This window comes from Canis lupus, chromosome 24 (genome assembly GCF_003254725.2).
Source record: "Canis lupus dingo isolate Sandy chromosome 24, ASM325472v2, whole genome shotgun sequence".
Classification (NCBI taxonomy): domain Eukaryota; kingdom Metazoa; phylum Chordata; class Mammalia; order Carnivora; family Canidae; genus Canis; species Canis lupus.
The window spans coordinates 20996955-21065248 of record NC_064266.1 but is presented as its reverse complement, the minus strand read 5'-3'; the positions used below and the strand labels follow the sequence as shown (position 1 = coordinate 21065248).

Genomic DNA, 68294 nt, shown 5'->3' with positions numbered 1-68294 from the left:
CAGAGCCTGAGGTGAGGATTCTTGTTTAAGTGATTCCAAGGAGGAATGTTCTTAGGAGGAGGAAGGGTATGAGGGAATGCAGGAGATAAAAGGCTAAGTGAAAAGGAGGTCTTGGCCAGAGACTCCTTTCACTGTGACCTGAAGAGAGCTCTGGGGCACAGACTTCACCACAGTATTGTTCTTGCTTTGAGCCCAGGCCTCTTGTACCGTGTACCTGTTAGTCATTGGCCACAGCTAGGAGTCAGGGGAGAGATACCCTGGCTAGTTGGCTCCTGTTTGACCAAGGGCAATTCTCCAGAGAAGGTGGTCATGGTGAATGGCTCTCAGTCAACACCCCCAACAGCTAGGGGTTCGGCCACTATGTCTCCTGAAGGGGATCTGGGTAGGGTACCAAATGCCTTCCTTATAATCTCCCTAATCTTTAACAACATGTATAGATCTTTAAAATGTGGAGCTGAGGAGCACCTGGATGGCTCAGGGGTTAAGTTACTTTGGCTCAGGTCATGATCTCAGGGTCTGGGATCGAGCCCCACTTCCATTTCCTGCCCAAGGGGGAGTCTGCTTCTCCCTCTGCCCCTCCCACTACTTGTGCTCTCTCCCTCTCCCTCTCTCTCAAATAAGTAAATAAAATCTTTTTTAAAAATGTGGAGATGAGCATTAAGAAATGTATGATATGATTTGCATAAATTAAAAGTACATATCACATAAGAACATTGAAAATCTAACAAGAATATTTTAGAATATTATTATTAAAGAGTATACATCAAGCACATTTGAATGGTTCCCAATAGAGGGATTCCAATGAGAGTGGGAATTGGGGATTAAAACAATAACAACAAGGGACTCCTGGGTGGTTCAGCGGTTAAGCGATAAGCCTTCGGCCCAGAGAGTGATCCTGGAATCCTGGGATCAAGTCCCACATTGGGCTCCCTGCATGGAGCCTGCTCCCCCCTCTGCCTATGTCTCTGCCTCTCTGTCTCTCTCATGAATAAATAAATAAAAATTTAAAACATAAAAATAAAACAATAACAACAGGGGCACCTGGCTGGCTCAGTTGGAAGAGAATGCGACCCTTGATCTCAGGGGGGCATGAGCTGGAGCCCCACATGGGGTGCAGAGATTACTAAAAATTCATAAACTTTAAACTACAACAACAACAACAACAACAACAAAATTTACATAAATAAAACAAAACAGGAGCTTTGCCAGAAAATGGTGAAGATAGTCTGCCATGAAGGAATGAATATGATGAACTCATCCCTCTGCTTCTGAGATTCAGAAAATATGGGATGCCTGAGTGGCTCAGCAGTTTAGCGCTGCCTTCGGCCCAGGGCGTGATCCTGGAGTCCCAGGATCGAGTCCTACATTGGACTCCCTGCATGGAGCCTGCTTGTGTCTCTGCCTCTCTCTCTCTCTCTCTCTCTCTGTCTCTCATGAATAAATAAATAAAATCTTAAAAAAAAAAAAAGAAAATACATTGGGCACCTGGCTGCCTCAGTCACTGGAGTCTATGACTCTTGGTCTCTGGATCATGAGTTCAAGCCCCACGTTAGGCATGGAGCCTACTTACAAAAGAAAAAAAAATACAAGATCTTTGAAGACTTGAAGAAAAAACGGTCCTTTCAGAGTTCCGTTTGTTCTTTGTGGGGCTGCGGATGGAGGCTGGATCTGCAAAAGGAGTGACAAGTGCCCTTCTGACAGTGAGTCAGATTCGGATTCTTTGGTTTGCGAGGACTGAAACTCAGCCGGAAGCACTTTTAGGGAAAGGTGGGAATGTTTGGCTCTTGAATTCCAAGGAAGGTGTAAATAACTGAACCACTGGACAACTGGACAGGATAGGCAGGGACAGAGCTGGGCCTCAGTTACCCCCAGCAACTGGGTCATCTATGCTGCCAGATTCTCTCTCTGCTTATCTCTGCATGCTGTATTTATTCTCTTTCACAGCAAACCTCTGTGCTACAAATGGTACCCCATGAACTGACTTAACATGTAATGATTTGCCTCTGAAACCCGGAGGCTCCTGGGTTCAAAAACCCTCTTGGTTCAGTGTGGTCATGATGTCCAAAAGGCCTCTGGGGTGGGTGAGAGTTCCATTACACGGTCTGAGTCAGGGGTCAGTGAGGATTTCTGTAATCACAGACCAAGCCAGAGGGTGTTGGAATGATGAAATGTTAAGAGCCACAGGATGCACAATGCACTCATGGTGGAAGTGTCATTGTCTTGGCATGGGTGTTTTTCCTAGGGAGAGAAAGGTGTATATGTTTAATATGGGAAGATAATTTGACAATCTGCATGAGCTGAATGTGAGACCTTAAGAGCTCTGGCTGGCAAGTGCTGAAGAAACAGAAATGGCAAATCTGCTTTGCGTTAGAAATGAACAGGAGGGAGAGAAAGAGATAAGCAAAAATGAAGGGGAGGATGGAGGAAGGAGAGGAACCAGCAGAATGGCAAGAGTCTGAGACACCATGTGGAAAGAGGGGACTGTTCCCAGAGGTGGCGCATTATGTCTTTCAGGGATTACCCTGTTTGGCTCAACACTGCATGGAGTGAGGGACTACAAATTGAGGAGAAGTAAATTTAGAATCGAGGATATCATGAGAGCTCTGGCTGCTGAGTGGGAAAGGGATTGGCCAGAACAAATTAAAAGTAGTGATGGTAAAAGAAGAGATGCTAGTGGCTTTGGCTAGGCTGGGCTGGTGGAGATAGAAACAAGTGGGTATGATTAAGACATACTCAGGAAGGGCTCCTAGGTGGCTCAGTGGGTTAAGCATCTGCTTTTGGCTCAGGTCATGATCTCAGGGTCCTAGGATCAAGCCCTGGGTCTCAGCGGAGAGTCTGCTTCTCCCTCTGCCTCTTCTCTCTCTCGCTCACTCACTCTCTCTCTCTCAAATAAATAAAATCTTAAAATAAAAGATATACTCAGGAAATTTCTGAATTGGGATTTTATTTAGAAAATAGAATCAGGGATCCCTCGGTGGCTCTGCGGTTGAGTGGCTGCCTTCGGCCCAGGGCATGGTCCCGGAGTCCCAGGATCGAGTCCCACATCGGGCTCCCTGCATGGAGCCTGCTTCTCCCTCTGCCTGTGTCTCTGCCTCTCTCTGTGTCTCTCATGAATAAATAAAATATTAAAAAAAAATAGAATCAACAACACTCCGTGATGGGGTGTAAAGAAGGAGGAGAAACTGAGTCCTGCACCTCTGAACTGAGCTACTGGATGACAAAGATGACATTAACCAAGACAGAGAAGATTTTGGGGGGACAGATGTCCTCTATCTTTCTCTTTCAATCTGGTGGTGTTTGGGAGGCAGCTACTCCCTTGTGCTAATGTCCCCTTCTGTCAGCAGAGGGCAGCCTAGGCCAATTAACAGACAAAGCTTGGGTGGCACCAGTATATCCAAGATGGTCCTCAGGACACTGGCTATGGAAAAGCTGTTACCTGGCTTCTAGAAAAGCAGTAGGTCTGCTCTGAGGCTTAAATACAGCCTTTGACTTTGAGGCCAAACCAGACACAGAAATCTGGGGGCTGTCCATATCCAAGGCTGCTGGACAATCCAGGCCACATCATCTCTTCCAGGATATTTCAATACCTTTTTTCTTCTTTTTTAAATTAAAAAAAATATTTATTTATTTGACAGAGAGAGCACAAACAGGCAGAGCTGCAGGCAGAGGGAGAGGGAGAAGCAGGCTCCCTGACGAGCAGGGAGCCCAATGCGGGGCTCAATCTCGGGACTCTGGAATCATGACCTCAGCCCAAGGCAGAGGCTCAACTGACTGAGCCACCCAGGCACACGTCTCGCCTGGATTTTTTAGCTCTTTTGCATGAGTCTTAGCTTTAATATTACCTTAAATTTTTTATCTCAGCGTCTTAAAAGAAAAAATAATCCTCATAGCACATAACTCTCAGTGGGCAATGTGCTATGTACTAGGATAATTTGAGAAATCAATTTGTGGTTTTTGTCTCTATTTTCTCCTCTCCTTTTTGTATTTCTTGCCTAGGGAAGGTTTGGTCATAGAGTTCAAAGCTGAAGCTGTCTCCAAGACTCTTTCCTTTTTGGCTTCCATTTTCTCTACTTTTTTTTTTTTTTTTTAAAAGGTTTTATTTATTTATTCATGAGAGACACAGAGAGAAAGTCAGAGACATAGGCAGAGGGAGAAGCAGGCTCCCTGTGGGGAGCCTGATGTAGGACTTGATCCCAGGACCCCGAGATCACCACTTGAGCCAAAGGCACTCAGCCACCGAGCCACCCAGGCGTCCCCCATTTTCTATACATTTAAACTTGGCAGAACAGATGTGGAAGGTGCCAGCTTCCTAGGTCCAGTCCTGCTCACAGATGTGTTTTGTATACCCTTTACGTTCACACATTCAACAACTGTTTTCACTCTGTTGCCAAAGCTAAAAAGCAGAGTGATTTCAAAACAAAACTTTGGATATTTGGACTCTCTTGAACCGTTAGAGGCTCCAGCAATCTCAGGTTTGTGTTTTCATGTCATGGGCACTAATATTTATTGACTACCTACTGATGTCAGGCATGGTTCCAAGTGCTTCCTCCCGTGAGGCTGTTGTACAGGTAGGTACAAGTGGTATTTCTTTCTGTGGCTAAAGGAGCTGGCATAGAGTGGCTAAGTAGCTTGCCTAGGAGCTCACAGATAGTGAGCAGCAGCACCAGTATTGAACCTAGGCAGCAAAGCTCTAGAATGTGGGCTCCTAACCATTAGATCACACTGCCTGATGGCAGTTTGTGGGCTAAGCTATGTTGCCCCCTCTAGGTAGGGCATGAGTTCTCTGGTTAGCAAGCTTCACACTTATTTTGTTGTTGAGTTTGCAAATTCTTGTTGTAGAGAGAGCTCAGTTCTTCTGAGGGAAAGAGCAATGGGAGATGCAAAGGAACCCTAGGAACACTAGGAGGGAAGGAAGGCCAATGGAGTCTGGGATCAGGGGATCCTCTTGTCCCCTTCTTGACACTGCCCCCAAAAGAGGCAGTCAGACTCTATGGGGGATGGATCCAGGCCTGGTGATCCCAGCCTCCAGCAAGACTTCGAGGCCCCAGGCTTAGAAGCAGGGGCTGCTGGACTTTGGGGCTTGTACAGGGCTTGGGCACAGCAGCCAGAGTGGTCCAGTGCCAGGGAGAGGCCCCGGGCTTCCCTTCTTTTCTCTTGGTGGGGAATAGTTTTCAGTAAGGGCAGAGACTGAATTTCTCTCTAGTATAGAAGGACAAGGGCAATAAAGATAGGAATTAATTTGTTTTTTTGTTTATTTATTTATTTATTTATTTATTTATTTTTTAAGGTTTTAATTATTTATTCATGAGAGACACACACAGAGAGAGGCAGAGACATAGGCAGAGGGAGAAGCAGGCTTCCTGTAGGGAGCCTGATGCAGAACTCGATCCCAGGATCCCGGGATCACCACCTGAGCTCAAGGGAGATGCTCAACCACTGAGTCATCCATCTGCCCCTTTTTCCTTTTTTTTTTAAAGGTAATCTCTACCCGAGATGTGGGGCTCAAACTCAAGACCTCAAGATCAAGAGTCACATACTCTTCGACTGAGCCAGCCAGACTTCCTGAAATTAATTTGCTTTCTGAGAAAATAAAAAAAATGAGTACTTCTTGCATGCCTAAATTTGGGGGTTAAGATTGAGATCTGATGCAACATCTGTAATTTAAAAAAAATTATTTTTGCTTTTATGCAGTTTTCTTTTTTGGTTTATCCCTTGTGTTAGACTGTGAGCCCCTGGATGGCAGAATTGTCTACAGTGTTCACAACTTTTTACCCTGCACATCTACTGTCTAGAGAGGACCAGGCATGTGGTAGATGCTCAATCATTGTCTTGGTAATTATAATCTGCATTCATGGGGTACTTACTTCCCATGCAGTGTGCTTGACCTTTATATTTAGTAACTAACCCATTTGATCCTCATGCCACCCTATGGGTCAGCATCTTCATTGTCCTCATTTACATGTGAGGAATCTGAGGTACAGAAAGGCTAAATGATTTGCCCAGGGTCACACAGCCTGGTGCACCTAATAAGTACTCATGAATTAATAGATGAGGGACTGATTCCTGGTGTGTTCTCATTGGCCTCCAGGCTGTCCCTCATCCAACACAGCTATGTCCCACAATAGCAGAAGTGCATGGGTTGGACCCAGGCTGGAGACTGTCTTAAGAAGTCCTTGAGGCAATGTCCTCATCCTAGAACTGGTCATTGGTGGTGTTTAACCACATTTGGCTTTTCTTCTAGCCTATTCTCTCTTCGCCCCCAGCATTATACCTACACTTCAACATACTAGTGACTCTTAGGTCCCTAGATTCTCTCAGCCTTCATGCTTTGGCTCAAACTCTTCCCTGTACTGAAACCATCTTTCCAATCCTAAGATTACATTCTTCAGAAAGGGAGAAATGAGGAAGGAAGGCCAGGTTTTTAAGCCACATCATTCTCTGGTAATACTAAAACACTGGATTGCACCTGGTCTCCAGCTGCGTTATGATGGTGGTGTGCTGAAGGAGGCCAGAAGAATAGTATCCTTGTGCCCATCTCTCTGGGGGGGAATATAGAGTCCCAGAGAGAGGAAGGGACTTGGTAAAAGCACAGCGGGGAATCAGATTCAGAGCTGTGCTAGAATCCCAGCTGGGCCTCCCAGGCCAGAGCCCTTTCCACAGTGGGGCAGCAACTCTGGCGTTATACAGGGAACAGGGCCTGAATGCCCAAAAAGAGCCCCTCAATTTTAATAGTGCCTGAAATTCTGTCATTGGAGATCACTTCTTTTGAGGGGGTGGGCAAAGGGTGTTGAAGGCGTTTTGGTCTCTAGGGAGCCCCAACTAATGATGAAAACCCCTGCGATGAGTCCTACACTAAGCTCACGTCAGCCTGTTCCCAGGAGGATGATCTGGCTGACAGGCAGCCAAGGGTGAGATGCCGTGGGAAGGAGATCCTGAGTCCTCGAGGGCTGCAGGAATGTGGGAAGCACCGAGGCAGGCAGAAAAATGGGTCAGGGGTGGGGGTGTCAGTCAAAGGGCGGGGCATCTGTGAGAGCCTTGGCCTGGGGACTCAGGATGCTTGGCTTCCTCATCGACTTGCTGTGTGATGTTGGCTAAGTCTCTTTCCTACTCAGAGCTCTGATCTGGGTCAGTGCTGTGGAACAGACTTACTTCTGGTTTATCTTAAGGCTCTTGGTGTCAGGAAGTTGGGGCCCCAGGTGGTGGTTGCTGTGACAACTATCGCTGTGGAGATAGTGACCAAGGACACTGTTGCCATGACTATGATTACAAGGTCCAAGAGCCAATTGACTGGCTATCAGTTATGCCTCGAGACAGGTTCCTCCCGGTCTGTCACCTGGACATCACCTGGAAGACCGTCTCCTCTAAAATTCAGTGTTTGTGGGGCTAGAGAGGTTGACACCCAAGGGTTTTGTCAGGAGCAGGGACCTGCACTGTAGTGCTTTCTTATACTGACAGGCTGTGTAACCTTGGGTAAGTCTTTGCTTCTCTCTGGGCTTTTTTCCACATCTGGAAATTGAAGAAGATCCCCAAGGTCTTTCTCACTCTACATTCCTATCAATCTGCCTTTATTTTATTTTATTTATTTATTATTTTATTATTTTATTTTTTATTTAATTTATTTCAGGTCGAAACCCTAGTTTATTTCAGCATCAGCAACATCTTAGCCATCACAAAAATAAACTCTACCAAGGGCAACAGAAGTCTCTACAGCGAGGCTAAGGGCTCAGCTGCCATGTGGCGAACATCAGAGGGGTGCATGGCGGGCACTGCCCGGGCAATAAGTTAGGAAGCAGCGGGGTTGGTGGTGGTGGCAGATGCAGGCTGGGGCCTCACTTCTGGGCAGGCACAAGGTTATCAAAGGCCTGGCCCTGCTCCAGCCACTGCTCCATCTCAATGAGCAGCTTCATACCATCCACCACCATCTGTACCAGCTCCACCTCTGAGAAGCCCAGGTGGTCTGCCTTGGAGAAATCAAAGATGCCACCCACAGCAGCTGTGTCCACACCACCAGTGCCTTGTTTCTGGAGCCGCAGCTGCTTGAGCACCTCTGGGAACTTCTCATGCTTGCCCAGGTGGGGCAGCTTGATGTGCACACCTGCCCGCAGGCCTGTGCCCAGGTTGGATGGACAGGTGAGGAAGTAGCCCAGGTGAGGGTTCCACATGAATTCGTAATTATTTGACTTGAAGAGTGTTTCAATCTGGGTGAGGCTGGTGCAGAACCGAGTGAACACCGCCTTCATGTTGCCCCCTTTCTGCACGGAGATGACCCGCAGGTGGTCTTCCTCGTTGATCCACACCAGGAAGGTCTTATTGTCATTGTGCCAGATGCCGCGGGCTTCCGGCCAGGAGCAGGGGCGACACGGGCTTATCGAAGAGGAAGTGGTCGTGGATGAGCTGCTGCTGCTCCGCCTGGGTCATGCTCTTGAGTGCGTACCACCGGCCGGCCAGGTCGCCGTCCAGGCTCGACGGAGCTTCCACGGCGAGCTGCTCGATGGTCACGGCTGCAGTGCGGGGGGAGGCAGAAGGCGTGGATGCTGCGACCCGTGCGCACCCGCGAGCTCAGCACATAGTGGGGGTCCAGGTTGTCGCCGCCCTGCAGGTTGTCGGGGTTGAGGTCGGGCTTGTGCCCATCGCTGGGCTTGTAGCCGCCCGTGCAGGTCCTCGAGGATGGGGTCAAAGAGCTCCTTGAATACGTCATGTGACTCCTCGTCGCCGGCCGCTCGGCCCAGGGTCATGATGTAGGAGTGGCCCGGGTTGTCCACGCGGGTCCGGGTGACGCCGTGCAGCGTGAAGCTGCTCGGTGCTCTGGGCGCGCAGCTCCGCGTGCAGCTCGGGGGTCAGCACCTTGGCCGTGTGGTTGTCGTGGCCGCCGAGGTCGGGGAACTCGTCCCCGGCAGAGCTTCAACGTGTTGTCGTGGCTGCTGGAGAAGGGCGTGGCGGCGGCGGGCGGCAGGCGGGCGGCCGGGCGGGAAGGGCACTCGGTCCGCGGCAGCTCCGGGCCCGGCGCAGGCGAACCGCAATCTGCCTTTTTTTTTTTTTTTGTATTTCTAGAAATATATCTTTTATTTTTATTTTATTTTTTTATTGGAGTTCGATTTGCCAACATATAGCATAACACCCAGTGCTCATCCCGCCAAGTGCCCCCCTCAGTGCCCGTCACCCAGTCACCCCCACCCCCCGCCCTCCTCCCCTTCCACCACCCCTTGTTTGTTTCCCAGAGTTAGGAGTCTCTCATGTTTTGTCACCGTCACTGATGTTTTCACTCATTTTCTATCTGCCTTTAAATAAGAGACGTTTTAAGCCGAAGTGTTGTTTCCAGGAATGATATGAAAAGTATTAACAACCGTTATGACCATCACTCACCGACCTATCCACACAGGCCTGGACTGCCCTGCCATGGCAGCTAGAAGCCGGGAGGGCTAAGTAGCCTCAGAGGAGGGTCCAGAGTGGCCAGTTTGCTTAAGGGGTACGTGGAGGCACCCAGGACAAGGGTTATTATTATTATTTTTTAAAGATTTTATATATTTGACAGAGAGAGAGCACACAGGTAAGTAGAGAGGTAGGCAGAGGCCGAGAGAGAAGCAGACTCCATGCCGAGCAGAGAGTCAGACGCAGGGCTCGATACCAGCACCCTGGGATCATGACCTGAGCCAAAGGCAGATGCTTAACCGACTGAGCCACCCAGGTGCCCCAGGACAGGGGTTATTAACAATAAGTAGTCAAATCTCTAAATATTTTGACAACTGGTGTGGCCATATCTTGACACACTGTCTGAACATGAGCCTCTGCTGTATCTATAATGGTGGAGTTACAAGCACTGTGAGTAGTGAAGGGAGATTTCCTGAGCAGAGAAAGCACACTGATGTCATAGAGATCAGGCCGCTGAGGAAGCTCTTTAGCCCTGGCCCTCGTCTGAGAGTAAGATGGATCCTTCTTCCTGGTCACCGCACCTTCTGACTAGGTTGTGCACAATCCCTGGAGAGTCAGATGTGCCAATGTCTCAACTCCAGGATGGCTGATGCCCAGATGAGTGGGGAGGGCACAGCAGGAGCTGGCACAGCAGGCGAGGCCAAGGAGGAAGCAGAGAGCTGGGGGACGCCTGCTCCTCCTCTCCCAGGAGACCAGGCCCTGGGCAGATGCCAGAGACTTGGCCTCCCGGATCTGTTCCTCTCCACGCACCCCCAGCCCACTCGTCTCTCTCAGCAGGACTTTGCAAACAGCTTCTCCGGATGGACGGAGGGACGTGGCTGCTGCCTCCTCCCTGCACACTTTCTATTCCCAGCCCTGAGCCTCAGCCAGGGTTCCTCAGGAAAATTGGCTGAAAGAGACATTTTCCATGCTCTTGACTCCTCTGCTGGGGAGCTGTCCCTGCCTCCATTCTCTCCACCCTCTCCTCCAGCTGGTCACCAGGACCCAGAAGGAGGGGAAATACTTGGTCAACTGGTTGCTGCTCCTTGACCACTTAGTTGTTTTCTTTTTCTTTTCTTTTCTTTTTTTTTTTTTTTAAGATTTTATTTGTTTATTCATGAGAGACAGAGAGAGAGGCAAAGACATAGGCACAGGGAGAAGCAGGCTCCTCAGAGGGAGCCTGATGTGAGACTTGATCCCAGGACTCTGGGATCACAACCTGAGGCAGATGCCCAACTGCTGAGCCACCCAGGCATCCCCCTGACCACTTAATGTTGTATACCATTTTATCTTCCTGGGCCTCAGTTTCTTTTTCTTTCTTTTTTTTTTTTTTAAGATTTTATTTATTCATGAGAGACACAGAAAGAGAGAGGCAGAGACACAGGCAGAGGGAGAAGCAGGCTCTATGCAGGGAGCCTGATGCTGGACTTGATCCCGGGACCCCAGGACACGCCCTGGGCCAAATGCAGGCACTAAACTGCTGAGCCACCCAAGGGTCCCCATGGGCCTCAGTTTCTTAATCTATAAAATGAGTTTGCTACCCTGGGAAGCAGGCCTGGGAGTCAGACTTTTTTTTTTTTCTTAAGATTTTATTTTTAAGTAATCTCTACACCCACCATGGGGCTCAAACTCACAACCCTGGGAGCAAGAGTTGCATGCTTTACCAATTGAGTTAGGCAAGTGCTCCAGGAGTCAGACATTCTTGATTTAATCCTTAGCTCAGCTGGTTAATAACTGGGTAACTTCAGAAAAGATACTCATCTTAAAACCTCAAGTTTTCCCGATCTGTAAAAGATATTGTGTCTTACTGTTGTGAAATAAGCTGAGAAAAGGGTTTAGCTCAGCTCTCTGCAAATGGCAAGTGCTCAATGGATACCTATTTTTTATTAATTATTATTAGAGCCTAGTTGGTGCCAGATGCTGTGTTAGGTGCTTTACATACCCGGTTTCTAATCTATACAACACCTGTGCAAAGTGCTTGCCATCCCCTTTGTAACACTGAGGGTCCAAAGGTTCAGAGAAGCTAAGTAACATGTCTAGGGTCACAGATGTCAAATGGCTGAGCCAGTGGGATTCAAACTCAGATCTGGCTTATTACAGATCTCCTATTCTTAAAAAAATTTTTTTAAAAGATTTTATTTATGAGAGACACACAAAGAGAGGCAGAAACATAGGCAGAGGGAGAAGCAGTCCGATGTGAGACTCAATCCCAGAACACTGGGATCACGACCTTAGCTCAAGGCAGAGACCCCTCAACCACTGAGTCACCCAGGTGTCCCTAGGTCTCCTATTCTAACCAAGGCTCTGGTAACTGAAAGAAAGAAAACCCCTATGTTTCAGGCAGATAATGAAGAGCAGAATAGCTTTGGCTAGCTTTGGCTGAGATTTTAATCCAACCCTTACAAGCTGTAATTTCAAAGCTTCACTGGGGTTCTGGGAAGCTAAGGGGTATGGTCATTGAGAGCAATATTACTTAACTTTGTTACAATCAGGGAAATGCCAAGTAAGCAAAGAGGCATCTTCATTTCCAACATTCCCTCATCCTGTGCCCAAGAAAATGTCAAATAAGAAAGAAACTAGTAATATCTAATGTGGGTCATGGTGTAGGGAATTGGACACTATTGGTCTGAATATAAACAAAAGTAGTCCTTTTGGAGGGCCATTTGGCAGTGTCCGACAAAATGTAAAATGTGCATGTTCTTTGACCTAATAATCTTGCATTTCTCCTTTTGGTCCAAAAATATTCACTGCCTCACTACTTATAAGGGCAAAACATTTACAGTAATAAAATGTCCTTCAAAGAATAGAATATGTGCATCCATATTGTGGAATATTTTATACCCATGAAAAAGAACAAGGTAAAAACAAAACAGACAGATCACCAAAAGCAGAATAGTTACAACACGATTATAATCAGAGATTTCAACGTGACTTTCTCAGCAATTGGTGAAACATTAGGGATAAAATCACTAAGCACGTGGAACACTAGAACAGCATTGGTAATCACCTGAACCCAGTTGACATTTTAGAATACTATACCCAGTAATGGCAGAATGAATATTTTCTTTTTTTTTAAGATTTTATTTATTCATGAGAAACACAGAGAGACAGGCAGACACACAGGCAGAGGGAGAAGCAGGCTCCCCACAAGGGGCCCAATGTGGCACTCGATCCCAGATACCGGGATCATGCTCTGAGCCAAAGGCAGACGCTCAACCACCAAGCCACCCAGGAGTCCCAGAATGAATATTATTTTCAAGTGCACAATGGAACATGGATCATGATAGATCAGATGCTGAACTATAAACCAAGTCTCAGATTTGCAATCAAATTAAATTAGAAATTAATGATCTAGGAGATATGTATAGCCCCCCCCCCTAAATATTTGGAAATTAAACAACATTCTTTTGAATAGCCTATGGGAGAAGAAATCACAGGGAAAATTAGAAAATATTTGGAACTGAATGATCGTGGAAACACAACACACAAAATCTCTGGGCTGCATCTAGAGCAGTGCACAGAGGGAAATTTATAGCTTTGTATAAGTTATATAGTTTTTTCCTAAAATAGCTTTTTAAAAAGATTTATTTATTCATGAGAGACACACAGAGAGAGGCAGAGACATACTCAGAGGGAGAAGCAGGCTCCCTGTGGGGAGCCCGATGCGGGACACAGGATCCCAGGAGCCGGGGATCACAACCTGAGCCAAAGGCAGACACTCAACCACTGAGCCTCCCAGGTGCCCCCTAAAATAGCTTTAAATGCTCATATTAGAAAAGAAGAAAGTTAACAAGTAAATAATATAATTTCCTATCATAAGAAGCTCGAAAAAGGGGGTGTCTGGATGGCTCAATCGGTTAAGCATCTGCCTTTGGCTCAGGTGGTGATCCCAGGGTCCTGGGAGCTCTTCATTGGGCTCCCTGCTCAGCGGAGAGTCTGCTTCTCCCTCTCCCTCTGCTGCTCCCCTGCTTGTGCTCTTCCTCCATCAAATAAATAAATAAAATCTTAAAAAAAGAAGCTAGAAAAAGTAGAATAAAATAAACCTCAAAATTGCAAGGTAAATTTATATGTACTGACATTGATAGAAAGCCAGGGCACATTGAATGGAAAAATCAAATTATATCCAATATGTACATATGGCAGAGATTGCTAGTTGCCTCTCAATGTCCATTCTCCCCTTCTTTAAACAGAGAATCCCTGATCTTGAGCTGACACATGACTAGTCAGGGTAAAGTACATTTCTTGGACTCCTTTGCAATCAAATGTGGCAATGTGACTAAGCACTGGCCAATGGGAGATAATCAGAAGTCATGTGGCCACCCTCATTTTTTGGCTCCCTCCTACTTCCTGCTGGCTGGATTGTGGATGTGACTGTTAGAGCTTGAGAAGCATACTGTACTGAGGATGGTGGAACCATAAGATAGAAGGAGTCAATGTCCCTGCCCTGTGGAATGCCAGGCCAGCCTTAGGCTGGCTGCTTCTGGATTCTTTTTTTGCTTCTGGACTTCTTTACATGAAGGAGAAATATATTTCTTTTTTTTTTTTTTGAGATATATATTTCTTATTTCCATCACTGCTATTTTAGGTTTCATTCCTTGCAAATGAACTCAGTGCTAACCCATATGATTCCATTTATGTGAAAAAGAGCAAACAAACCTATATATGTATATCAAATGGATGATTTTGACTTTCAGACAGAAATCTCCAAAATAATTTGCTTTAGCACTGAAGATATATTATCTTACATATCAATAAGTCCAGAGATGGAGCAGCTTAATGCAGTGATGGGTAATTCAGTGACTTGACTTCATCATCAAAGATTTGGGTACTTCCCATTTTTGTAGCTTGCCATCCTCCAATTAGATCCTGTTGCAACTGCGAAATGTGGCTACATTTCCAGGTATCACATTCATATACCTCAATGACTAATAGAAGGAAAAGGATGGTCTCTTCCTGCTGCAGCTCTGTTTGTTTATTTTCCAGCTCTTTTTTTAAGCAAATAAACTTTTTTTCTAGAACCTTCCAATGAAACTTCCTTCACGTCTTCTTGGTTATAGCTGGGTTGTTGGTTCATCTTTAAACCAATCCCTGGTTTAGAGCAATTGGGATTTATTTTTGATCCCATTGAAAAGAGAACAGCCAGGCAAAATCATAGCTCTGATAGTGTGGAAGAAAAGAAAAATAGCCAAATGCCTCCTGTAACATGTATTATATATATGTTATAGCCTATAGTTTTATATATATACATATATAAATATACATATATTAATATATATTTTATACATATATTTTATATATAAATATACACACATATATTTATATATATAAATATTATGATATATATTATATATATTTTATATATTATATATATATGCTGAAAAATCTGCAAGGATCCACTCTAAACTGCTCATGGTAGGAAACCCCCGGGAGAGAGGAGTGGTACTAGGAGAGAAAGGAGTTCTGTGGCAAATCCTAAAGTTGCCCTTCAACAACCTTCCCCATTTCTCCTTTGCTCACAAAAGCCATCTTGTTAGGGCAGCAAAGGGATGAATCATGACTGGCCCAAGCCAGCTTTGGCAACCTCTTTCTTCTGCCACATAATTGCTTTCTCAGCTCCACCTATAGCAATGGTGGCCCTCAGTTTGGCTACTGAAATATGAGATATGAAGGGAGATTGCTGGGAGAATGATTTACTCTTCAATAAAAAGAAACTTTTTTTTTTTAATATTTCGTTTATTTGAGAGAGAGAGAGAGACAGGGACAGAGAGCACAAGAAGGGGGAGGAGCAGAGGGAGAGTGAGAAGCAGACTCCTCACTGAGCAGGGAGACGGACATGGGGCTGGATCCCAGGATCCTGGGATCATGACCAGAGCTAAAGGCAGATGCTTAACCCACTGAGCCACCCAGGCACTCCAAGAAACCCTCTTTCTGACCTTTTCCTTTCCATTCTTGCTTGGGATACTGGTGTGAAGATGTGATGCTTGGAGTTCTTGCAGCCATATTGCAACCACGAAGGAAATGCCAAGAGAATTATGGAGATGCAGACCCAGTGTGCTGGCATTTTTAAGGTCTCTGAACATCTTGTTAGAAAATATCCTTATAAGGATTTCTATCATGTGTGGCTGAGGGCAGCTTAGTAGATAAATGCCTCTTTACTTTTTACCATATATTTTCTATTGTTTTGATTTGCTCTTATAATTAAAATATATTATTTTTGTAATTCAAAGTTCAACTTAAAAATATATACTACTTGGCATTGGGCACCTTTGGTATCCTAATAGGCTTGAAGAGGCACTCTTGAAAAGGAGGCCAGGGGGAGGAGTTGAAAAAAAGGAACAAGTTGTTCTTTATAATTAAGTACTAGCTTCATGGTTTGAGGGTTGACCTTGCAGATGGGGGAATGGCTGAGAACACATTTCTCTATCACTATTTGGGTTTAGACCAGAGGTTACAAACTGTCAGCCTCTGGTCAGAATTTGGTTGGTGGACATATTTGGCTTCTCCTGTCCAGTGTTTTTAAAAATTAAGATTAGCAATTAGTATTTAAGAATTGGTATACTTCACATCAATATCTGGCTTGTTGGATTTCTTGGAAGAACCGAAATATTGGGCAATGCAGGGTTCATTTCCAAACAGTAGTAATTGGCAGCTTTGATCTCTCTCTCTCCCTTTACCTAAGGCTGGTGCTTCCAGTTGGCCGCACACCTTGGTGTGCCCTAATGTCTGCTTCACCAGTCAACTTCACTGATTTACCCATCTGACTCTGTGAGCATTTGTGTTAGTCACCCCTGGGTTTGGGGTTTAGAGTTAATGCACGCGTGCATATGTATGTACAAAAGATTCAACAGCTGCCTTCTAGGCAATCAGTCATGTGCAAGACATCTATCCTCATTCACATAGGTGGACAGATTTTGCAGAAGGCTGGGTTTGTAGTGGGTTGTTCTCTAGGTTCTTCTATAAGACTAGAAGAGCTAAGAGCACCCTTGACCCCCCTGCTGTGTCACATGGGGTCTTAGGAAGATACATTGCTGGGATAGAGCCGTAATTCTGAGGCAAGACCTCCATCTGTGGCTAAGGAATAAGGTCCTCTGAAAGGTGGATGGAGATTTGCCCAGTAGAGGTCTGAAGAAGCTGGTCCTCCTGGAGAGAAGTGTGAACCCGAGGAAGGGAGGCAAGGCTAGATGCTAGGAAGAGTGTTCTACTGCCCCTAACACCCCACCAGGAGGGAAGCCCTTCGATTTAGGATTTTCTCTATTTCTTCATTACAACAAGACTGAGTGTGTGTGTGTGTGTGTGTGTGTGTGTGTGTGTGTGTGTGTGTTGGGGGAGAGTGGAGATCCAGCCACCACCTTGCCATATCTTCCATTCTATCCTTCTGTGATGAACAGAAAACCAGTTCCCCCAAATGTCCATGTCCTAATCCCTGGAAACTGTGAATATGTGATGTTACAGGGTAAAAGGGAATTAAAGTCACAGATGGAATTGTTTGCTAATATGCTGACTTTAAAATAGGAAAGTTATCCTGGTAAGGTCGCAGATGGAATTGTTTGCTAATCTGCTGACTTTAAACCGGGAAAGTTATCCTGGATTATCTGGGTGGGCTGAATGTAATCACAAGGGTGGGGAGGGAGGCAGAGGAGGGAGAAAGAACCAGAGAGATGGAAGCAAGAGATGGACTTGGCCTGACGTTGTTGCCATTGATGATGGAGGGAGGGATCATGAGCCAAGGAAAGTGTAGGCCTCTAGAAGCTGGGAAAGGCAAAGAAACAGAGTCTCCTCTGGAGCCTCTAGAAAAGAATGCAGCCCTGATGACACCTTGATTTTATTTTATTTTTTATTTTATACTTTTTAAAAAATTTTATTTATTTATAAGAGATACACAGAGAGCGGCAGAGACATAGGCAGAGGGAGAAACAGGCTCTCTGTGAAGGAGCCCGATGTGGGACTAGATCCCAGGCCCCCAGGATCACGACCTGAGCCAAAGGCAGATGCCCAACCACTGAACCACCCAGGTGTCCCCCGACCCCTTAATTTTAGCCCAGTGAGACCAATGTTGGACCTCTACTGTACAGAACTGTAAGATAATAGATTTGTGCAGTGTTAATCTGCTACATTTGTGTTGATTTGTTACAGTAACAACAGGAAGTAAAGAGGCCAGGCCCCTCAGAGGGGGCATGTGGAGGTGAGATCCCAGCTCACTGCCAGCATCAACCTCCAGACTTGTGAGGTGATTCCAGTCACTCCAGTTTTCAAGTTTTCCAGCTGAGACCCCAGAGAGGAACTGTACCCACTCTGCCTTGCCGAAATTCCTGACTCACAAAATGTAGAAGCATAATACAATGATTGTTTTTATGCCACTAAGCTTTGGGGTGGTTTGTTAGGCAGCATGGTAACCAAAACAACGACCTATCCTTGCCTTGAACTTGAACCAGATGGAGCTGGGAAAAATTGCACACGTTGCTGAACCCAGAGCTCCCATCCCATCATTAGTATTATTTTTAACTGAACCCCGATCAGAGCAGAAGGGAACACTGCTGAAATTGAAACGGAACTTGTATATTTTTTTCAAGCTGTTGAACTAGAATAGTCAAATAATTCTTGAGACAGAGACAGTCAAGTAGAGAATTCTACCCTAAGGCCTTCACTGTGTATACTTTGACTCACCTAAAGCCACATGGTCGTGGCAGCACTGAAGGATCCTTAGCTTAGTCTTTATAAAGCAGCCAGCTGGGACGTTCTTTACCCTCCTTAACCTTCTTCAGAGCACACCATGTCCAAGTTGGCTGAATAGAGGGAGGTTTGGGGTGCCCCTAGGAGATGGGAATTTGCCACCATCCAAGGATAAGCAGTGTCAGCCTGAACCTGATTACTTGGCGGGGGGTCCCTGAGTGGAAGCTTCGTGCCCTTGGCTGAGAAACTGGAACTTTCCATCCAAGGCCAGTGATCCTCAGTATTCAAGCAGCCTGGCTGGGGTGTGTCGGGTTCCAGGTGGCCTTCATCTCATCTGGATCAGGCCGACACAGTTTGTGGCCCTCTCCCACTGCGAGGAGAAGGAGGGACTCTGAAGAGACTTGGGGCCCCTTGGGAGACATTCGTCTTTCCAGAGCTTTATCATTTTTTCCAAAACAGTACTCTCCCTTCAAGGTGGAAAGTCCCAGCTGGCAGCTGAGGATACTCTCAGTGTGCTTTTGTTTCTGCCCTGCCCCCAGTCCAGGCAGCAGGGTGCTGGTCAAAGACACCTCCTCTTCTATACCAGCCCGCTCCGGACTTGCTGCACTGACAGATGGTGTAATGTCGGCAAGCCCTTAACAAACCACAGGACTAGATGTCCCTGGTTTGAATCTTGACCCCGCTATTTGTTAGCTGTACAAACTTGACAGGGTACTGGGCTTTTCTGTGTTACAGCTCTCCAACTGAAAACTGGCATGGTGATAATATGACCAGTTTTGAGGACTGAATATATTGAAAGCACTTAGAACAGCACCTGATACATGGAGTGATGTAATTGCTTGCTATTACCACACGCCTTTGGCCAATTCATCTTCTTTCTCTGGGCCTCAGTTTCCCCAACTGTACAATGAAGAAAGCAGTTCCTGCCTGGGCTGAGTGCAAACCCTGCTATCCTTTCTTGGACAAATTTCTTGAGTTTTCTTAGCCTCAATCTATTAATTTGCTCATCTGTTAAATGGCACTTATTAAGTAGATGGGCGTGGTGATAGTTAAATGAGAACATATGTACCAAGCCTGTACTATGGGGTCTAGCACATAGAAAAAGCTAAAACAGATTTTTTTTAATGGATGAGAAAGGAACTTTCTATTTATTTTTATTTTATTTTATTTTTTATTTTATTTATTTTATTTATTTTTCATATATATTTTTGTTGGAGTTCAATTTGCCAACATATAGTATAACAGTGCTCATCCCGTCAAGTGCCCCCCTCAGTGCCCATCACCCAGTCACCCCAACCCCCCGCCCACCTCCCCTTCCACTACCCCTTGTTTGTTTCCCAGAATTAGGTCTCCCATGTTCTGTCTGATATTTCCCACTCATTTCCTCTCCTTTCCCCTTTAATCCGAGAAAGGAACTTTCTAAACTATAATGGGCCATGTCCCTGGGAGGAGTATTGTGGTTTTGTCACATGTTTTCTCAGCTATGCCTTATTCACAGACTCCTAGAATCAGGGAGGTCAAGATGAGAAGGGCCATTTTACAGATCAGTTCATCAATCCATTCAACAGGTATTTACCGATCACCTGTTTATTATGAGCCAAGCACTGTTGTAGGTGCTGGGGAGAGAGCAGCATGGAGGGCCCTAACCCTCATAGAGCTTTAATTCCTGTGGGGGAGATAGACAGTAAATGGGTGAGTCCATGAATATATGACACAAGTTCAAATTATTTTACAGACGGGAAACCGAGGCCCAAGAGGGGAAGAGACTCTCCTAAAGTCCTCCAGTGTCATAGCAGGGCAAAGACTTCCAAGCAAGTCTTTACAGTCCCAGAATAGTCTACTCTTTTTTTTTTTTTTTTTTTAAGATTTTTATTTATTTGTTCATGAGAGTCACACAGAGAGAGGCAGAGACAGGCAGAGGGAGCAGGCTCCATGCAGGAAGCCCGACATTGGACTTGATCCTGGGTCTTCAGGATCAAGTGGGCTGAAGGCAGCACTAAACCACTGAGCCACCAGGGCTGCCCGAATAGTCTACTCTTAACAAACCCTGGTTCCCCCAAGGTCTTAAGATATGCAAGTAGAAACCAACATGTAGTTAATCTTCTTAGATGCAGGAAATGTTTTAATACTTTACACATCTTAAGTCATTTATTTATTTTTTTAAAGATTTTATTTGAGAGACAGTGAGAGCACAAGTGGGCGGGGAGGGGCAGAGGGAGAGGGAGAAGCAGACTCCCCACTAAGCAGGGAGGGAGCCTGATTCGGGGCTCAATCTCAGGACCCTGGGATTATGGCCTGAGCTGAAGGCATTTGCCTAACCGACTGAGTCACCCAGGTACCCAACATCTTAAGTCATTTAATGCTCACATCAACCCTGAAGGAGGGAATTGCCACAAATTCTATCTTATAGATGGGGGAGCTAAGAAACAGATGGAGGACTGAACACAGAACTCATGACCTACCTCAACCACTGAGTTATCCTGCCATGCTGGCTGCATACTCTTCCTTCCCCCTGAATCTTGTCTGCACTCTTTCCTTCTTTCTTTCCTCCTCTCCCATCCCCAGTCCTGGTCTCAAGGACTTGTTCCACACTCTGAGAGGCCTGGGGTAAGCCCCCCCTCGCCCTCTCTCCCCCTCGTTCTCAGTCTTCCCATCTGTGGATTGAGAGGAATGTATTGGGTTATCCTCAGGGCCTTCCATGACCACCCTGATCTTCAGCCCCATATCTCTCCAGAGCCTGGCACTGTGCTCTGCACTTAGTAGGCCCTCAGTAAATATTTGTGGCTGAAGAAAGGAAGAAATGACAGCGATTACCTGCAGTTTTCTCAAAACTAGCTCCTGTGCTCTCTCCCTGGCCCCCCTTCCTTTCTCAGCCTGTGGGGCCCCCTCCCTCCCTCTCACCTCCCAGGGCCGACTCAGGCCCTCCATCCGGCCTGCATTTTTCCGGGTTTGATATCATTTTTTCCACTCTCCGGCTGCTGCCGGCTGCCTCTGCCAACTTTCCACAACTATAGCCCCTCCCCCACAACCGCAGGCCAGAGACAGCTTGGGGTGGGGGAAGACCCTCCTTCTCCTCCTCCCTTCCCCAAGCTGGAGTTAGGATGGGGAAATAAATCCCATCAGTGCCCTCCTGGCAAGATTGGGGGCTGGAAAACAGAGGATATGGCTCATCTGTTCAAGCTCTGGTCTTCTTTGGCACTGTGTTCCTGGTGGCTGAGGCATCGGGGCAGGCAGCTGGTTGGGGGCGGGGGTGTCAGGCATTAGGGACATGATTTCCAAACCATTCTTGTTCTCCTCTCAAAGTAGTGACACCCCTTTCCCCTTCAGCTGGAAACTCCTGACCTGACCCCTAAGGCCCAGCCCTAGCCCCACAGCCCCAGCCAGGCTGGATTCCTCACTACCTCCTCCTTCCTGCACAGAGGAGGCTGGGCCCTGGGGTCTGGTCCTCACTCTTACTAGCTGGGTGACTCTGGGATGCTCACTTCCCCTCTGTGGGCTTCAGGTTCCACATTCAGAAAAATGAATGAGTTGGACTGAATAGGTGTCCATCTTGGGGATTAATGGATTGAATTTCACGGAGGCAAGCATCCCCTCCACTTTAAATCGTAAGCAAACTTGTGCTTGAAAGTCCATTTCCCTGGGACTCTATAGCTTTTTGTCACATTCTCCAAGAGTATTGTGGATAGGGCACAGACTCTAGCCTGACAAGCCTGGGTTGGAATCCTGAAAACTTCACTTATAGCAGCTATGTGATCTTGAGTATGAACCTTTGTCCTGTGCCTCTGTTTTTCTTTTTTTTTAAAAATTTTTTTTTAAATTTTTATTTATTTATGATAGTCACAGAGAGAGAGAGAGAGAGGCAGAGACACAGGCAGAGGGAGAAGCAGGCTCCATGCACCGGGAGCCCGACGTGGGATTCGATCCCGGGTCTCCAGGATCGCGCCCTGGGCCAAAGGCAGGCGCCAAACCGCTGCGCCACCCAGGGATCCCGCCTCTGTTTTTCTAATTAGTAAACAGGGTTTGTGAAGATTAATTACTAGTTGGGACAGTTTAAAACACAGCTCTTAACAAACAAGAGCTATAATATTGTGAGGATGAATGCTGAGATTCCTTCCAGATAGGATTTTATTAATCTATAATCTAAACAACGGGTTTATGAGAAAATAGGAGGTCATCACACTGAATGTGGTTGTCTGTGCACCACTGGGTCTCCCTCAAAGACCGGCGTCAGGGGCCATGCCCAGTGGTTGAGAGAAGGGTCCCGTGATTTTACTGACTTAACTTGAACCAGGTGACAGGCTAACCCAGACTGTGGCCAGTGTAGACGGGAGAGTGGGAGGTGGAGATGCTGGAAGAGCCCAAAAGACGAGATCTGGGCATTCAGACTGGATACCCCTCTGGTCTGGTTTATTGTGGGGAGTTGGCCAGAGCCCAGGGACAGGGAAGATTTTTACAAAAAGGCTCGCACCGCATAAAAATCCCTACTCTGCGTCCAGCTTGAGGCTTCGGCCCCATGGTCTGTCCACTGCTTCCCGAGGCGGTGAGGTCCTTGAAGCTGCGGCCCCAAAGATGCTCCCGGCCCCGGGGCAGCCGGCAGGCACAGCCCACTGCGCAGACTCCGGGCGACGCCGGCGTGGCCCCTCGGTGGCATCGGGAGCTCGGAATGCAGCCCAGTGTTCCGTCACCCCTAGGGCGGCGGCGGCCTCAGAGCACGGCCAGGTTGTGGCAGGACTTGGAGCGGGCCTTGAGCGCCCGGCGGCGGGCGCTGCGGGCCGTCAGGCGGGCCAGGAAGCGGCGGGCCCGCTGGCCGAGGCTCGCCCGCCGCCGGGGCACCGAGGGCTCCGGGGCCGCGCTGTCCCGGCGGCGCAGGCGCAGTTGGCGCACCACGCCCTCGAAGAGCTCCGCCACGTTGTGCTGCAGCGCGGCCGACGTCTCGATGAACTTACAGTCGAACACCACTGCGCAGGCGCGGCCCTCTGCGGGGCGGGGCGGGGCGGGGCGGGGCCGGGTGCGCCAGGTAGAGGGGAACATAAAGGTGGGAAGAAGGGTGTTGAGTCCCAGGCCAAGCACTTTTTCTTTTGGTCCTACCTTGCCCTGGGCGCCAGGCATGAGACCTGGCTCTGAGGAGTTAGTCCCCAGGGCAGTGACTGGTAACTGGTAGCAGAAGGAGGCTGGAAAGACAGAGAGGCTAGGAAGGGTCTTGCACGCCAGGTAAGGGGTCTGCGCTGTGTATCAGGATTATCCGGGGCGGGGCTTGTTAAAATGCTGATTCCCGAGCCCACCAGGAAAGACTGATTCACTAGGGTGGGATGAGGTCTGGGAACCAGCGTTTTAACAAAATCTCCCCCGGGGATTATGTTGGGGAATTTGGAGATGTCTGCTCAGAAAGCAAATGGTCTTCTATCTTCAGGAAGCCACTGGGCTGGGAGACGGGGGCCTCGGTTCTAGTCCCTAGTGGCTGGTGGAACTGGCTTACCCTCTCTGGCTCTCAGTTTTCATATTTTTTTTTAGATTTTTGCCCTGCGAGAAGGGTCATTTTGAGGTCTTTATGGATCCCACATATTATCAAACGTATCCAGATATTCCCCATTCCACTTTAAATACAAATCACATATAACCAAACGTTTTGATTTGCAGTTCTCAGCTGCCACCATATTGTGTTTTGTAGATGACTAAAGGTTTGTGAAATTTTAATGTGCAATTTTCTCACTGTGTTTTGGAACTAATAATTGTTTCAGATCCCAGGTGTAAACCCTTGGAAAGCTTGTAGGCACAGGGCCTGTCATGCCTGGTGGATAAAGTGTCTCTGACTGAGGGCATGGGAGAGCCATGGGGAATTTCTAAGCAAAGTAATGACAAGGTCAGATCTGGTTTTGGAAAACTCTGGTAGCTGGCGAGGAGAACTGATTGAATGGGGAGAGAGAAGTACGGGGGCCCATGCTAAGGTGGAGATACCTGGATAGGGCAGAAGTGGTGGGCATAGGGGGAAGGGAACATGGGGTTATGGGAGGTGGACCTGACAGGATCTGGGGACTGGTTTGGGGGAGTGGGAGAGGAAGCAAGAATAGTTTCTAGCTTTCAGGCTTAGGCAAATAGATGCAGGATGGGGACAGGGATCGGGGGTGGGGTGACAGCCCCTGAGATGGAGAGCACTGGAGAAGGAGCAGTGTCAGCAGGCTGAGAGGAAGTGGAAGAGGGGGGAGTAGAGGGCTCACCTTCCACGGAAACTTCCCGGCAGCGTGCCAGGTCGGCCTTGTTGCCCACCAGGATGATGGGCACGTGGTCTGCCTGATGTGTGCGCCGCAGCTGAATGCGGAGCTCAGAGGCACTCTCGAAGCTGCCTCTGTCCGCGATGGAGTACACAATGACATAGGCGCTGCCCACCTGCAGGCACGAATCCTGGCTCCAGCTTTCATCCTGCAACAGAGTGACCACAGGCCCATTCTCCAAGGGTACCTACCTCTTGGCCAGAGGGCCCTGTCTGAGAAAGGAGGGGTTGGGATGGTCTGATGGGTGTGGTGGGGCTGAGGCTTCTACTTGGACAGGTTTGGGAGACAAATTCTGCCATTATTCTCTGTGTCGCCTTGGGAAAACCACCAATCCTCTCTGCGCCTCGGTTTCTCTTTGTGAAAAGTTGGGCTCATAACACCTTACTACATTTTCTCATTCATTGATTCCTTCTGTAGGCAGGGCACTGGAGACAAAATATTTCTTTGGTTCCCCCTCCCTAAGGAGGGTTCATTCAGCTCTTCTGTCTGGCTCCTGAGGACAGCTTAGTCTTGCTAGGCAATTCTTTTGGCCTTCTGCAGTCTAGTTAGGAGACAAAAGTGGGGCCTGAATGGCTCAGTCGGTTAAGTGTCTGTTATTTTAGGCTCAGGACATGGTCTCGGGGTTATGTGATCAAGCCACATATTGGACTCCGCACTCAGTGTGGAGTCTGCTTGAGATTCTCTCTCCCTTTCCTTCTGCCCCTCCCTCCATTTATACTCTCTAAAGAAATAAACAAAATCTTTAAAAAAGACCAAAGAAGGGCAGCCCCGGTGGCCCAGTGGTTTAGCGCCACCTTCAGCCTGGGGTGTGATCCTGGAGACCCGGGATGGAGTCCCACATTGGGCTCCCTGCATGGAGCCTGCTTCTCCGTCTGTCTGTGTCTCTGCCTCTCCCTCTCTCTCTCTCTCTGTGTCTCTCATGAATAAATAAATAAAATCTTAAAAAAAAAGACAAAAGAAGTGAGAAGGGAGGCTGAGTTCAAGGGGAAACATTTTTGGGGCCAGTGTTGGAGAAGTGAAGGAGCAAATGTGGAGTGTAAGGGAAGAGGTGGGAGAGGCAGGGACACTTTAAGAAGCAGAGTCGTTGCAAGTTGTTTGACAAGGAAGGGAAAAACTGGAGCAATTTTGATATGCCATCTTGGGTGGTGATCTTTTGTCAGGGTCAGCACTGGGCCATCTGGGTAACAACTTTCTAAGTGTTTTTAGTAAGACACAGTTCCTATCTCCAAAAGCTCATGGTCTGGAAGAGATGCTATGGAAATAGAGAGTTAGAATTCCCTGTGATAAGTTCCATTAAGAGGTAAGAGCAAGTGGCTGGAGGGGAGGTGGTCAGAAGAACTCAACCTGGCAGAGTGTGGAGAGGGCTTAAGAGTGGACCGGTGAGTGGAGTAAGAGAGGATAAGCAGGAGAAGAGAGTAGGCCAGGGGTAGGAAATACTTAGTGTGGTGGGGGCATTGTTCTTGAGGGGGGAAGAAACCAGAAGAATTTTCTGATAACCTAATAATATAGATGAATAGGAAAGCATCGGATTGATAGTCAACACACTGTCAAAGGGATTAAGTTCTCAACAGCCATACTGATCTTTTCCCAGGCCAAATAACCATGGGCTGAATCAGATGGATGTGAGTTCTAACCTTACTCTGGACAGGTTCCTTCCTCCCTCTGGGTCTCAGTTTCCCCATCTGTAGAATGAAAGTATGGGTCTTGAGCATTCATTCATTGCACAAATGTTTATGAAGGATTTGCTACACGTTAGGATCACAGAAGCCAGCTGGAACATGGATTGGTGGGTAAGACTCCTTGGGGGTATGATTAAAAATATAGGTGGCAGGACCCCATTTTTGTAGGTTCTTATTCATTAGGTCTGGGATGAGATCTGAGAATTTAGGTTTTTAAAAACGATTATTTATTTATTTATTTATTTATTTATTTATTTATTTATTTATATTTATTTATTTATTTATGAGAGAGAGAGAGAGATATCGAGTGCCCGAATAGGGGTGGAGGGACTGTGGGAGAGGGAGAGAAAGATTCTCAAGCAGACTCCCCAGTGAGTGTGCACTCCCATGCGGGGCTTCACCTCATGACCCATGAGATCATGACCTGAGCTGAAATCAAGAGTCCGGGGCTTAACTGACTGAGCCACTTGGGTGCCCCAGAGAATTTCATTTTTTATGTTCTCTAGGTGAGTGTGACAATCACCCTAGTGATTATTAGTGTGGGAGCTAGGGCACTACCGCATGAGCCAAAGACCTACCTGGTTCTGGCAGATTTTACCTCTCTGATGTCAAAGGGTACCATCTATTGAAAGGATGGATGCTTATTCCAGCTACTGTGTGGACCCTCTTTGGAAACTGCTTCCACCATCATCAGCCAGGGAAGCTGGTTCAGTTTCCCCATTTTACTTGTAGGAAAACCAAAGGCCAGAGGAGAAGAGAAAACTTTCTCTTCTTTTCTCTTTTCTCTTTCTCTTTCTTTTCTCAAGGCTATACAGCCAGCTGGGCACAGAATTTCAGTTCCAGTACTCTTCTTCCCCTGTCTCCCAAGAAGGATTCCCAGGCTGATCACTTTTCTCAGTTTGCTGGACTCCGCCCCATAGAGTTTTCAATTGCATTCAGAAAATGGCCCCACCCTCACCAGCCTGTAAACTCTGTGAGGCCGGGGGACATGTCTATCCTACTCACTGCTGGGTCTTCAGTGTCCTGGCCTGTGATCCGTACCCAGCTAGTGTTTCTTAGTGAATGAATGAGTGAAGGGGTAAAACTCCATCTGAAGGCTCAGAAGGTGCTATTCCTTGTAGGGATGGAGAGGGACAGTCCTAGTGCATAAGACTACAGGCTCAGGGGCTTATAGATCTGGATTTGAATTCCACTTGCTCTCTGAAAACTTTGGACACATCACTGAAGTTCTCTGAGCTTTGATTTCCTTATCAGTAGAACGGGAATCAGAATACTCACCTATAGTATTTGTTTTGAGTGAACATCATAATATATATCCAGTGCTTAGCACAGGGGCTGACATTTGGCAAGAGGGTACTCCATAAATGCCAGCTGCTGCTAGGAGGACCATCATCATCATCATCATGCTCATTTGGACCTAGCTGTCCTTTTATCCTTGTGGAAAGTAATTGGCCACTTTAGCTTCTTCATCCCTAGCCTTTCCGCCTATCACTGGGGTTGTCAGTGTTCTTGCCAATCACCTGACAGTGTCCTCCTACCCTACCCTCTGGGTGGGGTCTCCCTGCATGTTAGGGGCGGGGCCTACCCCTGACTGAGATAGGCTCCCAGGTGAGTTTTTTACATCCTTCTCTCTGGTGGTATTTCTTCAAAATTCTACAATAAGCATGTATTATCTGTATAGCAAGAAAAAAAACCCCTCAAGGTAAGAAAAGCACAACAGGGGCATATCCCTGTCTGATGCTTTTTTCCTGCTCTGGAATGAGGTAGGGAAGGACATCCTTTGGTCTCCTCCTTTACTAGCTACCAAGTTATGAGTAATAAACGTGATCATTATTTACATTTCTTCATCTATGTTCAGCATTGTTTCATGCTCCAAACTGTGCTCACTGCTGTGAAATTGCATAAGAACTTAAAAAAAAAAAAACAGCTGGTAAAGAAGGCAGGAATGATTGACCCATTTATCAGGTGAGAACACTGAATTCAGCGCAGAATGGATAGAGTCAGTAGCACAAAGCCACGAAACTGGTAAGAAATAGAAGGGGGGTGGTTATGCTCAGGGAATTTGGTGCTAAGTGCAATGCTCCTTCCTCTGCACAGTGTGTGGGGCAGGTAGGTGGGATGAGGGTGCTGAGGACGAGATGGAGGTTTGCAGGGGGAGAAGCACATCCTGGGATGGCTGCAGAGGGGATCAGCAGAGTGAGAAAAGGACTTGGGGTCATGAGGTTCTTCTGTCTTTGGTTGCAAAGGCTGCTTGGGAGCTATGGGCTTTGGGTGCTGCTGAGGCTGGACTCTGCCATTTCCATGCTGTGTCATGTCCTAGGAGGGGACAGGGGTCTGGTCCTAGGGTCAGCACCCCTCCCCCCAAGTCCTGCTTGCTGTGCCATACCCGTTTCTCAGGCTCCCAGGTGTCCATGACCACCAGTGTGGTATCCTCTCCATCCACCGTGAGGGTCCTCTCGTACACATCTTCTGCAAGCGAGGGAAGAGCCAGATCTCAGGGAGGAGGGGCAGGTGTGCGGAGGGCATGGCCCCCCAGTTCCCTTTCTGGTCACAGACCCCTCCAGTGTGCTGGAGCGCTCAGCACACTTGTTTGATATTTGTCTCTCCTGACAGGTCAAGAAGCTCCATGGGAAGCCCATGTCTCCCCAGCTGCCAGTATAATACCTGGCACATAGTAGGTTCTGAGAAACCTTTTGCTAGTTTGGTTGATTGATGAGTGTGGGGTGGTAGGGTTAAAGCTGGGCTGTCCCTGGCATAGCGTATGCTTCAGGCAGGTCATATTACCCTCTTTAGGCCTCAGTCTCCTCATCTGTCACAGCTACAGGTGCATATATGCCCACCTCTCATATAGAGTTCTCACACTCAGAGGGGTCAAGGTTAGAGAAGGGGCCTGGCCAGAGTGTCCTCATTTTCTCTTTGCTTTTAACCAACCTCCCTCTCCACTCATCCTGTGTCTTCTCCGCTGGTCCTATAGGGACCCATCTTCATTTCCTCTGTTCTGTCCCTGTCTCCCCTCAACCTGCCTCCCTACCCCCAACCCTCTTGGCAGTTGACTGCATCTCTTGGGAATAAGGGAATCTAGGGAGTCTCTATTTTGGGCAAGATCTTAGTTTTGCTGCAGGTTGTGGGTGGCCATGGATGGTTGTCTGTGGAGCTAGGAGGATCTGAGAGTCAGGGGAAGTTGGGGCTGGAGTGGGGTGGAAGCCTACTGTTTCTTTCCATTTGAGACTCATGGAACTCAGAATTGCTTCTTTGATGACATGGAAATTAATCATACACCTCTCATCCATGAGAAATTGGCAAAATTCTCACTATTCAAGGAATTTCCCTCCTGTAGACCATTGTGTGGGCTGTGTCCTGCACCATTCTGGGTGGGGAGTGTCATTCACTTCATAGTCTATGTGAATGACGCCCTTTAGAATTGAGCAGTGTGTGAGCTGCACAACTCTTCTTGGCAGCCTTGTGCCCCTGATGACAGGGCTTTCATTCCTTTGGCCACATTCCAGCCCAGCCCACAGGGTCCCTACCTCCCAGCTGTTCATGGAGGTCCCGCTCTTGCTTCCCTGCAAAGAGGCTGGCCAGGCTGGTCTTCCCTACGCCGGGATCTCCAAGCAGTACCACGCGGTAGAGGGCCTCCCAGGAGCCTTCAGAGTCACTGGATTCAGAGGACCAACCATTGGGGGCAGGTGAAGGTTGCCGAGTGGGAGGATTGAGGGAGGCTGACTGGCCCAGCCGGGGATGCTGGGATTTTGTGATAGGTGCTGTACACAGGAGGCCAGGCTGGTAGCCCCGGGGGGACAGGGGCAGTGGAGTGCTGGCTCGCCTACGCAGGGGAGTCTTTGCTTCTTGCTGGGTGTTTAGTGTCATCCTTGGGTGGGTGGGGCTTTGCTCCTTCCTTCCTTCTGTAAGCAAGAAGCCAGAATGGGCAGTGAGCCAGGCCCTATAAGCCCCTTCTGCAGGGTTCAGTGAGCTTCTGAGAGGACTTCCTCCCACACCTTCTCTTGTTCAAATGACAGGAGGAGGCGGCTCAGCATCTTGGGGTGGGGGCTCCCTGGCTTCAGGGCCAGAGTAAACCCAGGTCAGGCTGGGAGGGGTGAGTACACAAGCTGTGAGCACACCCAGAGGTCAGTTCCTATACCTCGAGGATAATAACCCAATACGCCAGGACACACAGACAGGGACAGGCAGAGGGGCAGCAGCGGGTGGGATGTCCATACAAGCACGCGCACACCCCTGTACACAGACGTGCCCCTCCCATTTGAATCATGGGACCCACGTTCTGAAAGCCTCCTGAATTGCCCCGGTGCTCCCCTTCCCCACACTTCTCTTCCCAGAGCTTCAGATCGGGGTTGGAGGGTTGAGGGCCCCTGGGGGGTTCGCTTCCGCTGCCCCAGCTCCCGAAGGCTGGGTAAGAGGCAGGACTGCGTGGGCTGGTATGCCGGAGGGCGAGGGGAGTCTGGGGGTTCCCTGGGCTGTAACCCGAGCGCCCCGGTGCCATGGGAACGGCGTGTCCGGCCCGCCCCCTACGTGAAAAATTCAGGAGAGGCTGGCGCGACGGCCTCCGGCGGCTGTTGGGGGGCGGGGGTTTCGAGGCAGTGGGGCCCCAGTTTTGGTGACAGGACAGAGTCCTGGCGGGGGGCGGGGAAGGGACCTATAGGGCCTGGGGGCGCATGTGCCATTCCCGGAGTCGGCCGAGCTTCCCCCGCCTCGGGTCCTGAGTGTGCGTCCCCGATCCCGGGAGGGTTCTTTGTCCGAGGCTATCCAACCCACCAGGCCCCAGGTCGGAGGACCCTCACCCCGGGGCGCGGGTTCGAGGCCTCCCTCGCTCCGGCCTGCGCCGCAGAGCCCCCCATGCAGGCGCCTGGCGAACTCCGCTCCAACTTAACGAAGTTGGCGGCGGGCTGCACGGGCCTTTACCTCGCGTGGGGAGGGGTCCAGGGTCCCCGGCCGCCGCAGCTGCCGGGTGCTCCAGGCTGCACCACCGCCTCGGCGCGCAGCCCCTCGGGCCAGTCCCGCCCCGCCCCGCCGCCCGGGCCGGGGGAGGAGCCGCGACCCCGCCCCGTCCCGTCCCGCCCCGCCCCGCCCCGTCAGGGCAGCCCCGGGGTCCCCGCCCCGACGCCTCCGCCGCCCACAGACTTTCCGCACAGCTCGGTTGACCCACTGTCGCGAGGCCTTCATCTGGGGTGGTGGTGGCGGTGGCGGGGTGCGGGACCCGCGAGAGGAAAGATGGGACCTCTGAGTTCCTGCGTCTGGATCCCCTCTGCGTCCTCGCCGGCACAGGGCGCACCAACTTTAGCCCTAGCAGAAACCACCTAGGGAGCTGCTGGAACGTTGATTCCCAGGTCCCACCTCCAAGGGAAGCGGATTCAGGCGATCTGGGAGAGGGCTTCAGAATCTGCATTTTAAACAAGTGCCTAAGTAATCGTGCAGAGTTCATGGACCCCATTTGGAGACACTCTGCTCTGGATGGGGAAGGGGGGAAATTAATTTGGGAGGTAGCTACAGGGGACGAGGGACCCTAGGAAGTCTGCACTAAAGACTTCTGACTATCCGACTTTGGCATCCCATTCATTCAGTCACCAAATTCTAGGTTAAGCACTCTTTATGTGGGAGGAGGGGCAGTGGTTCCTGTGCCTGGAAGAATGGCTGTTCCCTCTCTGATAAATATTCACTGGGTATTTGGGCTGTGGCTGGTATGATTTGAGCACGTTTCCTGGATTATTAGCTCAATTAATCCAGACACAACACTAAAAGGATGATTACACTGGGGCTTAGCTGGGCCTGGGACTCAGGATTCTGCTTCTCAGCCAACTGTCCCTTTCCATCACTGCCCAAGGCTTAAAACAAAAACAGAAACAAAAACAAACTTCCTAGGCACTTGGAGGGGGAGTTGACTGTAGAGAACTGTGATTTTGGCCATCCAAAGGGCAGGGATCCAGGGTCTTTGAGCAGGGTGCTTCCTTTGAGATCATGAGAGACTGGGGCAGGTATGTATGTGGGTTCATGCAGACCAAGCTGTACCTGTGAGTGGGGCTCATTGTCATGGCTGAGGGGGTCCAGGTGTCCAGCCCAGAGCAACTCAACTCCCACAGTGGCCTGTAGCTGAGCTCAGCCCCCGCAGGGCTCTGGACCGACACTGAATCCCCTCACACCTGGCTTCCTTCTGTGGTTTGACCCTCTGGGCAACCCTTTCCTACTCACAAGGCGGGCTGTGGCTGATGTCATGATGTATATCATCTAGGAGTGAGGCAACTTAGCTTCACTTCCAGCTTTGGATCTGCAGCTCAATTGCTGTATGGCTGAGCAGTTCCCCACATTGCTGGCTGAGATCCAGCTACATCCTTGGGATCACAGAGCCTCAGCCTCCCACTCAGGTCTCCGGTTGGCCACACTCCTGCCTCCATCTGCAGCTTGATAAAGGCTGTGCCACAGGCAGCTCAGTATATCTGGCTTCTTCGGTGTTCTCCCCAGAAGCCCTGTGGCCATGACACAGCTGCTTCTGCTCATTGTGGCTCTCCTGGCCCTGGGTCATATGCAGCCAGGTAACCACTTGTGTGTACGTATGCATGTGTATGTGTAGAAATGAGGAATAGCCTCTCAGCTTCTGGGGGACAGAGGAGGCCTAGACCAGTTTTTGTGTTCTGGTCCCACCACTGACTTGCTGAGCACCAGAGGTACTGCTCCTAAATCAGTCTGCACCTTGGTTTCTTAATCTTTAAAATTGGGATTCACTCAACGAATATTTATTTCAAAAATATTTACTGTGTGCCAGCCCTATTACAACTGTTGGGGTTCCAGCTGGGAAAGAAAACAAGGTCCTTGCTTTCACGGTGCTGATATTTCAGACAGAATAAAACCAGATAAACACATAATATGTCAGGGTAAGTGCTCAGAAGAAGAGAAGCAGGAGAAGGTGTTAGTGTGGTGTGTGTATGTGGGGGAGGGTGGATGGGAGCTGATGGGGATGGTTGGGGGAGGCCCTGTATAAGTTGTTTTTTAACTTTTTATTTTGAAAAACTTGAAATTTACATGAAAGTAGAGAGGATAAAGAACAAGGTGAGTTTTTAAAGTTTATTGTAGAAAAATGTAAATTCTGCAGAGAATAATGTAATGATGTAAGTTTTTAAAAGAGATCTTTTATTTTAGAAAATACCAAACATAAATTAAAAAATAATATTAAAAGCCCTCATGTACCCGTCACCTAACCTCAACAATTGTCAACTTGAATCAGTCCTTTTTTTTTTTTTTTTAAGATTTTCTTTATTTATTTGACACAGAGAGAGAGAGAGCAAGCAAGCACAAGCAGAGGGAGAGGCAAGGGGAAAAAAAGAGGGGCAGTCTTCCCACTGGGGGGACACGGAGTTGGACCCCAGGACACTGGGATCACAACCTGAGCTGAAGGCAGACACTTAACTAACTGAGCCACCCAGACTCCCCAAACCAGTCTGGTTATGAAGTCAATCTCAGATATCTTAACCATTTTGTATAAGGTCGATTTGAGCAGAGATCTAACTCCAGTGAGAATATTAAGACGATCTTTACAGGCAGCAGGAAGCAGACAGATGACAGATGTGTCTGAGGAGCAGTGAGGAGGCCAGTATGGCTGGAATAGGGGTATACCAGGAGAGAAGTGGAGCAACATGAAGTCAAAGACATAAGAGTGGTGGGGGATGCATTCATATAGGAGAAAATAGCAACTCTGGTCTCAGGCTCATTGGAAGGTCAAAATGTGATGATGCATTAAGAGTAGTTACTGGAACTGCCCTCACCTGGGAGTCAGGGTCTTGAGTTCTAGTTCCAGAACCCACCACTTACTGGCTAGGAAAAGTTGGATAAGTCGCTTCCTTAAATGATCTATAAAATGAGAGGTTTGGCTCTGCTTGTTCCACCCTCTATGCTGTCATTCCAATAATCTCACTTTCTGTTTATTGAGCATTTAGTTTGTGCCAGGCACTGTGCTAAAATGATTCAAGCCAGTATAACTGTCCTCTGAAAGGGAGTTATACAGATGAGGAATCTGAGGCCAAGATCCCTCAGCTGGGAAATGGCACAGCTGGGATTTGGATGAATCTGCAGAGCTGGGATTTAGATGAATCTGCATGCTGGTCTGAGCTGGGTTCAAACCATGCCGTCAACCTCTATACACACACCTTCTTCAGGCTGTGGATCCTTTGCCTTGTAGAGGTTTTGAGGCCAGGTCTATCTCCTAAGATTCTCTCCCTTGGCAGGATGGAAGGCTGGCTGGGTGACAAGGTGGAATAACACCTATGGGTCGGCCCCTTGTGAGAGTTCCATGGGATCTCTCTCCCTCTCTCTCTCATTTTTTTTTTTTTAAGATTTATTTATTTATTCATGAGAGACACAGACTGAGAGAGAGGCAGAGACACAGGCAGAGGGAGAAGCAGGCTCCTCGCAGGGACCCCATGTGGGACTCTATCCTGGGCCTTTAGGATCAGGTCCTGGGCTGAAGGCGGTGCTAAACCGCTGAGCCACCCAGGCATCCCTCTCCCTCTCTCTTTAAAGAATTTTTTATGTGGGACGCCTGGATGGCTCAGTGGTTGAGCGTCTGCCTTCGGTTCAGGGTGTGATCCTGGAATTCCAGGATCGAGTCCGCACCAGGCTCCCTGCATGGAGCCTGCTTCTCCCTCTGCCTGTGTCTCTGCCTCTCTCTCTGTGTCTCTCATGAATAAATAAAATATTAAAAAAAAACAAGGCATTTATTTATTTTTATTTATTTTAGAGAGAGAGAGCAAGAGAACGCAGGGTGGGGAAGGCAGAGGGAGGGAGAGAACCCTAAGGGGACTTCCCACTAAGGCCAGAGCCCAACTCAGGGATCAGGATTGAGCCAATCAAGAGTCAGACGCCCAGTTGATGGGGCCACCTATGCACCGCCATGGTATCTCTTTTAATCCAGGGAGAGGAAGGGAAGCCTTTCCCCTCCACTTCCCACTCAGCCACAGTTCTTCAGAGCTACTCTCTGCCCATCTGGTCATATCTAGAAATATTGCTGTAACAGACAGGCCTGCCTGAGTGAGTGAGCCTCTCTTTGCGTATTTGCAGACTTGCCCTAATTGGCTATCACCACATCCTGATGGTTTCCTTCCGGGGCGTTACCACAACTCTACTGTTGTATTTATTTGCTAGAGTTTCAACTGCCTTTCTTTCTGGAAGCTCCTTGAGGGCATGGACCATGGCCCATCTTGTTCACCAATGTCTCATGTTTGCTGAATGAATAAACGAAGGAGAATCTGCATGCTGTGACCGAAGACCTATAGAAGGGGTACAGGATCTGTTCCTCCAGAGCCCTACCTTTCCTATGGCCTATGGCTAGAAATTCCTCCACTAACATTAAACAGATCCCTGAGTTGGGGAGGCAGTTTATGACATGGTTATGAGTGTGGACTCTAGAACCCAATTACCTGGGTTTGAATCTTGGCTCTGCTCCTTAATGACTCTGTAATCTTGGGCAAGTTTGCTAACCTTTCTGTGCCTCAGTTTCCTTACCTTGTATCATGGGGATCATAATAAGATCGACTATAATTGTATAGTGTTGTGATGAAAAGTGCTTAGAGTGTACCTGGGCGGGGGGTTGGGTTAATCTGGACAAGATATTATTTCTAGGAGCAGCTGGGTGTCTCAGTTGGTTAAGGGTCCAACTGTTGATTTTGGCTCAGGTCATGATCTCAGGGTCGTGAGATTGATCCCCATGTCGGCTCTGTGGTCAGCATGGAGTCTGCTTTAGATTCTCTCTCCATCTACCTCTGGCCTTCCTCCCACTTGCTTACTCTCTAAATAAATAAATAAAATCTAAAAAAAAAAAAAAAAAAAAGGAGAAAGAAAGAAAGAAAGAAGAAAGAAAGAAAGAAAGAAAGAAAGAAAGGAAGGAAGGAAATTAGTTTTTAACTTGTAATCAGTGGTATAACCTGGAATCTGTGGGCTAACCTGGACTGAAATCTGTGGGCTCATTTGTAACTAGTTGTCTCATCTGTGACTGGGGGTATAGTCTGTTACATCTGGTCTAACCCTTGGCTTGTAATCAGAGTTCATGTCCTGTGGCCTAAGTTATGCGCTGTAGGCTGTTGTATGACCAGTCACCCAGTGTAATGATCAGAGAGCTAACAAAAGACCAGAGAGCTAACCGGTGACTTGTGATCTAATGTGGGTACTGTGGCCTACATTAGGTACTGTGGTCAGTGGTCTCATCTGTGACCTATGGCCTAGCCCTTGATCTACAAGGGAAAAAACCTGGGAACAGTGGTCTAACTTGCAACAACCCATGGGCTGCTCTGTGACCTATGGTCTTCCTCTGCATAGGGAGAAGTGAATTTAAGCGGTGCTGGAAGGGCCAAGGGGCCTGCCGGACTTACTGTACGAGGCAAGAAACCTACCTACACATGTGCCCAGATGCCTCTCTGTGCTGTCTCCCCTATGGAAGCAGGCCTCTGTCCTCCAAGCCTGAATATGTGTAGCTGGCTCTGGGGCTGGCACACTTACTCTCCAAGAAACACCTGCTGCTGGCTGTCTCCTCTTGCTGCCTGCTCACCACCCTGCCACCCTCATGCTGGGGAAGTGGGGGTGGACAAGGTCCTGGTATGGGAGGGATGCAGGGATGGTTGGTGGAGGGAGGTGAGGTGCCCAGGGAGAGAGTGGGTATTAAAGACCTTTGTAAATGCTTCCAGGCCTGCCAGTTCCTATTTCTTTTGGTCAGTCCAACTCTGAAAAAAATTACCTCCATAAACATTCTGGGTCTTCTCATCCATAAATGGGGATACATTATAACATCAGGAGATTTGGACTCCACAGAAGGAATGCAAAAAGAGAGTTACAGTTAATAGTAACCGTGTGAGTTAATAATAATAATGAGTTCAATATAGTAAGGATTAATAATGGTAGAGTTAATGTACTTTGTCATCTTGAAAGGCAGGCCCTTCAGAGCGAAAGGATTTCTCTTATGTTCCTTTACCTCCCGTTTTAGCGTTTCAAGGCCCACCAGGTAGAAAAGACCACAGGATTTTATGAAAGCAGTTTTCATACACATAGGGAAAGCAGAGAGAGGAGAAGTCGGCCTCGGCCAGGCCCAGGGAACTGTGGGCATGAGAAAACATGAGCAGAGTCAGGGAGGGAGGCGGACATGCTCATACCAATTACCCTGCATCAGGAGTAGTTTGGCAGAGCAGTAGGTAGCTCACCTTGCAGGGGTTTATCTGGAGTTAGGCAGCAACCACCTCAGGGCAAGCATTTTGGGATCCTGTTGGGGTCACATATGGCTATGAAAACTTCAGGCACTTTGTCAATGTTTAAAGCAGGAAGCAGGGGGAGGGTTGGATTGAGCTGGTTTCTCACTTTTACAGAAAGCAAACACTGCCCTGGAACACGCCCCGCTCCCCAGCCGACTTCTGCTCCTTCTCGTTGGCTAGAGCTGTGTCACATGGTGTCCAGGAGGCTGGGAAGAATGCATTTGCCTGTATGGTAGACATGGCCTGGGGGTGGGGAAAGGGAGATGGGTAAGACCTCCAGTGTTAACCCACCTTCTCCTGGGCCCCAGAAAGGGGCAGGCATGTTCAATAAATTGAAGGGAATACCAAGGACAGAGGGGTTCTTATCCACTGTCCTTTGAGACTTTTCAGAGAATTCAAGGTAGTCTTGGAGCAAGAGAGAGGACCCTGCTTGGCCTGGCTAAGAAGATGATATTCAAAATACTTCACATCTGGAGGGATGCTGAGTGAGCCTCAGGGCTGGAGCAGAGTCTTGGAGACTACCTGCTGTGTTAACCTTTTCGTTTCTGGTATGAGAGGGACCTGGGAATGTGCCAGAGGCAGCTGGAGTGGAGGAGGGGATGCTGAAGGGTCTTGGGCAATGACTTTTTACCAACCAGGAGGGAAGCCCTGAATTTTTTAATTTAAAAATTTTTTTTAAAAAGAGATTTTATTTATTCATGAGAGACACACAGAGAGAAGCAGAGACATAGGCAGAAGGAGAAGCAGGCTCCCTGCTTCTCCACTGGGGAGCCTGATGCAGAACTTGATCCTAGGACGCAACTCCATCTCAGGATTCCAGGATCATGACCTGAGCCAAAGGCAGACGCTCAATCACTAAGCCGCCTAGGTGTCCCAGCTCTGAATTGTTTTATTTATTTTTTATTTTTTAAAAAAGATTTTATTTATTTATTTATGAGAGACACAGAGAGAGAGAGAGAGAGAGAGAAAGGCAGAGAGATAGGCAGAGGGAGAAGCGGGCTCCATGCAGGGAGCCCCATGTGGGACTCAATCCCAGGACTCTGGGATCACTCCCTGAGCCAAAGGCAGACATCAGCCGCTGAGCCACCCAGGCGTCCCTCTGAATTGTTTTAGTAACAAAGCATACCACCTTTGTATCAGATCTGCCTCTGTACCCCCCTTCATTTCTGAGTGATCTAGACATTGAACTGATGGCCAGTGGCCCTGTTTTAGGACCCGATGTGATGGGGATGAGGTGGGCTTGGTGTTGGGAGCCTAAGAAGAGGATAAGATAAGAACCCCAGAGCCAGCCACAGAACCGTGGTGAGCTATGGGTGAGGTGGTGTTTGTTAGCCAGTGTCACCACCAGGCCTCAATGAGTCAGCAGAAGGCCAGACCAGTTCACCAGGAACCAGCTGTAGCTGGAAGACCAGTGGCTGTTTTCAGTGACATGCAGATCCCAGCAGATGCCAGCCCATCATTGAATCTCCTCACCCCCAGCTAGCAGCTGCCATGTTTGGGAGGAGAGAGGAGGAGAGGAGGAATCTGGAAGCCTGAGCAATGATACCAAAGATCCTAAGTCTCTCTGAATTCAAGAAACCTCAAGAGAATATTTAAGTTGTTGAATTAGACCAAGTTTTAAGCTGGAATGAACTAAATTTAGTTCTGCACTCTAACCCCTCTCCTCTCTGTTGTTCTACAGAGTGAAGAAGCTATGTTTTCCTTGCTCAGTCCCAGGCATGGTGTGAGGGAGTCTGTGACCTTGTTGCAGTGAAGATGGTGATGATTTTTAGGAGTGAGGAGTTAGATTCAAGCTCATACACCAGCTCTGCCATGTCCAGGCCACAGGCTGTGTGAACAGGGCAAGTCACTTCCTGTGTCTGATGTCAGAATCCTTCTCTACAAAATGGGCATAGTAGCCCTGTTTGGGGTTGCCGTGGGGTCAGAGGAGATCCTCTGGTACTTTGTAAGTGCTCAGTAAAGCTGTCTCTTCTCTTGAGCAAGAGGTACATCAGTGTCCTTCTTCTCCACACATTTCAGACTTCAGAAAATCTGCAAGAACAATGCAAATAATTTCATAGATCCTTCACCCAGTTTTTCCAAATATTAACATTTTACCACTTTTCCTTTATCATTTCTTCTCTCTTGCTCTCCATGTGCATATAAAATTATAAATATATGTGTGTGTATTTATTTGTATATCAGACATGATCCCCTTTATACCTAAATATTTCAGTGGGTTTTTCCTAAAGACAAAGGCATTTTCTTTTTTCTTTCTTTCTTTCCTTTTTTTTTTTTTTTTTTTTTGGCATTTTCTTATATAACCACAGTACAATGCTAAATCTCGGGATATTCCCATTGACAAAATTCTATTGTCTAATCTTCAGATCTTGTTCAGCTTTTACCAGCTATTCCAAAAAAGTCCTTTACAGCAAAACAAAGCCTCTGGATTGCATACACTCAGCTGTCAAGTTTCTTTGATCTCTTTTAACCTGGAGCAGTTTTTCAGTGTTTCATGACATTGAAGGCTTTGAGAAGTCCAGGCCAGTTATTTTGTGGAATGTCCCTCAGTTTGAGTTTGTCTGATGTTTCCTTGTGACTGAATTCAACTTATGCGTTTTTGGCAGGAATAGTCCAGAAGCAATGCCGTGTTTCTCTCAGAGCTTCATGTTGGAGGCAGCTATCACCCTTCTGAGGGCTGAACTAAGACCAAACAGTCTAGACTGTTTTTTGAAGCTCACACCTCACATGTGCAGGGCTGTTTTCTACCCAGGACCCTAGCTAGCAGACCATCACCTAAGCCTATATCCCACCTCCTAAGTGGTATGGGTGCACCTAACAGGCCGAGGAGATGAGGCAATTCTAGAGTGGAAGGTTCCTTGAGATACTTCATAGATGAGGCTCCCAAGCTCAGAGAGGGAAAGTGCCTTGTCCAAAGCCAGACAGCTCCTGAGGCACAAAGCTGGGACTTGGACTTAAATCTTTGGACTTCAGGTGCATCTGGGTGGCTCAGTCAGTTAAGCGTCTGCCTTCCACTGGGATCATGATTTCAGGGTCCTGGGATGGAGCCCCATGTCGGGCTTCCTGCTTAGGGGGGAGTCTGCTTCTCCCTCTCCCTCTGCCCTTCCCCCCTGCTCATGCTCTCTCTCTCTCTCAAATAAATAAATAAATAAATAAATAAATAAATAAATAAATAATTTAAAAAAATCTTTGGACTTCAGCTCAAGGCTTCTTCCATAGAACAATAGCCACACATTGGTAGGACAGGCCATGGTGAAGGGGAAGCTCTTGGAAGAAGAGAGTTCCCTGTCCCTGGAGGTAGGCCAGATGAGCCAGGGGGGTGGGCAGTGCTACAGAAGGGATTTTTGCTATGCATTGGCATTCAGAAGTACCATTTCAGAACAAACATTCATTCCCCAAAGCATCATTGAATGGCTGAGCTAGTGATGACAATAATATCAGTACCAACTGCTTCACATACCTAATCTCACTTAATTCTCATAGCCCTGGCACTATAATCCCCTTCTTTTCTAGAAGGCAACTGAAGCTCTTAGTGAAGCGAGCTCTTCAGGTCATACACTCAGTAAATGGTGGAGTTGGGACTCTGCTCTGGTCCTCTGGAACTTTATTTTATCTTCCAGGTTTGCCCTTACTTGTGCTTTTAAAATAACATTTCTTTTTCTAATTGTAGAAGTAATATATGTGCATTGGAAAGAACTTGGAAAGCAGAAGCACAAATAAGAAAGGAAACATCATCAGTATTTTCACTACACAGAAATACCCACCAATAAAATTTATGTTAAATATGATTTACAAATAAAAAGGAATAAAATTGCACATAATTTTTGGTGTCCTGTTTTTGTTTTGTTTTGTTTTTGCTTACCAATGTACCATGAGCATTTCCATATGTGCTTAGATAGCCTTCCAAAACAAGATTTTTAACACTAGAATGCCTCCTAGAAAATTTCCTTAAAATTTTCCAATTTTAAAAAAAATTTTCCAATTTTTATTACCTGAGTAGAATGGTTAGAACACATTGTAGGAAAAAAAAAAAACATAGATGAGCTTCAACATATTTACCATTCTTATAATCTCTATTAGCTTTTTAAAAAAAGATTTTAATTTTAATTTTTAAAGATTCATTTATTTATTTGAGGAAGGGAAAGAGCATGAGCAGGGGGTAGAGAGAGAGGGAGAGAGAGAATCTTAAGCACGCTTCCTGCTGAGCAGCAGCCCAACATGAGGCTCCATCTCACTACCTTGAGATCATGACCTGAGCCTAAATCAAGGGTGGGACAACAAACCAACTGAGCCACCCAGGTGCCCCTAAAGATTTTAAGTAATCTCGACACCCAGCCGGGGGTTTAAACTTACAACCCTGAGATCAAGAGTCATATGCTACTCTGTGTTAGTTTTCGTTAACATATTTTCTCAGTATGGAGATATCTATATATTTTTTAGAAGTCATAAAGCTGCGTGTGTGTATACTATTATATATAGTGCATATACTATTCATATATACATTAATACATAATATATATTGTATTAGTATATATATATGCATTTTCATAGAGATTCTTCTATTAGAGATTAGAGGACTTTCTTGTTCCACTGACAGGTGGATCTCTTTGGGCTTACAAGAAAGAAAAAGAACAAGGGGGTCACAGGGGTGCCTAAGTGGCTCAGTCAGTTGGGCATCTGCCTTCAGCTCGGGTCATGGTCTCAGTGTCCTGGGATCGAGCTCTGTATGGGGCTCCCTGCTCTGTGGGGAGTTTGCTTCTCCCTCATTTTGCCTCTGCCCCCCACTTGTGCTCTCAAATTCTCTCAAAGAAAGAAATATATAAAATCTTAAAAAAAAGAACAAGTAAGTTACAATAAGGGGTTCAGGGTAAGATTTGGTGACTCTGCACTCCCTTCCCCACCTGGGTTTTCAATGGCAAAGTGTTGAATGGAATTGCTTATTGTACCAGGGCTACCTCTAAGTCTGAGAGCCAGGCTACAATCACATATGGTCCAAATTATCCTTGACAATGGCTCAGGAAGGCATCTTTCTGGAGACTCACATACAGAGTGAACTTTCTTCCATTAATGGAACATATCAGGTTTCTCTAGAGATACACCAAAGGAGGTTACTGGTTATGTTTAGGGGATATTTCTTTTCCTTTATTAAAAAAAAGAAAAATAAGGATACCCTGGTGGCTCAGTTGGTTGGGCACCTGCCTTCAGCTCAGGTCATGATCCTGGGGTCCTGGGATCCAGCCCTGCGTGGGACTTCCTGCTAGGTAGGTAGCCTGCTTCCCCCTCTCCCTCTGCCACTCCCCTTGCTTGTGCTCTCTCTCTCTCTCTCAAATAAATAAATAAAATCTTGAAAAACAAACAAATAAATAAAATCTCTCTTTCAAATAAACAAATAAAATCTTGAAAAAAAATAGAAAAATACTTATTTTTTAAAATGTATTTTATTTGTTTATAGATTTCATTTTTTAAAGTAATCTCTACCCCCTACATGGGGCTCAAACCCACAACCCCAAGACCAAGAGTTGCATGCTGCTTCACTGACTGAGCCAGCTAGGCACTGCTTATTATTTATCTTTTAATTGAAGTATAGTTGGTACTCAATGTTACATTTGTTTAGGGTGTACAACATAGTGATTTACCACCTCTATAGGGTATGATGTGCTCGCCACAAGTGTAACTCCCATCTGTCACCATGCACTGCTGTAATGATACCACAGACTATATACCTTATGCAGTATCTTTTATTGGGCCATTTATATAAAAAATAAATATCTCTCCAAATGGAGTCACACAACACAGTGCGATGCCTTCATTGCCATGTGCTTTTTCCTGTATGGGAATCGAGGCAATTCCCATCTTTCATGTACACAGCCACTGGCTCCAGGAGGGATTCTTCTGGTTTATTTGGACTACTATAGCTCATATTTGCAATACATATATTTGACAAAGGACTCATTACCAGAATATATGAAGAGCTCCTACAAACCATAAAGAAAAAGACAATCTAATAACATAGTGGGCAAATATTTCAGACATTTTGCAAAAGTAGGTATACAAATGGGCAATAAGCCCATGAAAAGATGTTCAAAATCATTAGGTATTAGGGAAATGCAAATTAAAACCATAATGGAATACCATTACACACCCACCAGAATGATTAAAATTGAAAAAATGGACCAAAGTGAATATTGGTGAAGATATGGAGCAACTGGAATGCTAATATCTCACTGATAGGAATGTAACACAGACAATCCCTTTGGAAAAACAGTTGCAGTTACTTACAAAACTAAATAGAAATATATGTATACAAAGACTTCTCTATTAATGTTTATAGCAGCTTTTTTGAAAAAAAAAAAGATTTTATTTATTCATGGAGACACACAGAGAGAGGCAGAGACATAGACAGAGGGAGAAACAGGCTCCCCGCAGGGAAACTGATGCAGGACTCATCCCAGGATCACCACCTGAGCTGAAGGCAGACGCTCAACTGCTGAGCCACCCAGGTACCCCGTTTATAGCAGCTTTATTTCTAATATCCCATTGCTAGAAACAACCGAAATGTTCAACAAGTAAATGGATAAAATGAATTACATCCATACAGTACAATACTAACAACAATAAACAATAACAATATACTGAGACAACATGAATTAATCTCAAAAACATTATTGTAAGCAAAAGAAGACATATAAGAGATGTACATACTGAATGCTTCTATATGACGTTCAGAAAGGCAAAATTAGGTTGTTCTAAAAAGTAAGAAGGGGAGCCTGGGTGGCTTAGTTGGTTAAGTGTCTGACTCTTAGTTTTGGCTCAGGTCATGATCTCAGGGTCTTGAAATCCAGCCCGGTTGGGTCTCTGTGCTCAGCAGGGAGTCTGAGGATTTTTCTCCCTCTGCCCCTCCCCCTACATGCTCGCACACACGTGCTCGCACTCTCTCAAATAAATAAATCTCCAAAAAAAAAAAAAAAAGAAAGAAAAAATCGAAACAAAACAAAACAAAACAACTCATTTCTCTCTTTGTCTCTTTTCTTCTGAGCACACTTAGTTGAGTAGCTTATCTGTGCTTATGAGGCAGCTCCGTTTGTCTCACAAATAGCTACAGGGAGAAAGGACTGTTAATGACGATGATTCTTAACGGGAAGACACTGCCCTCTAGGGGTGAGTTTTGGAATTTGGTGGTAGCTTTTTTTTTTTTTTTCCTTTTTTTCTTCGGAAAATTAAAGGAGTTCTTACTGGAATTTAGTAGGTTGGGGCGTCAGGATGCAGCATGGCATGCAATGTGTGTGACTGTCCTGGAAAATGAAGTATTGATCCATTTCCCAAACAAAATTCAAATGTCCCGCTCGACATTTATGTAGGTGAGAAAACTGTTCATAATTATCTGAGCTTAGAATCTAAGGCTGTTTTGCAAGTATTTTTTTGCATATTGAATTTTTTGGAATGAAATTATTGTGCAAATAAAGGAATGATTATACTTTGTTTTGGTTAGAACTTTACCCAAGCTGTTTACCATTGTGGAAAGTCAGGATACAGATAGCAAACACTTGGGGTCATATTTGAATTGTGCATATGGCACACACATTTGAGCGTGCATTTGTAGTTTCTGCACTCATGCTACATTTAGGTACAATATCTGATATATTTCATTATGTCTTTAAGTATATTTACACATCAAAATACATATGATTATAAAAATAGTCTTTTTTCTCCTTTATATTATAGTTAGGGCTTAATTTGATTTTTTTCCTTGCAGTTATGTGAGTAGATAGGTTAAAATATTTATGAATTTTATTTTAAGACAGAAGGGGGTACTGAAAAATGTTTATTATAAAAAGGAGCATTGATTGGGCCTAACAGGACCCAGGGAATGTTGAGCTCTCACGAATAGATAAGTGAGACCTCATGAGGTGATAGAGAGAGGAGCCATAGGTACCCTTCTTCAGACTTCCACCAGGAAGATCCATGTTTCATTGAGGTCTCTTTCTCCCTAAGCAAAGGGTCTCAGTTTTTCACAAAGAGCAGACATATTCCTTCCCAATAGAAGTTTATAGCAAAGATACATGGAATAGTGAATACACCCATCCATATATACTCTTTTAAATTTGCATTAAAATTTTTTAAAAAAATGTTTTATTTAAATTCAATTTGCCAACATATAGTATAACACCCAGTGCTCATCTCATCAAGTATGAATAGCTAAAATTAACAAGATAGGAAACAACAAATGTTGATGAGGATGTGGAGAAAGGAAACTCTCTTGCACTGTTAGTGGGAATGCAAGCTGGTGTAGCCACTCTGGAAAACAGTGTGGAAGTTCCTCGAGAAGTTAAAAATAGAGCTACCTTATGACCGAGCAATTGCACTATGGATTTTTATCCCAAAGATACAGATGTAGTGAAATGCCAGGACACCTGCACCCCAATGTTCATAGCAGCAATGTCCACAATAGCCAAACTGTGGAAGGAGCCACAATGTCCTTCGATAGATGGATGGATAAAGATGATGTGGTATATATGTATATATATAATATATAATATGTATATATATATAATATATATATATATATATATATATACAGTAGAATATTAGCCATAAGAAAGGATGAATACCCACCATTTGTTTTGACATGGTTGGAACTGGAGGGTATTATGTCAAATGAAATAAATCAATTGGAGACAGACAATTATCATATGGTTTCACTCATGTGTGGAATATAAGGAATAGTGAAAGGGACTATAAGGAGAAGGAGGAGGGAAACTGAGTGGGGCAAAATTAGAGAGGAAGACAAACCATGAGAGACTCCTAACTCTGGGAAACAAAGCGTTGCAGAAGGGGAGGAGGGTGGGTGGATGGGGTAACTGGGTGATGGGCACTAAAGATGGCACTTGTAGCCCTGTTCACAGCCTTGACTGAAGTGACAGTTGTACACAGACCAGGAGACCACTTTCCCCCATGACCCAGACACAACTGACTGGACAAGAGGTGGGCACCTCTCAAGCCAACCTATTCCTATAGGCTGACCAGCGACCTATGAGGTGGGTGGGTACAAAATGAACTGCATTCATCAGATTCTGTTCCAAGAATTGGGAAATACAGAGAATAAGCAGTTTATAATTGGAGTGGAAGCTGAAAGGCTGCCTTAGTAAGAGTCAAGTTGGGGGTGCCTGGTGGCTCAGTTGCTTAAGCAGTCAGCCTTCAGTTCAGGTCATGATCTCCAGGTGCTGGGATTCAGCCCAGTATGGGGCTCCCTGCTCAGCGGGGAGTCTGCTTTTCCCTCTCCCTCTGCCTCTTCCCCCACTCATGCTCTCTCTCTTTCTTTCTCTCAAATCAATAAATAAAATCTTAACAAAAAAGTTTAGGTTGAAGAGCAGCAGAGGTGGGTGGTGGGAGCAGGGGTGGAATAAAGCATAATTTGAGGAAGTAGAAGCCGTAAGTAAAAATGGGGAAAAGGCAGACTCCTTCACTTTAATACATAAATTGTTCCAGAAGTTGTGTTTTAAATACAAACATCAAGGAGCTCAGTTGATTCACTGGCTGACTCTTGGTTCTGCTCAGGTCATGATCTTAGGGTCCTGGGATGGAGCCCTATGTCTAGCCCGCCTGGCCTGGCTTGGGACTCTGCGCTCAGCAGGGAGTCTGCTTGAGGATTCTTTCTCTACCTGTCTCTCTGCCCCTCCCCTCGACTTCCCTCTCTTTTTCTCAAATAAATAAATAAATAAATCTTAAAAAAAATACAAGCATCACAATATTGCATGCCTATCACACTGTCTGCCTCTCAAATCTCCTCTTGTATCTCTCTTCTCTTATACACCAGGCTTTAGCCACATGGCCATTCTTTCAGTCTCTGGAACAAGCCACTTGCCTCTTCAAAGGCCTATGTACATGCTGTTCTACCTGGAATCTTCTTCTGCAAACCCACTCCCAACTCTCTGCAAGCATGACTTCTCACCCTGCAGATCCCAGGTTAAATGCTACCCCCTCAGAGAGTTACTGTGACAGCTCATATGAGGTCCACCTTCTTCATGAGCCCCTACTCCTAATCTCAATCACTACACTCTTCATAACCCTACTGCATATATAATTATGAATTTCTTTCTTTAATGACTTTTTCCTCCACAGGTTGTAGGCTTCAGGTTGACAAAGTGCATGTTTGTTTTATTTACTACTGTATAACTGGAGACCCACCTGGTGCCTGGCAAATAACAGGTATCCACAAATACTTGTTATATGACTAAATGAACAAATGAATCTATGTTTTATGGGAATTATGGTTCAGTAGATCTAAGACATGGTAAAAAAATCTTTAGTTTCATAGCCATTTAATTAAGACTTTCTTTTTTTTTTTTTTTAAGATTTTATTTATTCATTTGAGAGAGTGAGAGAGAACACATGAGGAAGGGGAGGAGCAGAGAAAGAGGTAGAAGCAAACTCTCCACTGAGCAGGAAGCCCAAGTGGGGCTCCATCTCAGGACCCTGAGATCATGACCTGAGATGAAGGCAGACACTCAACTGACTGTGCCACCCAGGTGCTTCTATATATGATTTTCAATGATATATTTCAAGCATTATGTGCATGTCCATTAATTTTGCTCCATTTCTTCCTTATTTGAACCAAGAGTCCAGTGAGCCTGTTGAGGCTTAGGCTTCCTTGATTAGGCATGCTTCATGGTTTCCACTGCCATCCCAACTATACTCAGCTTACTATGCCCACCTTTACTTCACAGGCATCAATACCCTACTTTTTCTGTTTTCCATTAATTCAACTAATAGTTATTGATGAATGACTATGTGCCAGGCATTATTCTAACCACTGAGGATTTGGCAGGAGACAAAACAGATAAATTCCTGCCCTGGGGAAAAAATCCTTTGTTGAGATGCCTCTGTGGAGAACCATGGCTTCTCATTTAAATTCATAGACCCCAAAGCCCTTGCCTGAAGTGAAAGTTGTGTCCCTTTGAGGAAGAACTCTGTACCAATGCCAAAAGTACGTAATGAAAATCTTTCTTTAGGCCAAGGCACCTGTGGCCATTGACCAGGATGATTCTATATTTGGGAAAGGCAATGCTGTTTCTGAGTTGACTCTAGTATCTAGGGCCCCAAAATGCCATGTGTCAAAATTGGAGGATGCATGGAGATCAGACTGTACAGACATTTTTGCACCAAGAAGATCTCATGATTTGTCTGATTTATTTCATTCAGCATTATGGAATTTCATTCAGCACTATTGCTGAGTAGTATTCCATTGTATGGATATACCACAACTTGTTTATCCATTCATCTGTTGATGGACATTTAGAGTGTTTCTAGTTTTGGGTTTTTACAAATAAAGCTACCATAAGCAATTATATATGAGTCTTTGTGTGGACATATGCTTTCATTTCTCTTGGGTAGATACCTAGATGTGTTTGGATCATATGGTACATTATACTTTGTGAGAAACTGTCTAGTGTTTTCAAAGTGGTTGCACTATTTTACGTTCCCACCATGTAATTTTCTCATATTTTCTTCTCTGGGTCTTCATGACTGGTTTATCTTTTCCTTTTCCTTTTCCTCTGGGTTTAAAGATTTTAAGACAATGTTTATGGATTTTTAAAAAGATTTTAAAAATTTATTTAAAAAGAGAGAGCAAAAAAAAAAAAATAAAAATAAAAAAGAGAGAACACACAAGTGGAGAGAGTGGTAGGCAGAGGGAAAAGGAGAAGCAGGCTCCTTGCTGAGCAGGAAGCTTGATGCAGGGCCCAATCCCCAAACCTGGGATCATGACCTGAGCAGAGGGCAAAAACTTAACTAACTGAGCCACCCAGGCACCTCTTAATGTTCATGGATTTTATCTCTCTTTGAGAAACTTGATTTTTACTATAGATTGAGAAGTCAAAAGAATATTTATAAAGGCATAAAAATAATAAGACAACAAACATCTCTATACCTACATCCAGATAAAAGAATGGACTATCACCATTATCCCTGCCAATTCCTATATTCTTAAGAGTTAACCATTATCCTCAATTTGTGTTTTACTGCTCGTTTTATCATTTATGTCCATGCCCCTAACAAAACACTTGTTAATAAGTGAACATTTTGATCAAGTCTTGGAAAAAGTTTTGTTAAGATTTTGATTTAATTATCACTGAATCTGGGAAACAATTCCTATAGAATTGATGTCAAAAGACATTGAGTCGGGACGCCTGGGTGGCTCAGCTGTTGAGTGTCTGTTTTTGGCCTAGGGTGTGATCCTGGAGTCACAGGAGTCCCACATTGGGCTCCCTGCATGGAGCCTGTTTCTCTTTCTGCCTATGTCTCTGCCTCTCCCTCTGTGTCTCTCATGGATAAGTAAATAAATCTTTTTTTTTTTAAATTTTTATTTATTTATGATAGTCACACAGAGAGAGAGAGAGAGAGAGAGAGAGGCAGAGACATAGGCAGAGGGAGAAGCAGGCTCCATGCACCAGGAGCCTGATGTGGGATTCGATCCCGGGTCTCCAGGATCACGCCCTGGGCCAAAGGCAGGCGCTAAACCGCTGCACCACCCAGGGATCCCAGTAAATAAATCTTTAAAAAAAAAAAAGGCATTGAGTCTTCTGATTTATAAGCACAGTATGTCTCTATAAATTTAGGCTTTCTATATTGTCTTTCAGTAAAGGCTTCTAATTTTTTCCATAAAATTATTGAGTATGTATTGTTTGAAATATTCAAAGGTATTGGGAAATATGTTTTCTTCTGGTTGTTAGCTGTTTGACTATGCTATGCTTTAAAAAAGAGAGAGGGAAACAAACCATAAGAGACTTTTTTTTTTTTTTCATAAGAGACTCTTAATGATAGAGAACAAACAGGGTTGATGGAGGGGCCGTGGGTGGGGGATGGGCTAGATGGGGGATGGGCATTAAAGAGGGCACTTGTGATGAGCACTGGGTGTTGTATCTAAGTGATGGATCACTGAATTCTACTACGTGCTGTATGTTAACTAACTAGAATTTAAATTGAAAAAATATTGCTTTGGCCAATGGTATTTAAGAAAGCATAACAGAAGTTTGAAAAGGCACCTTATTGGGGCTTACCCTCTTAGACCTATCTATGTAAGAAACCAAAGTTAATGTCCTTGAAACCAAGAGGTCACGTGGACAGAGATGCAGTCATGGGGGTGACCCCAGGTGAGAATATCAGAAGAACCACTCAATTAACACACAAAAATCTGAGAATTAATGAATAGTTGTTATTTTAATCCACTAAGTTTTGGAGTGGTTTATCATGCAGTAATAGAAAACTGATACAGTATTTTTCTATGTATTGGTTTAAATTATTGAACCTTTCAATCTTCCCTTCTAATTTCTTTAACATATTTATAATAGTTATTTTAAAGTTGTCTGTGAATTCCAACACCTGTGCCATGTTTGGATTTGCTGCTGTTGACTTTTTATTCTTGGTTATGGATCCTAGTTTCCTTCCTCTGTGAATGTCTTTTAATATGTTTTAATTGTGTGTTAGAAACTGTATTTAAAAGAACTGCAGAGAGTAGAGTAGGTGTTGTTTTCACTCAGGGAGAGTGTAGGCTTTCCTCTGTTAGCAAGTTGGTACCGGTTGTTAATATGCCTCTGCAAACCAAGATAACAAAGTGTTCTTGGTTCTCCCTGGGTTCATACACAGGTACAAGGAAAACTTTGGGATTTCAAAGTAATGATTTATTATTAGCTGATCATTGAGGTTATGGAGATTAATCACGTAACTAGTGATGGCTAGTAAGAGTACAATACAATTACTAAGAACAAGCGGAGTGAATCTCTGAAAATGAACACCCTCTGCTTTAAGCCTGCTACCTCAGAAAATTCTGGAAACACAAGGATGTATAAACACACTTTTCATTAGCTGCCAGGACAATGACATCACCGTATGTCTCATAGATTCCAGAAGACTTCACCGCACACTTCTGAGACAGTGAGATTGAAAAAGGCAAATACTATCTTATTATTATGATGAAACTATTTTGACTTCACCCGAAAGGGGACTTCCTGAGAACTGCTGGGGTAGACTAGCAGGCAAACACAGAGATCAGCCACACGTGTTTATTTGACAGAATTTAGGAATCCACTGGGGCTAGACTCAGGGCATCTCCCTACATCTGCATTTTCATGGCTTCTGGCTTCCAAGAACTTAAAATGGCCATAGATTTTCTCTCGGCTGGAACTTGGGCTTCACACAGCACAGTTTATTATTTGTGCAGTAAACATAGGTCCTTTCTCTCCTGGAGCATTTCTGGCGGCATTTGCCGTGAAGATTCCAGCATCTTTGGGTGCCACCTGACACAAAAAAGAAAGAAGAATGGAGAGATTATTAGCCCTGAGAAGAGGTATTAAAGCAGGTGTGCTATAGAGGGTCCTCAGGTTCCCCTGCCTTTCACCATTGGCCTCCTTTTTCTTTCCTTCCCTTTTTAAAAGTTGTGGTAAAATTGTGGTAAAAGAACATAAAACTTACTAGTTCAAGCATTTTATTTTTTTAAGTTTGTTTGTTTGCTTATTTATTTATTTACATAGTCTCCATACCCAATGTGGGGCTCAAACCTATGATCCTGAGATCAAGATAGCATGCTCCTCCTACTGAGCCAGCCAGGTGCCTCCACCCCGCTACCCAAGCATTTTAAAATGCACAGTTCAGTAGCACTAAGTACATTCACAAGTGCCTTTGTGCAACCACACCACCACCATCTAGTTCCAGAACTTTCTAATCATCCCAAAGAGAAACCCTGCACCCCTCTCTCCAGCCCTGGGCAATCACCCATTTGCCCTCCTCTCTATAGATCTGCCTACTGTGGATATCTTACGCCAATGGAATTATACAATATGTGGCCTTTTGCGTCTGGCTTCTTTCACTTAGCATGTTTTCAAGGTTTATCCATACTGGTTGTTTTTTGTTTTTGTTTCTGTTTTTGTTTTTGACAACATTCCATCACTCTCTTCATAGTTTTATTTTTGTTTTGTTTTGTTTTTACCAAGGCCTATCATTAAGAAGGTGGCTCTCCTTAGTTTTTTTCATTAATTGTAGTACAGGACACATAACATCAAACTTATCATCTCAAACATTTTTAAGTGCACAGCTCAGTGGTATTAAATACATTTGCATTGTGTTCAGCCATCATCATCAGCCACCTGAGCAACTGTTTTCATCTTGTAAGACTGGAACTCTTATACTCATTAAACAGTAATCCTCATTCTCCACTCCCCTGGAGCCCTTGGCAATGACCCATCTACAGTGTTTTTGGTGTCTTTCCTGTCCTGGATTCTTAACCAACCAACAAACTGTAAGGCTTGCAAACACAGCTCTTGAAAGAAGTGTTCAGACAATTGTGGGGGTGGAATGGTACCCATGGCCTCAGCCTAGGGGCACACAAATGCGGAACAGTTTTGCTATTCCAACCACAGGCTTTGCAGCTGTTAAAGATGAAATCCTCCACTTGAGCCGAACAGGGACCTGTATCCTTCTCTTTGTTCTGTAAAAGCCCCAAGCCTGCTCTGACTTGGATCTTCAGGCATTCCATCAGTTGAACAAAGCCTGTGACCTCCAGTTGTCTGTTAAACCATAAAGCTTGGGTCAGTTTCAAGCCATGACTATTCTCTATTTCATTAGTTTGTAAGTTAATTGTAAGTTTCATTAATTTGTAATCTTTTTCTTTTTCTTCCTTTCTGTTATAGGTTTTGACCAGGTTTATATTGTGGTCAGGAGTAAGCTTTCTTTGAGATTATCTTTTGACCAATACAGAAGAGACTATCAGGGGAAATTTGTGAATCAGTGGAAACTGCATTGTCCAGAGCAGTGATTCTCAACTGGGGTGATTTTGCTCCTGAGGGGAATTTTGGCAATGAAATGTGTGGAGACATTTTTAGTGGCTGAAACTGGTGAGACGTGTTATTGGCAATTAGTAGGTAGAGGCCAAGGATTCTGCTGAATATCCTACAATGCATAGGACAGCCACAACAAAAAATTATCTAGCCCAAATGTCAATAGTGCCCAAAGGTCAATAATTGCCAGTAGTGTCAATAGTTCCTGGTCTAGGTAGATCACAATCTTTAGGGTGATCTGATTTTGATTAAGTGGGGGTTATTTTATAACCCAATGAACTGTTGATAAATAATAGTAGGGCAAAAATAATTATTTCTCTATATTTGCAAGGATATTCTGTTGCACAGAGGTTCAGTTGACTCCCTTTCTTCCCCTGCACCATGGGAAAAAAGCCAATTTCTATTTTTGCTTTGATTCAGTTATAAAATCTCCCTTGTTCTCTCATTACGAGTTAAATAAAATCTTTAACATGTGTTCATATCTATATATGTACACATATATACACACATATGTTTATTTACATATATATGTATATGTATGTGTGTGTGTGTATGTATATATAAGCCAGGAGCTTGGTGGTTTTTTACAAATTATCTTTTAAAACTTCTTTTGAGGGGATCCCTGGGTGGTTCAGCAGTTTAGCGCCTGCCTTCGGCCCAGGGCATGATCCTGGAGCCCCAGGATCAAGTCTCGCATCAGGATCCCTGCATGGAGCTTGCTTCTCCCTCTGCCTGCATTTCTGCCTCTCTCTGTCTCTGTATCTCTCATGAATAAATAAATAAAATCTTCAAAAAAAAAAAAACCCTTCTTTTGAACCTTGAGCAAATTGGCATCATAAGAACTATATTCTGGGGATGCCTGGGTAGCTCAGCAGTTGAGCGTCTGCCTTTGGCCCAGGGTATGATCCTGGAGTCCCAGGATTGAGTCCCACATCGATCTCTCTGCATGGAGCCTGCTTCTCCTCCCTTCTTCCTATGTCTCTGCCCCTCTCTCTGTGTCTCTCATAATAAATAAGTAAAATCTTAAAAAAAAAAGAACTAGGTTCTGAAAAAACATCCTGAGAGAAATCTGATGTGTTATAGAGACAGTTAAGATGGCTAACTGGTGTTTTTGGACTGTCTGAAATGGAGCTTGAAGGAAAATTTGACCCACAGTAAAGAAAACCTATAAATTATTTTTTTAAAAAGATTTTATTTATTTATTCATGAGAGAGGCAGAAACACAGGCAGAGACACAGGCAGAGGGAGAAGCAGGCTCCCCACAGGGAGCCCAATACAGGACTTGATTCCAGGACCCCAGGATCACAACCTGAGCCAAAGGCAGATGCTCAACCACTGAGTCACCCAGGTACCCCCAGGGTTATTCTTTTTTTTACAGACTTTATTTTTAAGTAATGTCTACACCCAACATGGGGCTTCAACTCACAACTTCAAGGTCAAGAGTCACATGCTCCACTGACTCAGCCAGCCCAGTGCCCCCCAAAACTTACAAACTATTCTAAGACAACGCTGGTAGAGAAGTTTTTACTGATTAATGAGGGTAGCGCTGGTATATGTCCCACCTGCTAGCTTAATCATTCTTGGGAAAACAGTGTAAGTGGGACATGAAAAGGAACCACCATCTCAGGGACTCTATACAGCTCCCTAAATCTCAAGGATTTGAATACGTACTATCAGCCTTTTCTATGGAGGACTAGATGCTTTTCCTTGCCAGAAAGCAACAGCATTTCCTGTGACTAGAAACAACTGTAGTTTGTCTTTCCTATTTGGGAAGCCTTATCTGGTGCTTGCTTCGGCACCACGTATACTAAAATTGGGAAACCCTATCTGCCTTTCTAGTGACTAAGGTGCTCTTTTGATTGGGACTTTAATTAAGGAATGACAATTTTGCCAAAAATCATGCCTTATCATCTTCAATCCTCAGAAAAAATAAGTAGAACTCGTTATAGATTAAAATTAAAGCTTCCTATACTGACAGAAGAATTCAGAAGGCCCTGGAGAGCCTGAGTGACTCATAATTTATTTGTGGGTCTAATATTTAGTGTTTTTCTCCCTCAGAAAATTATAAAAGGCCATGATATCTTGACCAGCTCTTTCTTGTTTTCTTGCTGTACAATTGGATTAAGCTGGAACAATTTATTGCCTTTTCACGTCAGGAATTAAACTCTCACTCTTGAACTCAGTGGTTGGGGTTAACTGCAAAACACCTGTTCTCATGTGGTGATGAAAAGAATTGCGTGAAGAAGCTGAAAAACTTGGAATCAAGATGGGCTTACCCGGACTGGGGATAGGTTTTATGCTATGGCAATTTCTAGAGAAACAGTCTGGAGGACATTGGAAAAGTTCATCCCACTGCCTGAGTTTTCCATGTGTTCATTCATGAAGCATCTGAGCTGCTGACAATGTCACTAAAACACTAGTGTAGTCTTTTGCCAATTCTGAGTTCCAGAAAACCATTGTCTGTCATCACCTGGCATTAGACATCATCCTGTTATGTGAGAGAGCCAGATGTGCAAATGGGGGTAATGTCTGCCACATTCACATTTCCTAGAAACCTTTCTGATGTGTGCATGTGCACACACGCATGTGTGTGGTACGCATGTGAGTGCATCTGCATAAGCAACCAAAACATTTGTTGAGTGAACAATATAGTCTGACCTCTGGGACCAATGAGTTTGCTTCTGGTGGCTTTTCCTGGATATTCCAAACAGGACTCTGGTCCTGGGTGCACACTTTTGTTACTGATGCTTTTTCTCTTCATAGGAATATCACTCATTAAGTGTGCCCTATGATGTCTAATCAAGATCACTTTTTTAAAAAATTCATGAGAGACACAGAGAGAGAGGCAGAGACCTAGGCAGAGGGAGAAGCAGCCTCCGTGCTGGGAGACAAATGTGGGACTTGATCCCAGGGCCCCGGGATCACAACCTGAGCCAAAGGCAGATACTCAACCACTGAGCCACCCAGATGCCCCTAAAGATTTTAAGTAATCTTTACATCTAACATAGGGCTTGAATCCACAACCCTGAGACCAAGAAGCCCATGCTCCACCAAATGAGCCAGCCAGGTGCTCTGAGAAAAAAAAATTAAGATTTTATTCATTCATTCATGAGAGACACAGAAAGAGAGGCAGAGACATAGGCAGAGGAAGAAGCAGGCTCCGTGCTGGGAGCCCAACGTGGGACTTGATCCCAGGACTCCAGGATAACGACTTGAGCCAAAGGCAGATGCTCAACCACTGAGCCACCCAGGTGCCCCTAGATCACTTTGAATGGGAAGTATTAATATGAATTCATGAGGTATTTTATATGTATTCAATGTGTTGATTTTCATACCTAGCTCTATCTGATGAAAAGATGTGGAACGAAGGACTAATTTAGGGCATTGAATACCTCTAGCATCTAGATCATGGTTCTGAAGTACCATTTTCCTACTTAAAAAAAAAATCAGAGCTTCTTGAAGAAATGTGGAATTCAAGATCTAGGGCAGGAATTGTGCAAGATGAACCTAGAATATCTTGTCACACCAGATAACCAGTTATGAACCACTGAAACTGCTTTTGTTACTTCACAAAAGGACAAAGTCTCAAGTCACATCGGTCTGAAACTTTGTATTTGAAATCCTATCTGCAGGACTGGAACATTACATTCTTTCCTGAGGAGCCAGTTTTTCAATACAGAAAAGTATCCTTGATTTCAGACCCAAGGTCAGAGTGTCAGAGAAGGGGTTTTGGGATGTGAGATTCCACATCTCTCTTAATTTTGTACTTTCCATAGAAATGGGACCCTGAATCCATTCCTCAGCCTGATGTTAATCCCTTTACACATGAAGTCTATTAAACACTACTCACAAAGAAAGACAAATACCATATGATCTCACTCGTGGAATTTAGGAAACAAAACAGATGAACATAAGGAAAAGGGAGAAAAAAAGAGAGGGAGGCAACCCATAAGAGACTTTTAACTATATGGGGCACCTGGGTGGCTCAGTGGTTGAGCATCTGCCTTTGACTCAAGTTGTGATCCCAGGGTCCATGAGATCAAGTCCTGCATCAGGCTCCCCATGGGAGCCTCCTTCTCCCTATGTCTCTGCCTCTCTCTGTGTGTCTCTCATGAATAAATAAATAAAATATTTAAAAAAGATAAACTTTTAACTATAGAGAACAGACTAAGGTTTGCTGGAGGGGAGGAGGGTGTGGGATGGGCTAACAGGTGTTGGGTATTAAGGAGGGCGCTTGTTGTGATGAGACCTAGGTGTTATATATAAGCGATGAATCACTAAATTCTACTCTTGAAACCAATATTACACTCTAAGCTAACTAACTGAAGTTTAAATAAAAACTTGAAGCAAAACAGAACAAAAAACACAACTTCATTTACATTTTACCCGAACTTTGTCCCTCTCCTTAATCCTATAGAAACCCTATTTGCTCCTTCTTTTGCCCCACGGCTCCTTAGGTGTGTATTTTCCTCTGCTGTGCCAAATTATCTGTCAGACTGCAAGTGAGTCTCCTGTGGTGTCTATAAGATAGACTGCATCATAAGGAAACTATCAAAGAGTGGCAGGGATATATCTAAAATAAGGCTACCATAAGCCAAAGACAATTTGGGACAATTTGAGTTTCAACAGGAATAAAGATTGCATTGAATGAAAATTCATCAAATATATTAAAAACTATTTCATCACATTTGGGGGATGATAGGAAAATAGATCATTATCTTGCAGATTCACACATTTTGGGAAACCACCAAGCATTTATTCTGTTTTTCTTATATAAATTGTCCTACTGAGTAACCAAATAGTAGATGATGAGTGTCTTTATTATTTTAGTATAATAAATTTCCAGCAAACTAGTGAAAATCATATAATAGAATATCACCATTTTGCAATGCCCAAAGAATTAATGTGGGTGAGCTTTGAGCATCAGTGATTATAAATGTCACTAAAAGAGAGACAACCAGGATACTATGTGCCTCCTGATGAAAGAATATTATTATCATCAAAAGTTTACCAAAAAGGGTAGAACTTGAGCCTGATTACAGCCCTGGATACAGGTACCAATTTTCAGGAAATAGAGAGGTCAGAGGAAGGCACTGAATTTCACCTTGAGTATGCAATCAGTAGAGTCTGTGCATGGGAAAGCGTAGCTCAAATGACCCAATGGATAAATTATAAAGACCAAGAGGGATGAAGATATAATCAAACATTAAAAAATTAAAAGAATCTCAAGAGATGGCAGATTTTCAAAGTGAGCATGTCAACAATAGGGTGTCTAGAGGTGCATTCTTAGCAATGGAAGTATACAGAAATGCAAAGAATTGATGGTCATAACCAGTGGTGAGAGTGAGGGGAAAAGATGGCCTCATACGTTGTTTTGTCTCTCTGGAGGCTATTTAGCAAAAACTTACAACATTTTACTTTATTTTAAAATTAAAAAAAACTTACATTTAAAAATTATGCACTTTTTTTTTTTTTTTTTTTTTTTACCCAGCCATTTCCTTTCTAGATGTCTGTCCTAGGAAATACTCCTATGTATAGACTAAGAAGCTTATACACTCAAGATACTAATTAAACAAGTGAGAGATAGATACCTGCCCTCAGAGAACTTCTAGTTTAGTGGGAGGAGAAATAGCCATGAAAGAAATAGCCACCCAGACATTTGACTGACCAGGGTCGTAATGACAGTTATAAAGGAGGAACTCTGGGTGTTTTGAGAAGATATAATGTAGATATAATGTGGCAAACATAAGTGACACGTCTCCCCTAAACCTAATTTCTGCTGGGTTCTCGGGCTTTACATATATGTCCTGAATTTCCACAATTAACCTAACCTTAATATTTTGAACATATTAAAGTGGTATATATTTCATCCTTCTTTCATCTCGAGACCCCCCTTGGTTGCCAAAAAGCAGCATCAGGCAGTTTCTGGCATTTAGGAGGATGTTACATAATAGTTAGAATGACACGTCACTGCTTAGCTTAAACAAGAAGAGTTGTTTTAGTTCATGATAAGAAAATAATTTCTAGGGATCCCTGGGTGGCGCAGCGGTTTGGCGCCTGCCTTTGGCCCAGGGCGCGATCCTGGAGACCCTGGATCGAATCCCACATCGGGCTCCCGGTGCATGGAGCCTGCTTCTCCCTCTGCCTGTGTCTCTGCCTCTCTCTCTCTCTCTCTCTGACTATCATAAATAAGTAAAAAATTAAAAAAAAAAAGAAAATAATTTCTAAACCCAAAATTTATCAAAAAGGATCAGGAGCTCCTGATCCAATTTCAAAAGCTATTTTATATATTAGGTGGCTTGATGGTTTCAGAAAATACTGCCTGACCATAAGCCATAAGATGTAAAGGCTGAGGGTCCAGCTAAAGAAACTTCTGTTGAGTCTCTGTTATCACTGCTATACCCAACAGGAAGTAGAAGGGAAATGTTTTCTGTAGGGGAAACGGGGTACTTAAATCCACTTCTTTCATCAGGACCAGCAGTTGGTGGCCTGAAAGCTCCTCTAGAATCCACACCCCATGTCTCGCAGCCATCAGACTGCTGGACCTACCAGCAGGCTAGAAACTAAGGCCTTTCACTCCTCCCCTACTAGGGGTCTGCTGATCGACCTAAATACCTGGGAAGTAGAGATAAGTAATGTGAGAAAGACAGGGGCAAGAGTGTCTTTCTAGAAACGCCCAGATTGGTATGGAGAAACTCCCAGAGGAGAGGGCATTCACTCCTTGCCTCTCAGAGCAGCCCAGGGAAACTGCTAACAGCAGGGATACAGCACATCATGGTGCCACCAGGAGGGGGATTAAGAAATGGTCGAGGGAAGTGGCTGAGTGTCTTCCCTTTGCTCTCCTGTGGCATAAAAGAGATCTAGAAGGCCCCCACTTTTCTTCATGTCTCTAGTGGACATAGGAAAACCAGACTGTCAGCCTGAGGGAACTGCCAAGAGTAGACCCCTACACAGAAGGTTGTATGTGTGGAGGGGGTGAACAGCCCGAACCTGTGGACCAGAAGGAAAATTTGGCTGAGCTGAAGGGCTCAGTCAATGGGGCCCTCAACAGGACCAGGATGTTTCAACAGTCATGGGATCCCGTATCAAGTGCCATCAGAACACTCACTGACCTGTGACACATGAGGGCCATTGTCTCAGAAGTCAGTGAAGGTCTAGCACAGGGCCTTAGCCCAGTTCCTCCTGCTCCTGCCCCAGGGCCTTTCCACATGGTGTTCCCTCCAGCTTGGATGTTCTTCCCCACAAATTTACATGGCTCACACCTTATTCTCCCTCAGATCACAGTGAGCCATTTTATGGGCACCCCTTCGAAATGGCAAATCTACCACCCCCTGGTATTTGCTATCACCTTTCCAGCCTAATTCTGCTCATTATACTCATCAGCTATCATTGCATATGTTTCACTTAGTTTTCAAAAAAATTTCTGCCTTCCTCAGCAGAACGTAAACTCAAGAGGACAGAGACTTTGCTCACCTTATTTTGTTCTGATTTGTTTAATGCTCTGACTCCAGAACCTATCGCAGTGCCTAGAACATGAAATCCACTCAACCGTGCTTATTGAATCACTTAATTCCTTTATGACATATCGAATGACTTTCTCCTAAACCCAGATGCTGTCCAGAGAAGGGGAAGGCGAGAGAAAAGACAGAAGAAATACTGAAAGACGGAGTATTTGCTCGAAAGAGCTCAATTAACATGGAAACCGTTTTTTTGTCCCACCAGCGGGATGGAAGTTCCTGGGAAAATTCAGATGATTTATGGAAAGTAAAGGAGATAACATTGTTTTGCATACATCTTGTGTTCCATCTCTCCCCTCAATCTGATACTACGGCACAAATGCTATTGTAGCAGTTTGAGAGGAGGAAATTGAAACTCTGAGCTGGGGAGCTGCTTGCTAGAAGTCACGAAGTTAACAAATGGTGGGGCATCCTGACCAGGTTCTGAGGCTTTCGTCTGTACCCTGTGGTGAGTGGTGTGTCAGGCATTTGCCACAGGCAGATGCAAGGGCTGAGGTCAGCTTGGCTGAGGAAATTCACACAATCTGACTCTCTGGGCAGGTGGGGTGAAAGCCTTGGTATGGGCAGATCCTCCAGCCAGCTGAGCAGGAGGGGCGGACAGCTAGGCTGGGGTGGTGGATCGGGCAAGACTGACCGTGGCCTGGACTGGTTAGCCTTCCCATGGCTTCCTCACCTGGTAGTCAAGGCCCATCAACACCTGAACCTTGAATGCTTCCTCAGTTTCCCCCTCACGATGCCACTAACCCACTCAATTGTGTGCCAGTTCCCTGAAGGCGCCAGGCGCTCTCCCACAGCTGGACCTTCCTTTGCACAAGATAGTTTCTGCCAGAGACACCCTTCCTACTTCCTTCTTTTCTCCTTTCCCTTCTAATCTCAACATACTTTTGGGACTCAACATCCCATCAGGAGGACTCTCTTGGCCCTCAGACTGGGCTGGTCCCTCCCATATGCACCTGAGATCCGTAGACCCCTCCGTCACTGCTCAGGTCACTCCGGATTGTAAATGTCATTCGTTGTCTCCCCCAGGGCCGCATCCTTTATCTCTGTGGCCCTAGCCACAGAGGCAGCAACAGTGTAGGTGAGTTTTTCTCTCTGGTTAAGGTGGTTGTGATCTTTACAAAGCCTCCATCATTCTGGGGACTATTTTGTAAAAGGCCCACTGTTGCCTCCTTCTTCCTGCTTCTCCTGTGCACTCTTTCCATTCTTTGTCACACGCGAGGCCACCTGCACCTGCTCCCTGAGAGGGAGAGAGGGACGGGGAGGCCGCGGGAAGCTCTGGATGTCGTGGTTGGTACCCAAGCTTGGGCCCTTGCTGCGAGCCAGGGGCCTCCTCTCTGAGCTTCTAAAAGGGGAAGTTCCCATCCTCCCGGGCCTGGGGATTCCGAGACCAGGCCTCAGTCTCCACCCCCTTGCCCCTCCTGGCAGAGGTCCAGGTTACCTGGAGTGAGCTGGGTCAGGAGCAGCAGTGCAGCCACAGTCAGCCAAAGGAGCTTCATGGCTCGAAGTGGCCCCAGGCGAGGCTGCAAGTCCGAGGAGATGGCAAAACTAACGGGGCAGGGCTCCAGCCTCTCTGGCTGGCGGTCCCTTTGTTCAGCCGGAACGATGTCACCCGCGCGTGCCCTCGGCCGCCCACGGCTTCGGCCCCCACACTCCCTGCGCCCAGGGTCTGCGGCCACTCTTGCAGCTGGCACGCCTCCTGTGGTCATTTGGTCGTCTGGGGTGGGAGGGGGAGGTAGGGGGAAGTAGGGGGGCAGGCAGCCGGGCCCCAGGTCCTTCCGCCCGCTCTACAGCGCCTGCCCCGAGGGATCGCCAGGGGGCGCCACGCACGCGGGACGCAGAGGGGCCGGGGAGACCCCACCCAGGCGCCCGCGGCACCTGTGAGCCCACCTGGTGTCCCAGGCAGAGGAAGTCCGCCCCGGGGCTGACGTTGGGGTGGGAGTGAGAAACATGATGTAACTGGAGGGAACCCGTGAGAACGATGGTGAGAGATGAAGCTCCCAGCACCAGCCTGGCCGTGCCCTGGGCCATCCGGCCATCCGAGCGCCAACCGCGCCGGGCACCTGACCCGGGGGGGGGGGGCACGTCTTCTGGACTCCGAGCTGAGCCCCTCCTTAGATCCAGGAACCAGCTGTTGGGGTCCCTCTGAACTCCCAGGTCTGGAAAGCCCCTTGTCTCCCTTTTGTTCCTGTCGTCACTATTCTGTTTTTAGGGTCTTCTTGTTCTTTCAGTCTTCCAACAGTGTGTGACCAGTTCCCAGAATTAAATATCCCGTGTGGCTTCCATTTCCTGACTGGACGCTACTGGAGACAGACGTCAAGGGTATAAAAGCATATAGAGGGTTTGCAAGACAAAATGACTCGAAAACTATATCTGTAGGGGCAACAGAGTGAGGAGGTTGAAGACTGAAAAATAGGAAAAATAATGAGGTCAGGAAGTGTAAACAACTTATTTTTAAAGATTTTATTTATTTATTTATGAGAGACACAGAGAAAGGCAGAGAGAGAAGCAGACTCCCTGTGGGGACCCCGATGTGGGACTCGATCCCAGGACCCTGGGATCATGCCCTGAACAGAAGGCAGATGCTCAACCACTGAGCCACCCAGGTGCCCCTAAAAGGCTCATCTTTTCAAACAATGTATTCCTTGAGATTCAATCTGGGAAACAGCAGAACTGTAACAGTATTATGCGACAAGGAATTTATTATAAGAATTATACTCTATTCAATTGCAGAAGGAGCTGGGAAAGTAAAGACTCCCTTTGTACAGTCACTAAGGGAGCTGATGTAGAAGTCTGAGAAACAATGGACAAAAATACATATAGACGATTCACAAAAAAGAATTAAAAAGCTCTTGAACATGTGAAAAGATGTTCAACTTTACTCATAATAAGAATTAAAAAAAATCTGCTGTGGATTGAATTGCCGTCCCCCTCCCCCGGCCCCCAAAAGAGATGTTCAAATCCCAACCCCAAGCACCCGTGAATGTGACTTATCTGGAAAGAGAGTCCTTGCAGATATAATCAAGTTAAAGTGAAGTTATACTGGATCAGACTGAGCCTTATAAGAAAAGGGAAAGGAGTGAAATTTGGACAGAGACACTAAGGGAGAAGCATCGTGACAATGGAAGCAGAGATTGGGGTGACACTGTTGCAGGTCAAGAGAAACAAGGCAATTGCCAGAAGCTAGAAGAGAAGCACCAGACAGATTTTCCCTCTGAGCCCCCAAGGAGGAAGTGACCCTGCCAACACTTTGATTTTGAACTTCTAGTCTCCAGAACTGTGAGAGAAGAAAATTTCTGTTCTCTCTCACTCTTTCACAAATCAATCAATCAATCAAGCAACCTTAAAAAAAAAAAAGAGGGGCCACTGGGTGGTTCAGTCGGTTAAGTGTCTGCCTTCGGCTCAGGTCATGATCCTGGGGTCTTGGGATTGAGTCCCATGTTGGGTTCCCTGTTCAGCGGGGAGTCTGCTTCTCCCTCTCCTTCTGACTCTCCCCCTGCTCATGCGTGCATGCATGCGCGCTCTTTCTCTCTCTCAAATAAATAAATAAAAAATCTTAGAAAAAAATAAAATTTCTGTTATTTTAAGTCACCCAGGTTGTGGTCCTTTGTCATGGCAGTTCTTGAAAATGGATACATCATCATATCAAGTTTGTTATTACTAACACTAATGTATCTTTAGGTGTTTATGACAATGAACAATGAATATTGTTTCTGCCCAAATGGAAACATCCGTGCCCTTATTCCTTCTTTTCTGAAGAAAAAAAAATCTGCTCCAGGTCATTTAGGACAGCAAACTCTTAATGTATTCACTTACTTTCTTGTGGACACTGAATTTACCTCTGAAGAAATAAAAAGGAAAAAAAAGTACTGCATGTCCTATCACGTCTGTCCTTATCTCCAACTCCAGCCAAATAAGTTGTTGAAAAAGAAGGCATTTCTGTTGAATCTTTAAAATCTTGAATAAATATTGAAATAAGATATACTAAGTATTAATGTGAATAATGCTAAAAGGGGGACTGTGCTGTGCTCTGGACAACACAGAAACTTCCAAGGCTGAATATCATTGTGGTGCAGACAACGTCAAGGTTCTATGAAGCCAACTGTAAGAAGAGACTGTGGGCTGCTGTTGGTAGTGGTAATGAAGGGCTGTTTATATAGTTTTTCCATAAAGACACCAGGTGGGGGTGTCTTCCTTAAAACATTTACCTGGATCTCCAACACAACCCTGTTGGGGGTGCTGGTGTTGTCAAAGGCAACACCTGCCAGCAACCAGAGGTGTACTGGGGGGAGGCCTAGTAGCCCATGTGCCACATTAAGATGACAATGAAACCACAAGAATCTTGGACAGACAGCTTGGTCTTTACCACAAATATGGGAATGCCAGCCTTCCAATATATGGCCACTCTTCCCATTCAGAGTACCATAGAAGACTCATACCGTTTGTTCCAGGCATTGCGTTCCAGGCAAAAGTGAAAAGACAGGACATGATATTTGTTGAGAAACTAGGTAGATGGTTTCCTTCGACAACTCTGGCAGCTTCAGGCCCAAGAGATTTCCTTTCAGAGCTGCTGGGGGCTGCTGAAGCTGTTGCTGAGCTAGGTGAGGAGGCTGGGGTAGAAGGGTCCTTTCTCTCCCCAGCTGGGCCAGAGGGCACTTGCATGGACATTTCTGTCAAGGGCAGTGAAGAGTTGAGACCAGTCAGTTGCTGTTCCACCCATTCTCAACTGTGAGGTTGTCCCAGGGCCTCCAAGTTCCTCAAGAATAGATGAGAAATTCCTTCTCAGTTATGGTGGGCATCCAAATGTTGGCTTATTTGTGGGGCCCCTCTGTGGATATTTCAGAGGATGCACATACTATATTGTTCCCAAAAGTGATGATGAGCTCTCTGGTTGACTTCTTGTGACTCTTCCAGCTCCTGATTCTGGGGACCTTTTGCCTTGGCAGGAAGTCTTGTTCCATGGAGGGTATCCCATCAGGATGGTTTGAGTGTGAACACAGCACTTCATATGAACCGTAGTAACTAAACTTGGTGAGGATGCGTTGGACCTACTTTCCCTGGGAAATGTCATGGACTCCTCTTTTGGCCTATCTGGTACCAACCAGATGGCTGCATCACAATTTACTTACCCAGACCTCTGTGTGGACATGTAGGTTGCTTCTAATTGTTTGCATTGTAAACAGTGATAAACATTGTGGTTATGATCCCATTATTTATTTATTTTTTTAATTTTTATTTATTTATGTATGATAGTCACAGAGAGAGAGAGAGAGAGAGAGGCAGAGACACAGGCAGAGGGAGAAGCAGGCTCCATGCACAGGGAGCCCGATGTGGGATTCGATCCCGGGTCTCCAGGATCGCGCCCTGGGCCAAAGGCAGGCGCCAAACCGCTGCGCCACCCAGGGATCCCTTATGATCCCATTATTATTTGTAATGGTCAATGCCAGATATTTCAACAAAGAGGACTGGAGAGAAAGGATTGGCTAAACAGGTATTGACGAAAGGAGAGAGGATGTTGAAATGACACAAAAATAATAATTGCTGGAAGCAGCTCTAGCTCCAAAGGTTGAGGGAATAAAAGGAGGAGGTTGGAAGTATTTGCCTGGACAAGGACCCCACAGGGTTGGGATCTATACTTTGAGGGAAAGGAACTTCCTAGCTCCTACAGGCACATCAGAACTCAGAGGAGATGCTTGCCCATCCTCTGACCTATGAGGAGGGGCACCAGACAGCTGAAGTTGTTCCCCCAAGAGAAGTAAAGAGGCCTATGTTAGGGTGCCTGGGTGGCTTGGTTGGTTAAGTGTCTGACTCTTGGTTTTGGCTCAGGTCAAGATCTCAGGGTCATGAGATTGAGCCTCATGGTGTTGGGCTCCAAGCTCAGCAGGGAGTCTGAGATCCTCTCTTTCCCTCTGCTCCCCCCCCACCACATGCACACACGCGTTCTCTCTCTCTCAAATAAATAAATAAAATCTTTTTTAAAAAAGGCCTGTGTTAGGAGTGCAATTCACAAAATATGGAAAATTCAACCATAAAAAGCAAACGACCTGATTGAAAAAGAGGCCAAAGATCTTAATGGACATCTCACCAAAGAACTATAGATGGCAAATAATCATATAAAAAATGCTCCAGGGGTGCGTGGGTGGCTCAGTTGGTTAAATGTCTGCCTTAGGCTCAGGTCATGATCTAAGGGTCCTGGGATGGAGCCCTAAATTGGGCTCTCTGCTTAGGGGAAGTCTGCTTCTCTCTCTGGCTCTCTCCCTCCACCAATGCTCTGTCTCTCAATTTCTCTCTTTCAAATAAATAAATAAAATCTTAAAAAAAAAAAGAAGAAAAAGTGCTCCACATGTCATTGAGGAAATACAAGTTAAAACAGCAATGAGATATCACTATATGCTATTAGAATGCCCAAAATCTGAAACACTGATATCACCAAATGCTGGCAAGGATGTGGAGCAACAGAAATTCTTATACTCTGTTGGTGGGAGTGCAAATGGTGCAGCCACTTTGGAAAACAGTTTGGTGATTTAAAAGATTTTATTTATTTATTTGACAGAAAGAGCACAAGTAGGCAGAGCAGCAGGCAGAGGGAGAGGGAGAAGCAGGCTTCCTACTGAGCAGAGAGCCTGACTCAGGGCTTGATCCCAGGACCCTGGGATCATGACCTGAGCCAAAGGCAGACGTTTAACCAACCTAGCCACCCAGGTGCCCCAGCTTTTTTCATAATTGCCCAAACTTGGGAGCAACCAATATATCCTTCAGTAGGTGAGTGGATAACTTAACTGTGGTGCGTCCAGACAATGGGATACTATTTAGGGCTAAAGGAAATGAGTTTGCAAAGACATGGAGGAATCTTATTAAACACACATTACTGATTGAAAGAAGCCAATCTGAGAAGGCTGCATACTCTATGACTCCAACTATATGACATAGGCAAGAACTATGGAAACTATAAAAAAATCAGGGATTGCTAGGGTTGGAGAGAGGAGAGAGATGAATAGGCAGAGCATAGAGGATGCAGTGAAAAATGCTTGTATGATATTACAGTAATGGATATGTCATATATTTGTCCAAACCCACAGAACATACAACACCAAGAGTGAATCGTAATGTAAGCTATGGACTTTGGCTGATTATAATGTGTCAGTGTAGGTTCATCAATTGTAACAAATAGTAGGGGATATTGATAATGGGGAGGCTATATTTGTGTGGGAGCAGGGGTCCTATGGGAAATCTCTTAGTTTCCTCTTAATTTTATTTTAAGACTGCTCTACAAAAATAAAGCCTTAAAAAAAGTATAAAGGAGCCTAAAACTAGCTGCTGCACACAGGGTGAAAGGCCATTGCTGAATTGGCACTGAGAGGACAGGGAGAAAGAAGGAGCTAGTCCTTTCGGTCTCCTTCAGCCTACAGTCTGTCTCTCTATCGCCCCCTATTGGCAGGACTATCAGAAACTGGCAGGGAAATGAAAAATGCAGTTCGCAGTTTCAGCCTCTGCATCGCGGGGCAGAGACTAGAAGGGTTGGTTTCCATCTAATACAAAGTTAGCTTAATAATTGGCATATTAGTGATCCCGGAGTTCTGGGATCGAGTCCCACATCGGGCTCCCTGCGTGGAGCCTGCTTGTCCCTCTGCCTGTTTCTGTCTCTCTCTGTGTGTCTCTGTGAATAAATAAATAAAATTTAAAATAAATT

General features: G+C 45.6%; 3 protein-coding genes and 1 pseudogene across 6 annotated transcripts; 1 reads left to right on the top strand and 3 right to left on the bottom strand.

Annotated features, from left to right (window-relative positions):
- Window positions 1-7608: 7608 nt before the first annotated feature.
- On the bottom strand, window positions 7609-15408 carry LOC112673456 (creatine kinase B-type-like; annotated as a pseudogene).
- A 7060-nt stretch (window positions 15409-22468) lies between these two features.
- Window positions 22469-31068, bottom strand: REM1 (RRAD and GEM like GTPase 1). Of its 4 annotated transcripts, none has more exons than XM_049100408.1 (6): window positions 30944-31068; window positions 29554-29928; window positions 28413-28495; window positions 25982-26029; window positions 24294-24495; window positions 22469-23054 (listed from the first exon to the last, which is right to left on the bottom strand). In XM_049100408.1, the coding sequence occupies exons 2-6, from the start codon at window positions 29891-29893 to the stop codon at window positions 22783-22785; spliced, it is 945 nt and encodes a 314-aa protein (XP_048956365.1). In that variant the 5' UTR covers window positions 29894-29928; window positions 30944-31068; the 3' UTR covers window positions 22469-22782. The 4 variants fall into 4 exon arrangements, with proteins under 4 accessions (XP_048956365.1, XP_048956364.1, XP_025325415.1 ...); XM_049100407.1 differs by having other exon boundaries at window positions 30823-31037; XM_025469630.3 differs by lacking the exon at window positions 25982-26029 and having other exon boundaries at window positions 30823-31032.
- Window positions 31069-32309: 1241 nt separating this feature from the next.
- On the top strand, window positions 32310-36700 carry DEFB124 (defensin beta 124). The gene is made up of 2 exons (XM_025469631.3): window positions 32310-32568; window positions 36341-36700. Exons 1-2 carry the CDS (start codon window positions 32511-32513, stop codon window positions 36493-36495), a joined length of 213 nt encoding a protein of 70 aa, XP_025325416.1. The 5' UTR covers window positions 32310-32510; the 3' UTR covers window positions 36496-36700.
- A 14606-nt stretch (window positions 36701-51306) lies between these two features.
- DEFB123 (defensin beta 123) lies at window positions 51307-62328 on the bottom strand. The gene is made up of 2 exons (XM_025469628.1): window positions 62046-62328; window positions 51307-51554 (listed from the first exon to the last, which is right to left on the bottom strand). The coding sequence occupies exons 1-2, from the start codon at window positions 62311-62313 to the stop codon at window positions 51409-51411; spliced, it is 414 nt and encodes a 137-aa protein (XP_025325413.1). The 5' UTR covers window positions 62314-62328; the 3' UTR covers window positions 51307-51408.
- Between the last annotated feature and the right edge of the window lie 5966 nt (window positions 62329-68294).

Coding starts and splice junctions, on each gene's coding strand:
- REM1 (XM_049100408.1), bottom strand. CDS start 29,893: ATGACACTAAACACCCAGCAAGAAGCAAAGACTCCCCTGCGTAGGCGA. Junction 28,496..29,553: donor CCTCCATGAACAGCTGGGAG/GTAGGGACCCTG, acceptor CCTCGCTTGCAG/AAGATGTGTACGAGAGGACC. Junction 24,496..25,981: donor AGGAACCTGTCCAGAGTAAG/GTTAGAACTCAC, acceptor ACTCTGTTGCAG/GATGAAAGCTGGAGCCAGGA.
- DEFB123 (XM_025469628.1), bottom strand. CDS start 62,313: ATGACCACAGGAGGCGTGCCAGCTGCAAGAGTGGCCGCAGACCCTGGG. Junction 51,555..62,045: donor CCTGACCCAGCTCACTCCAG/GTAACCTGGACC, acceptor TTTTTGTGTCAG/GTGGCACCCAAAGATGCTGG.
- DEFB124 (XM_025469631.3), top strand. CDS start 32,511: ATGACACAGCTGCTTCTGCTCATTGTGGCTCTCCTGGCCCTGGGTCAT. Junction 32,569..36,340: donor CCTGGGTCATATGCAGCCAG/GTAACCACTTGT, acceptor TCCTCTGCATAG/GGAGAAGTGAATTTAAGCGG.